We start from the raw sequence: 61,179 nt of genomic DNA on the forward strand, positions 1-61,179 counted from the left end.
ATGACCTTTTGTTGTTCAGGTGTCAAGAGCCCTCATTATCATTTTAGACATGAGGTCATGCTTCTAATCAACTCTCCCCCCTTATTCAATTAACATTTCCAATGTTTTTAAATTAAGTGCATTGGTCCACAGGCCAGGGTATTTCCTTCCAATTAGTACCAGTAGTGAAAGGCATATATCAAAGTTTATTTGCTCATATCAGTGGTCTCTTTTGATCTGCTGAAAGGATCTGGTGAACATACAATTAAGAAGTTCCTCCTAGGTATCTTTCCCCAAAGGACCAACAATACCTGCTGGGGTCTATTAGCATTTCAATATGTTTCCCACCTCAGGAAATGTCTCTGCTTCCTTGCCTGCCTGGTTAATGTAACTGCATGCATATTTTGCATGCATACCACTTAAAATCACTGCCGGCCATTGCTGAGACTCATTATCCTACACATTGCACAATTAGGGTTTAGGCTTGTGTTCAACCTTCTTCACCTCTCATGGAAGGGTAAACGTGCTTTGCCATTTGGGAAGGGTCAAACATTCAAACCTGTCAGAGAGGGACCAGCAGCATCCATGCCAGACAACAGAGAGTGACAGTGCTCTGTAGGAAACGCTTGTTTTAGACCTCTGATGTGCACATTTCCTGATGTCTTCACACTCTTATCTCTAGACCATGCGTGATTACCAGGCCTTGTCTTCATAGCCGCTGGGCAAATGGACTGAATAGAAGGGTGCTCAGACAGCATGAAGACTTCCTGATCGCAGCCTCAGATTACATCACTTGGAAGGAGAGCAGAATAGCTTGTGGGGAGGATATTCCACCATGTTATTAGTTTAAAGTACAGAACGCTTAGTGCAAACCAGAACATGTCAGAAAGAAACCATTTTAATGAGACTTAGGAATAGATCAACTCTGCCAGAAGTTAGATGGGAGTGTAATTGCCTCAATATTTGCCCGTAGCGATGCACAGTATGTCTACGTCTTGACCTGGTTTAAGCATGTCAAAAGGATTCTTTACCCAACTGTTGGTTCTCACAATTACAAGTCAATTGCACCAAGCTCACATTTGAACTCAAGAAGATTCCTATCTGCATCTTGCCAAGGCCAACCTGTGCAAACAGAGTCCATAATTGCGAGTGTGATTATAAACAGAGATAGTCCTAGAGCATTGAAATTCAAGGCCCATTTCCAACTCTGTGCCCAGGTGGCATGTGGAAGTTTTCTTTACTTGAGATCCCACTGCAAATACATCATGTAAGAGTGACAGTTGAGTTACAGGAAATTTTTGTTCACTCTTCCCCACTTTTGTCTGCCCCTATGACTGACAGCAATGTCTGATGTGCATTAGTATGCAGTGGTGGTTGGACTCAGGTGTGCTGTATATCCTCCTCTGGGCCCAATCCCTTCAGTGCTGTCCCACTTGAAGTCCAGTATCTTGTAAGTATAATCTGTGTCTCGTTGATCAGAATGATAGTGATCTTTCCTCCTTTTATGTTTATTATAATTATGTAGCTTTTACTATGCAGGGGTAAAAAGTTCATGAATGGTCCTGAGTTTGTTTCTTGTGTAGTGGAGAACCATCTTGTGGTTTGTGGTGTGTGGGGAGGGGTAGTTTCGCAGACCAATCTGGACTAAGCATCTATTATATGGATTGCTGAGATTATAAGGGACAAGACTCAATGGCCCAGATTGTCCTGTCTAACTCAATTCCCTTTGTATAGATCAGGGACAGAGGTTTTCTTTTTTCTTTTTTCTTTTTTTTTTTTTTTTCCTTCCCCAAAGTGCACTCAAGTACATTTCAGACTGAGAGATCAGTTTCGGAATTCTGTAAGGAAAGTAGTTTCAGTTATCTAAATGGTTAACAGAATTTTTAAAAGAGGGGGAAAAAAACACTTACTGACATACACAGCAAAAGAAATAAAGAAAGGATACCAGTGGCAACATTAATGGGGCCAGGAGGAATCTAATCTAAGCCTTTTAGGTGGAGAGTGCTGAGTCCTTTCTTGCATTTATCAGTGAAAATCAGAAATAACTCCCCCAAAGTCAGTAGATTTATGCCAGCATAGCCCAAGGAAGCAGACTGCCTGGAACCACTGCTAATTTGAACACAGACCAATATAAGTCTGTAGGAATAAATCTTACATAGCGGGTATTAAAGTGAAGTGTTTGTGTCAGCCTAACCTGTTCCAAATGTCAAAGTCTGAAGGATACTGCAAACTAGGAAGATCTGTTGTGAGAGAGAGAGAAGGGGGGAAAAATATTTTGCCTGAGAGTATTCCTACAAAAATTAGTAGTGGTTTTGGCATTGGTTTCAAGGTATGCAGGATTCAGTTCATGGGAGACTATGATAACAGGAATTTTAGAAAGGAAAAGTTAATAACCCATCAGTGAAAGAGTATACTGATCTGAGTTCCAGCATGCTTCCTCCAAGATCATAAGCATGATTGGACAAATATTGAATGAGAGTATTGAAATAGCTGGAAAAGGTTGTTCCCAGTTTACAGTGAGGGCAGATGTCCCATTCGTGGGGTTGGTGATGCTTCTTCCGGGCTTACAGCATTTTGCAGCACAGAGGTGAGAGCTGGGGCTGGATGGTGTGTGGGTACAGAGGTCTCTGTCCTCATGTTCCAGTGAGGGTTGCAATGGGGACGTCCAGAGTTGCTCTTGTATCAGGAATGAAGTCATCTCCTCAGAGCAACTTTGTGAACTTTGTGATCCAGTCCATCATCCAGCAAAAACAGAAAGAAACTTTCTGTATGACAGCAGTGTCAAATGAATGAGGTTTGTGGAGATGCAGTCCCGTGAACACGAGCTTTACCTGAGCTAAGAACCTGTGTGTTATGTACCTCTGATTAAATCCAGGATCATCCCTCTTTTCAGTACAAAAACCTAAATTCAATTTATTTGTACACTCAACAGGGTTGGTAAGTTTGCAACCCCAATAGGCCTGGGAAAAACTAATAAGATTTGATTCATTTATCATTGTAGCCTTGGATTTAAATGCCACAGTCACCAGCTTTCTCCCAGGAGGAGCAAAAAATCTTTAGATACTGATATCAACATATTGTCTGCATGACTCTGTTTATAAAGAAATCTTGTTGTCACACACAGATCAATAAGAGGCAGGTATGCCTTGAGTTTCTAATCATTATGAATTCATTTAGAATTCAATGCAATGGCAGCAATCACGTTGAATTCATTAGGGGATTTGCAAGGATGGCTTATGTAGTTCCACAGCAATTCCTTTGTAATTCAGCCCTAATTAAGCATTATTTCATGCAGGAAATAATGAGCTGTGGAAACACTGTTAGTGCCAAATAATGGAATGAAGGTGTGTTTACATATTATAAAGACTCCATGAATGTTCAAAGAGGTTAGAGTAGGTCTTGACTTTTTTAACCCAGGGAAGAGACAGGGATCCTAAAGGAGTCATCCTGCTTAACTCAGTTGAGTATAAGCTAAAAAAATATTGAATTAGAGAGGTACACAGCGGAAATTGGAAATTCACTCTGTCTTTGCACATTTGAAATATCAGTGGTTTAATTATTAGATTGTTTCCGAGTCAGTGCCATTCCTAAGAAGAGTTTACTGGTTAGCCAATGCTCAGAGTAATTGGGTTGGTGTAGCAGACCTCATTGTTATTTATAGCAGGGAATAAAATTTGAAAAAAAATCATTTGAAGAGAAGTTTTTAACACCAGAAAATAGTTTCCCAAGTCATTTAGGGCCAGACTTCTAAGTATTCAACATCTACATCTTTCCCAGAGGCCAATACACTGGGGGTTCCCAGCTCTCCTCCATTCCCTCATATATTCCAATCAGGGCTCAATTCTAAAATGAAGAAAGCTCCCTGTTTCATAGGGACGTCGACACGATCATTTCAACTCTAACAGTACCTACTGTGTCTGAGAAAGGATAGGACCATGTTCAAAGCCATGTGGATCTGCTTTCTGAAGAGCAGATGGCAGAAGAGCCCCAGGAATGGCTCTGTAGTCCATCACTGTGATTGTCCAAGAGGGGATAGGTATGAGAACAGGGCACACTGTCACACATCTTACCCCATATAACACGGTGAGTGGGATTTCAAAAGAAGTTGCAATTTTGGCTTCAGATCAAAAATCAGACCCCAAATCAGATTTTGGCTGGCACTATGGCATGCAAATATTGTTACAAATATTCATCTCCTTAGTCACAAAAGTTTTTTTTTGTTTTTTTTTTTTTTTGTTAGTCTGTTTTTGCTTTGAAAGCTCAGCAAAATGCCTAAAACATCAACCATTTTGAAAAACTCGGATATTAGCAGTGGGGGGTGGAAAATGAGACAAAAAGCCATTTCTATGAAAAAAAGCCACCATATTATTTCTGCAAGAGGTGCTTAACTATTCTAATTACCTTAGACACAGCTATTACAGAAGAGTATCTGGAAATGGACCTTGTGAATTTAGCCCATCAAAAAAAGGATAAATAGCATTATAAAGGCTTATAACTTGTGATCCTTGTGATCACCATGACTGTGGAGGGGGAACAGAGGGACAGATATGTTGGACATATTGTACCACAGCTGGCCAAAAGCTTCTCAGCATTGAGCTGGATTTGGGTGTCCAAGGACAAGGGAGAAATAACTACACTGTTCCTATGCGCCCCTGAGGTGCTGCTCACTGGCGATTGGTGAGGGGTGGAGGGAGCACAGTCTATTTCCTCCCTGGTCTCCTGGACTCTCCCTGGGCATGGGAAATCACAGAAACATAGAATGGCTCGGGTTGGAAGGGACCATAAAGATCCCCCAGTTCCAAGCCTCCTGCCAAGGGCCGGGATGCCACCCACTAGATCAGTTTGGCCAAGGCCCCATCCAATCTGGCCTTGAACACCTCCAGAAATGGAGCATGGAAATGCCTGTGTGGAAGCCACCACAGAAGGTGATTACCCAGGCACCACAGAAGGAGCTACCCACACACGGAATCATAGAATCATAGCGTCATTTAGGTTGGAAAAGACCTCTAAGATCCCCTAGTCCAACCTTTAAAGCCACAAAGCCTGCTGGGTTCTGAGTTGCTAAGGGTGATAATGCCTGTGAGAACAGCCATTCGGATGCCATTTTCTGCCCACTGCCCATGTTGCTAATGTCTCCCAATGGCCACAAAGATGGCTGTCATCTCCCAGCAGCCACTGCGGGATGAGGAGAGCCAGTCAGAGCAACAACAAGGCCGAGAAACCTTTCTCCGGCAGTGGAACTTTCTCTGCTGCGTGGAACAGATGATTAACTATTATAGCTCCCAATATCACCATGAAAGGCAGAGTGGGTGACAAGGTCAGGGAGAGGAAGAGCTTATTCTAAGTGTTTGCTTTCTATGACTGATTTTGCAGGTCCCATCTTTACCGCGGTGGAGGCAGGCACTGTGTCAGTCCTTCAATCAGGCTGGCATTTGCCCTAACCTGTATTGACTTCTGAGACCTCTTCATTTCCTCCTCTGACTCTCCTCAGTCTTTCAGCTCTGAAATTCAATATACAAGAGATAGGAATGCAAGAAAGCCTAAACTAATCAGGTGTTGTCAGGTGGGAGCTTTGTGACATATCACAAGCAATGGTTTTATTTCTCTCATTCTTCTGGAAAAGTTGTTTGGGTTGAATTCAAAATGGAGGTCAAGTTAAAGAAGCAGGACTTACTATTGGAACCCATACTTTAGAAATATCTCTTTTGCTTTCAAGAGGAACTAGCAGCACCCCAAATGCTTCAAAGATCAAATTCAAGCTCCTGCTAGTCCAAGCCACTGATGGCTCTGTTCAAACCTAATTATTTGTATGTGGTGTTTTGTTTCTGTTGTGGCTGTGGTTGCTTCGTGTAGATTTTTTCACCCCTTTCGCTTCAAAACAGTAACTTTCCTCAACAGATCTGGCTTCAAACAAAAGGAGATGCTGCAGCTTTAATGAAAATTTAAAAGTCAATGAGACGCACACAAAAAAGAGACATGACCCAGGATGAGCTCAGTCCAATGAATAAATTCAAACCATTTAGTGAATGTTTGGAAAGATCAGAAGGGCACCTTTGCTTGCAGCATTTTAACAAGCCTCCATGAATTAGTGAGAGGCCTGAAAAATGAGTGGCAGTGGTGGGGAGTAATTCAGTTGTGATCACTTGAGGGTGATGAATGAGGAAGTGACATAGTCTGTGCAGAGAAAAGTCATCTTTTCTGAAACAATTGTACTTAGCCTTCATGGCTGGAGATTGATATTGTGATGATGGTAATGCTGGTAATTAATGAAACAATCCTGGCTTTTGGGGGGAATGTTAGAAACAAGGCTGACAGAGTAGTATGAAGACCCAAGGAGATTTTCTCAAAAGGCTGAAATATTCCTAGATGCTGGATGTTGCTGTATGAGTTTGATAAATTTGTCTTTAGCCAGGGATATTGAGCATGGTTTAAAAGGGCTGGGAAAAAATGACTTCAAGGCACGTTTTAAGGTAGATGGAGGATGAATTAAGATTAATGAGAGTCTCACAAGTGGGCTGAAACTAGCAGTCCTGATATGAGAACAGTGATAAAAGCCAGCAAGACCAGCCTCAGAATGTGAATTACTTGTTTTATTCAGTGTCCCTTGTGGTTAGATCTAAGCCATTTGTGTGTGCATGTGTGTGAATGCATGTATGTATGACTGACAACCATTTCACGTTAATCATGTACAAAATCTCAATGACAATCAAGACAAAAGGAAGAACACATCCTTAAGTCCCAAGATGCAGGACAACATATTTCTTTCTCTCCCTAAAAAGTAAATCAAAATGCTGATTGTGTCCTGTTAATAGTTAAATGCGCTGTAAGTTAAATAGACCTAACAAGGCAGTTTTCAAATAGGAAACCTGGTAGGAGTTTAATGACATCTTACAATACACCCATCCTGGCAATATAATCATTAAATTTTGTCAAGTGTAAAAACGAATGACAAAACATTACCCCAGAGCAACTTACTGTATAAATGCAACAATGAAGCTGCTAAATGGTTTCTCTGGATATTTACTTCGAGATCGGAAGTCATATTGATTTGGCTTCATCTCCTGAAGGGCATGGGTTCATAGTTTTATGGACAATGCAGGATAGAAAGATTCACCTTACAAGAGAAATTTCCAAGACTGCACTGCAAATTGATGTAGAATTATTAAAAAGAGAGCAGCCAGACATGACAGAAACTGCCTTGGAAGCACAGAGATTTGTGGGTTTTTGAAAGATGGCATTCATACCACACCAGAAAGAAGTGGATTGCACAGAGAGTATCCACACTCCTGTGCACCATCCCTAAGATTGCCTGAATCCAGGCAGAACATTTGTTGCTTGGAGAAATTTCAGGGGAGGAGAGATCTCATTGCTGAAAGTTCCTTGATGCAAAAGCCATTCATCATGAAGATGAAAGCAAAAAATACCCATACAAATATATGTAAATACATTCAGATATTTGTGAAGATGAAATCCTAAACTCCAAGGGGATGTCAGAATATGAGACATTGCAATTGTGGCTTGTCTGAGGTTGGAAACTGGATAACCCTATGGTCTGCAGTGGCCAGCAGGGATGGATTACACCAAAACAAGAAACGAAATGCCATATGCTGAAGATCTTGGTAATGCAGTGTCTGTGTTTTCCCCTATCTATCACCTGTTTAAAGTATAGCACACCTAGAGGACCCATATGATGTAGATACTTGTATTCCCACTAAGAGAAGTGCTTGCACGTAGCATCTTTGAAAAATTTAGATAATATTATACCACCCTCACAGCTTCCAGTACTAAGGTCTGACTGAATTCCATAGCCCTTGCAAATGGAGACTTCTGCCTTCTGTGCCCTTGAACGACAACTGTTCTACATAATTTCTGGGCAAGCAAACAGGCCTTTGAAGGCAAAGGAACTACTTACTTTGGTATACATCACTCTAGTTAATTGCAGATGGCAGGACTGGAACCAGGACATGATTCAAAATGTGAAGGACTTCTTTGTATTATACCACACTCCCTTTTATACTTCTTATTTAGTGTAAAAAGCCATAACCTCAATGTGTATTAACTTTGATATTGCGTTACACCAACAGCATAATGTAAAGGGGCCCTGATGAAACTCAGACAAAACTTTTTGAGTAGCAACTGGACCTAAAGAGATTTTCTCATTAATGAAAGAACTGTTCAGTATTGGTCATCTTGAGGCTGGCCAAGCCTTATCATTTTACTCAGTTTATTTCAGTGTTTGAAATCCTTAAGAAACAATGGGAGAAAGAAAACACCTCCCAGTACAGCTGAAAAGGGTGGCTGAAGGCTGGGAGAAATTAAGACATCCTTTAACTTTTCAGTTCTTGGGGGTAAATCAAGTGTTTTTGACACTCCTGTGCTCACCAGCTTGTCTGAATCCCATCTACAGAACGATTTTCCCTGCATCATGTAGTAGTCACACATCTCACATGGAGCAGAATGACATGTCTAAATGGTAGCTGCTAGCTGCCCACTCTCTTGTCCTTGGTCTCTTGGTCTTGGTCTCTCTTCAGCTCACTTCACACAGCTCCTTGTCAGTGATTACCTCCTGTTCTGCATTAAATACCACCGACTCTGGGTAGCCAAGAAGGAGAATAAGACATGGAAGGGATTAACTCCATTAAGTAAAGCCTCTGACAATTTAACTCCTGTAATTAAATACTAATTAAGTGATATTCATCTACTACTGGGTGTTGAGTTATGAAAGCACTCTAAACAGCTATGTGTGTTCTCTTGGTGTTTTTCTTCATCTTGCTCAGGATGCTGCAGAAATTAAGGCACCCTGCCCTTCTCAGAGGGGCACAGAGAGAGCTTTACTCTGTAGCTGTGTGGCATGCAACAACAGAAATGCTGCTGTGTACCTGATCAACTCCTGTCCTCTACAAATAGATGAGTTCTGCAGAAAACTTCTTAGAATGTGTCTTTCATCCACCGCCACCTCACAAATCAGAGTAGTAAGACCCATGTGTCTCCTTTCTGTATCAGTATACTTGAACACATGGGCAAGAGCCTACCTAGAAGGACTGAGAAACACTGCTGTGCTGGAGCCTTACTGTCTGGTCATGTCCCCTTCTTACAAATAGGCATTCAACTTCAGCGACAAGCAGGGGAATAAAGATAAACTTTCCAGCTTTGTAGGGCAGCATTTTAGCCATCAGGTAATTTGGAAAGAGCCATCTCATGCTCATCTTTTAGAGTTATTCCAGTAATATAAATCTCATTTTTAAGCCATCTTGCCTTTAAAAATGAAAACTGAATCTGAGACATGCTTTTGTTCATTTTGAAATAGATTCTTCTCTAATTTATGAAATTATGCCTTTGTATGTAGAGCCCAACTCAATTAGCTCCCTCAAATGGCTATTTTCCACTTGATCTAAGCTACACTCTGAGGTTATAGCCATAGACCTCTCTACCACTACAATAATAGGACTATTTTGGCATCATTCCTTTTAGATTTGATTACTTTTTCCTTCAGCCATTAGCAAATGCTTTTTTCCTAGCTAAATCCTGATTCATGTTCTCCAGCTTCCTTTTTCCTTTTTTTTTTTTTTTTGGTTCTCTTTGGTGTTTCTGACACCTCCTACTGAAGTGTCAATTGCAAGTTTAATTAACACATCCTCTGTCTTCTTATTCCATACGAGTAATGAAAATACTGAATAAATGCAGATCCTCTATCAGTCCCATTGGTACCCCAGCTCCTTCCATTAACCAGGTTTGCCTTCATAGAGTATTCTGCATGTGGTATTTTGTTTAAATCCCTCAGACACTCTTTTGACCTTGTAACAGAATATGCATCTAGTTTTTTCTAGTTTTTTTCCCCAGGTGAAATCACCGTAGGTGAAAAGGCTTTGGGTTTTAGCCCAGAACTGCCACTCGAGTATGTGGACTGGAATGAACTCCATCCACAAACACTGAGCAGAGAATCCCTTGGGTGCAAGGAAATTCCCAACCAACGTAAACCTGGCAGGAGCAGACACTGTATCAGCCACCTGCACTTATGTGGGTCTTGGGAGGGAGAGAGCAGAGAGGAAAGCACAATGCTTAGCAAATCTCTCCTGTGCTTCCTCAGCTGGCACAGAGTAAGGATAAATGCATTAACCACCTATTGCACTTAACTCTATCAGGCCATAACAGTGAGTCATTTCCTCTCTCCTTCAAACTTTTCTTGTAAATGTTTTTTTTTTCTTTTTTTTTTCCCGTTACCTCTGATTAATTTATTTAAGTCTTTTGCATTACTGTGCTAACAATACAGTAAAAGGATGTTAATATATAATAATTACATATTTACTCAGTTATCCACTTGGGTATACAACTACTATGAATTTAATGTGCTTGGCTCAGTATCGAATGGCTTCATCATTCTGCAGGCAAAGCCTGTTTTCTGGAGCTTGTTCGGTTATTCTATAAACTGAACTGACAACTGAAAGTTAATAGCAGCAGTGGCTGAGAGGGCTTTGAGTCCTTTTTACTCTTTGTTAAGTATACATACCCATAAAATGTATGTGTCAAAAGACTGCCCTTGGAGCCTGCATTTTGGGAGGAACTTGCCTTACCAAGGCTGATCTGCCTCAAGAGGATGGTGTACTCAGTCTGCCTCTGTAGGCCATGTTCAGACAGGAGGGAGTGCCTCCTGAGGTGCCAGTCTCATTCCATTGACCAGAGGCCTCATTTTGAGCTAGCTGATATAGTGGGAGAGGAATGCTCCAGTTGTGGTGGCTGTTGTAGTTTTCTTTAGATGAACGATTCCACTATAACTTCTAGATGTCTCACTTTCTATGTTGCAGACGCCCAGTTGTGGCTCTTTCCTAAGGCTGCTTGTTCACTGTGTTTACCAGTGAGTATTAAGACACCTCTAACAAAAGACTGGAGGTTTAAATTAAAGTCCAGGCTTTAGAGATTTACCTTATATATATTGCCTTTAGAGATTTGCCTTTTGCTTAAACCTTAAAACCAAGCAAAAGAAAGGTAAGATGGGGCCTTACAGAAGCCCTGTGAAAGGATTATATATAAATTATTTTGCCATTTCTCTCGCAAACTCATATATGCATAACAGTGTTTCAAACACAAATCCCAGGTAATCATGTGAATTTCAACTTCTGCATGGAAAGGGAATATTATAATCCTCCTTTATGTTGTTTTTTTTTTCTTCCCAGGTCCTCAGCACACAAAGCTGTCTGCCTCAGAAGCTGGGATAGCAAGAGATGAAACCCTGAATCCCTTGTGGTACTCATTTTGCACACTACTGTACAGCTCCTACATTTCTGTGATTTGCATTTCCCTGTGAAGCAGCCAAATGAATTAACATTAAAGATGGAGACTGAAAGAACGATATTCTTGTTAAAGAAGCTCTCTCTTTCAAAAATCAATGAGATAATATCCTTTTAAAGCTGTTCCCAACTGTTGTCTCTCCTGATTTGGCTCTATGGGAATTGGAAATATTGGGGAGATTAATGACAGATTTAACCACAGAGAGGTTCACCTTATTTCGATCTGGTATGGTTAATGTCCTCTAATGCTTTGTCCATGCTGTGAAATCAGACAAGAGGCCATCTCAATGCTTTTATTTGCTCAGGTGAAGCGCTGGGTAACTGTGACTTTCTGGATTACTATAGGGGGGTGACTAGGCAGCTGACAGAAAGTCGATGGCTCCATGGAAAAACATCTCACCTCCAGCAGGCTTGCCACCACTTTCTCCTTGCCAGCAGGGAGCAGCCTGAGCTCACCTCGCCAGCAAGAGCTAGAGCACTCCTCCTGATTAGTCCTGGAAGAGCCTGCCAGGATGTGCTCATATCATTTCAGCTGCACAGAGGCACCTTGCTGGCTTCTTAGAGCTCCAGCTTCACAAAACATTATAGGAATAATAGTCCTTACAGGATCATTTCTAAATGAGTTGTGAAAATAGATTAGGTATATTCAGTTCAGGCAAAAAGTATTTTTTGATAGGCTTTAGGCAAACAATCTGTTCCTTTGATACATCTTACTAGTGAGTTTCAAAGAAATCAAATTGATGAAGCTGTGAAGAAAGCGATTTGTTAAAAATTAAGTCTTTTTCTTTGGAGATTCAAGTTGAAAGAACATCTCTGTGGACTGTGCCTAATCAGAACCTTTGAACACTATCAGGCATGCCCCATTAGGGTTGCCAGCCTTCCAAAACAAATTACTTACAGTAATCCCTTGCCTGATGTATGCAGTAAAAGACAATAGTGCAGCTCGATAGCTCTGTCATTGCATGAGATTTATAGTGTGCAGCTGAGCAAACTTCAATTTATACTTTACATCACAAAGTGGCCATGAACCTCACTTCAAGACAAAGACTATTAAAACTATCAAACTTACTTAACATAACTGGCCAGGTTCGCAGTAGCTCTAGTGCAGTTCTGTCAGCTTGAGCAGAGTTGTACTGATTTACACCTGATGAGAATCTGCCTGTAATAAGCATCCCCTTCCTCCCCAGAGTCTGGAAACTTTTAAAACAATCTTTGTCATTAGGGGCTGTGAATAGGCTACGCAGCAGCGAAAAGAGTAAATCAGTCTTCCCTTCATTCACAGGCATTACAATTGATTACATTTATAAAGTTGTTGTGAGATTCCTCAACAGGTGTAAAACAGCATAGTTCCGACGACAGAAACAGAACTCCATTCATTCTTTTTTTTTTTTGGTGTGCATCGCTGTGTGTTTAAGCTCATTCCTTAAACAATTATTTTCTTTACATACTGAGCATGATGTTGTTTAATCCATTCTGTGACCAGCCACTTGAATCATCACAAAGGCTTCATAATGTCATTAAAACATTCAACTGGATCATAAAATAATTCTGAAGTAAATGAAGCACAGTAACTTAAATTATTCAGTAACTTGCAACTGTGCAAATGTAGTAAGGGGACCGTGCATTTGATGGTAATTGGAATACAGTAAGCCATCATCTAACCAAAAAAAATGCAGTTTGGATAATCACATTTCTTAATAGACAAAAAGTGTCAGCAATGTCATATGTCTTACAGAAAGAAAAAGGAATGATTCCTGTGGTGTGAATTATGACAAGCACAAATCTAAATAGGTAACCATGTCCTGCATGAAGCTCAGCTTAAGGAGCTGAAGGAAGAGCAGTGTGGTCAGAGAAACCAGGAATTCAGCCTTACCAAAATGCTGAGACCTTACAGAAGGAGGTTGGCAGCTCTGGTGGGGCCAAGGAGAGTGGAAGTCTTAGGATGCTACTCAGCTTTTTGGGCAACTGAATGTTAAAACCTTCCTCCTCTGAGACATTTGAACAGAAATAAGTTTAAGCAACAGAGTTCTTCCAGGTACTGGGGTGAATCCCTTGTTCCAAGCACAGTTCCTGCTCATGGATTAGACTCTTTTCTAGGGCTTGGAACCTGAATTTAAACTGACTGCATCCCACCTCTGAGACAGTGCTTTATTCAGGCAGAAGAAAAGCTTCCTATCCCTCCTTGAAGGGGGCTTAAAGTAGACTTGGACCACATCAGTCCTCACCAACGCTCTCAGGAGAATTCTGAAATCACTGAACACTATTCACTGATTGCTATACATATAAAGCAATTACATTAAGTTTTCTTGGCTTGAGCAACAGAGCTACCTAATATTCTTATTTCATCTGATTCTTCTTCCTTTGTTTCCTCTTCCTCCTCTCTCCAAAAGGAATGTCACCTCTGATGAAGAAAAAGTCTTCATTTGCAGCATCAGTGATAAAAATACAAATAGTCTGCAAAGCATATCACAGCTGGCCTCACATGTTTCTCTTCCCAAACCTAATTTTGCTGTCAAGTACGGTTACGGAGATGGATTTGGATGATAGAGGAGGCCACTGAAAGCTTTTTAAAGATTTTTGTAAGAATGTTTTTAGGATCCTGTTAGATTCTAAAAAAAAAAAAAAATCCAGTTGGGCTCTGGAGAGCTTCTTGAGCAGCAAGATTTCTAAAACGAATAGCACCACGATCACCACTCAGTATTCCCCCTACAACTTGTATCACATTTTTGTTCACATTCACTTATGCATCACTACAGCCTTCAATACTTTGTCTATTGAACCCGCAGTGACCTGATCTACTCTGTATCTTGTACGTAGATATTTTTGCTGCAAACTCTCTAGTTTTGTAGTTATTGCTTGACATCATGGTACAGGAGTGGTTAATTTGCCTTGAAGTGAGCTGCCTTCTGCAATGTTTCCATACATATGGAAGTTAGCAAACAGAAAAACTCTTCAGGTGAAATTTTCCAACCCCCTTGCTTTTAGCCCAATTTGGCTACTGTCAAAATCATAGAGGCTTTGCCACCAATATCATACAAATAAAAGTTAACAAAAATCATTCACTTTTTAAAAGGACATTCTCTGAAATAAATCTTTTTTGCACAATATCTTTTGAACTAAATATTACTTCTCTTTAGGGGAGAAAATCTTTTTCTCTTTTCTTGGAATGAATAACATATTTATAATAAAGTTTGCTGTCATGATAAGTTAATTGAGGCAATAAGTCTTTGCAGCCTTTTCTTTGTGCTGGCCTCTAAAGCAGTGCCGTTTTTCTTTTTCGTTAAAAAAATATATAAAAAAAATACAGCTGGGCTGGATATTGAAATGACAATTCTGTTCTCTGCATGTGCACATTTGTATTTTTCCCCTATGATGTTACACTGAGGAGAAAAGAAGTGGATAGATTATAAATAAGACAAATTGTGCTAGCACACTTTTCTTGTTGTCTTCCCTTTACAGGGAAGGAGCTCTGCCCTTTCAATGAGAGGCTATTTGGAATTCAAACAGAATTGTAACTTGGCAGATGCTGATGTGGACAATAAGATAATTTAGGGCAAAGTCCAAGTGAAGGGGTGCTGCTCTGTGCTCCTGCTGAGCTCATATGGAAGCCAAGTGTTTACAGCATGTTGAAGGAGGAAATCAGGACTTTGCAGGTTTTAGCTTATATGTTGAAGGCAATCCTGGTACTTTCATATCATTTTGACTCATATTGAAACTCTTGTCCTTGGGTGTTAATGCCTCCATTCCTTTTGGTGTTACTGTCTAAATTAAAATAGGCTCTGATATTTCAGTTCCCATTGTTGTTGAGGACCAAACCAAAGTTTGAAGGGTTGAACATAAATTATTAATGGTAAGATGCAAACCTTGAAACAATAAGGCCAAGGTACTGAACAAATTATCCCATCTTGGGCTACATTTTCATCCAAGTCTCTTTGACTTTCAGGTGACTATTGGTATAAGTCTTAGGATTTGGCTATTGATTGCAATAGAATAAACAGCAACAGGAATCTTTCTTTTCAATGCAAGTGACTAGAGGCAAAAATCTGATGCTCTAAACAGATAAATTTATTTGACAAATTGTATTCACTTCTTTAATTCATGAGATAATAAATCTTGATGATAAATTCTCCCTCCAAACAACAGAACAATGGGAAGGATATCAATGTTTATCCACACACTGTAAACATACAAAACTCTTGCATATTGGAAAGGCCAGTAACACCTAAATTGATGGCTGCCTATTCAAGACATCTCATTTATTACAGTAGATGTGATGCAGACAAATAAAAGAATGACCCAAAGGAGGCTGCTATGTGCAGAAGAATAGGAGTATAATGAGGTCAGATAAAATGTCTGGGTCTCATTAATCCCAAAGAGCTAAGAGGGCTTTCAATGGCAGTTCAGCAAAGATGGTGAAGCATGATGAACAACGAGTCCATACTGACAGTAGTGTTACCAGGTAACCTGAACATATAGAAATCTCATCTCTTTGTAAATGGCCAAGCAAAGCACAAGGGCCCTTGGTAGTACACCTGCAGGCAAATGCTCTATTTATTGCACAAATATGGATCTGAATCAGTGAGTTGTTATTTTGTCCCTGCTCATTTACTCTACACTCTACCGATGTGAAGCAACACAAAGACTTGAAATATATGGAAATGCTGCTCTGAAACCAGCAGGGCCAAAACCAACAGTGAAATCCTAATAATAACATTTATATTAAGCTGGAATAGTTACCGGCAAAAATAGTTACAGGCAACTCCCTTTCCTCTTACTAACAATATATTTTCTTTTCATTTAACAATTATCAGTTTGGGGGATTCCTTCTCTTGAGTTACCCAACAGAGATCCTTAGCTCTCTGTTAGATATTTACTTGGCTAATATCTCACTTAAATATCTGTTCTTGCAAACTTAGCCCCCTTCAATATGGAACACAACCAATTTCTATCCCTTTCAGAATAACCTTTTATATGTTGATAGCCTGTTTATACACCTTCTGTTTCTATTACCTCCCTATAGGCCTCATTTTTTTTTTCTTTCTCTCTGTCTCTCTTTTTTTTTTCTTAAAAAAACCAAGGTCTTATTGTATTCCTATAGGGCTTATGCTTTTTTTTTTTTTTTTTTTTAAATCTACTTGTAATTTTTGTCATTGCCCCGTGTTTTTGTTTATCATTCATATGCAACAACCAGACTGGGCTGGTAACATACCACTTGTGTTGAGTAAAAATGGACATCTATTGTTCTTTCAGGATCTCCACTTTGGTGCTCGTTTTCAGTTCTGTGACTCACTAAAATCTCCAGATTCTTTACTGCTATGCTATGATCTAACCAGCCATTCTCCATTTTCTAATTTTCCTTCCTAACTACAGCATCTGTATCGAATTTAATCTTATTGATTTCAGGTCATTTATCCAATTTATTGTGATTATTTTGAAGTCTAATCCTGTCTTCCAAAATTCTCATGAGCTTTCCAGTAAGACGTCATCCACAAATTTTAGATGTGTACATTCCATTCCATGATCCAAGTCATTTATAAAAATATTGAATAACAATGGACAGAGGACAGGCTCCTGTGGGGTCGTATGATGTGACCTTCCAGTCTGACAGCAGGATATTGATAACTACTCTTTGCGTAAGGTTTTTCAAGCATTTGTGTATCAGCTTTGTAGTGATTTTGTTTATATGATAATCCTTCATACGACTGGCTCCCCTCCTCCTTCCACAAAAGCCCATTGTATTTTATATACTTCACTGCAACAATTCTTCTCTCTTTAATTACCTGATCTATTGAGACTACCCTCTCTTGTCAATGCCTCTTCCTAAGCAGGTAAATACGGCTTTTCTTTATCACCACTTTTTTGGACTCTGTTGTTTTCAGACTTGATTGCTGCCAATTTTTATTTTTCTTCTCCTTTAGCCTCAGCAGTAGGTTGAGATTCTGGCTTCCTGCTTTGCCTCTTCTCATTGAACTTGAGATCTGCATATTCTTTATTCTTTTCTCTTTTCTTTCCAATGATAATATCCCCTTAAGTCTACTCGTCCTCTCTCCAATGCCAGATATTCACCTTTTATGAAATGGTGCAGTTCCAAAATTTAATTAATAAATTGGCAGAACACTAAAGGTTTTTTTTCTTTTTTCTTTTTTTTTTCCTTTTTTTTTTTTTACTGGTGATAAGACACTGTATGGCTAAAAAAAAAAAAACCCACATCTGTTAAAATACATTTAAAAAGAAAAAAAAAAGCCATTGATTTGCTTACTCTCCATATTATCATATTATCAGTGACCTCTTATACAAGTTCAGGCAGCCATTGGTCTCACTCAAAGAGTCTGTCTGGAGGATGAATTACAGTTTTCCACAGCAGAAGGTTTCTTGGAATCACATGACGAAGGCTGTGCACATCTGCTTCCACCCAGCAGCCTCAGGATATATTTCCCAAATGCTCTCCAAGAAAGCATGAGATACTCTTCTATGTGAAATGGCCATACCAAAGCCTGGGACTCCCTCCATGAAACACTCAGAAGTGCCCATTCGTGCTTCTTTCATCTTAGTTTTATTGGACTGACTTGCCAAAAGCATGTTTCATGGATTTTGTAAAATCCAAGATGCCATCTGCCAGGCATGGCTGCTGAGTGCCCCCACAGAGCAGAGCAGAAATGGGCCAGGCCCCACCAATCACAAGTGGATTGCTGAGGTGGAGGCTGCAGAGCTGTAGGAAACACAAGAACTGCACTGATTCACGGCAGCTGGGGATCCAGTCTTGAATCCTAAATGAACACTTTAGCATTCACCCGAGGTCTGGCTCACGTTCAGTTGCAGCAGCGGGCAACTTATGTGCACAACACAGGGATTCATGTTGACACGGAGCTACCGCTCCATCCCCAGCTGCAGGGCACAGTCAGAAGCTGTGTGGTCCCTGGGTGTCCCCATTCTCTGTGTTTCTGCCTCTTATTGCCGACAACATTGATTTGCATCATTGGACAGAGGTGCTATATGCTAAAACAGATTCCTCAACACATTCATGCTCACAAAGTACAAACACTTGTAAAATGCGAGCACAATTAGTGTGTGTGCGTCTGTGTGCTTTGAGAGAGGCTGCGAACACTAATTGGTTCTGGTCTGAATCGGCTTCCTGGTTCAGGGCACACTTATAAAATGGATTTCAGCTACACATTCAGTGCCAAATGTAGCAGATGGCGGTAGGATAGTAAATTACATTAAGGAATACTTGTACAGTTTCTTTCCCACTTTTGTAGTTGAAAAACAAACAATTGAGTCGCTTAGGGTAATGGCAGATGCAGTTCCGTGTATTTCTACCACCCTAATAGTTTTATAGAATTATCTCAGAGAATAAAAAAGAAGGTTTAATAACCATGGAAATGATTTAAATATTCCTGAAGCGATCATCATTTCTAGTTTAGAAGTTTATGTTCCTCTGTTGCTAAGACTTAAATTTGTGTATCCAATTCTAAGTGTTTATGTACTCACATACTGCTTTTTTCTTTTCCTTTTTTTTTTTTCAGAAATTTCCCCTTATTTACAAACAAAAAAAAAAAAAACAGCAAAAAAACAGCAACAACAACAACAACAAAAACACATTTCTGTAAAACAACTTCTAGCCAACTGGAAGCAGTAAGTCACACCCCTAGTGCCACCAGCTTGTCGTGATGTATTGAGTCACTTCTTGTTTAAAATACTGGTTAAACTGTCTTCTACACATTTTGTTTTCCAGCTCTGCTTCCTTTGTTTGCCAGTTTCCACACCTTCTTTGAAAGATCTTTCATTTATCTGGTATTACAGCATCATAGATTAGTTCAGGTTGGAAGGGGCTCCAGTCACACCTCCTGCTTGCAGCAGTGAGCTCTGAGACCAGACCAGCTTGCTCAGATCTTTGTCCCATTGGGTCTTGAAAGTCCCAAGGACAGAGCTAGCCCAACCCTACTGTGATTATAGCAAGTGGAAATCTTTGGTTTGAATTCAATTCTATATACAGCATTTCCTTAGCATACCGCAAAGGAAAGCATCACAATACAATCCATCTACAGTTTGACAGAGGTTCAAGAAAAAATATGATTTACCTATTTGCATAACAGAAATTGGATTTTTTACAGTAATTTTTATTTTGCATAAAAAACTGTGTGAGTGAGTAGATGTGCATATACATGAATATCCCTCAGGTGGTTCTGTATTTATGATAAAGGAAGAGACTCAGAAGACTGCCTACCAATGTGGAATTTATTTTCTGTTCTGCCAAGACAAGATACAAATTAGTGTCCATTTTTGAGGGGCTAGATATCTCATTACATTGACAAGTATACTGATGGTTCTACAGGCAACTTGAGTAAAGTGTCCTGCCGGAGAAGAACCTTGAATATGAAAACTAGAGTTATCACCATCATGATAAAAAAAACAAGAACTGTTTTGTACAATGAAGCGCACAAGAAAACCATGTAAATAAAAAAGTAAAACTGTAAAAACACACGTTCATATTGTGATCTGGCAAAATAAAATTAATTTGTCTTTGTTTGTTTGTGATTTGCTTTGATCTTATTCACAGAAAGGTACACAAACTGGCCGAATTTTTCAATTCCACCTTCTATAGTAATGCTATCATTCATCTTACATTTGGGCTTAAAAACCAAGATGGTATATGGCAGAAGCACCACCTCTTTGTTTGTATGCCCTAGGATCTAAGTGTAAAGGTTAGGTATCTATCATTTGACCTGTGAGTATATTACTCAGCCACAGGGAGAGGGGCTGGTCCCTCCTGCAACCATAAATCACCGATGTGTGGCAGAATGATCATTCATATGATCTTGGTGTGCTCTGGTGGTGTCCTTGATATAAATGGAGCAGCTCGCGGCTGGTAGTAATTCATACCAAACATTTTTCAGGTTTTCAGTAAATGCCTGTAAAAGTTGTATGTTTGGGATAAGATCATCCATATAGCAAAGTCTTGTCCTCCTTCAGGACACCATTTTCAGAAAAAAAAGGAGGCAAGCAGATTTTCATAGGGTAGATTTAAACACATAAAGAACCGTGTTAAACTTCCCAAGGATTTTAAATGGGATGATGTAGAATTATAGAAAAAACAGGGCCGTCAAACATGGCTTAAGAGAAAGGTCACTGCACTTCTGTGTAGGAAACTCTTACAGCAGACTACAAGCAATCCTTCCCCAGGCTGGTGAGTGATTTAGACCAGCACAGTGCTGATGATCTGAAGAAAGTAGGGCTGGATGAGGGACAGATTTCCTTCCTGGGCTTTGGTGATGACAGCTGGAGTTGCTGTTTAACTGAAGAAGGACTATAGGAGAAAAGAGGACACAACAGGGTGGCTTAAATGTTGCAAAATACTGGGAAAGCAAGCTGGAGAAACAAATGAAGGATATTTCCCTGAGGTTTCCATATATTTTCATGCTCAGCCTGGAATTTGAGTCCTGTATGGAGATGAAATGTCTGGTCATGAGTGGGGCTGTCAATTGCCTTGTGCTTCCTCTAGTTCCTCTAGTTCCTGCAGGCAAACAATTCCTAGTAAAGATGCTTAATGTGTCCCTGCCTTGCCTAGAACTACTCTGAACCAGCTCAAAAGAGACATGTCACCTTTTGTGTCCTTAGCAGAGTGCTGAAATATTTAACTTTGGAATGGAGAGCCCTGAGAGTGGAATGGCTTGGGAAGGTGGCAATGGAGAGTTTAGGTAGGGCTCAGCTCCTCAGCTGATGAGATAGACGCCTTGTTGCTGCTGCACTGGTGCTTTGTGATCTCATGCTGAAGGTCCCCCCACCCAAGGTTGTTGTAATGCTACCATGAAAAAAAAAATTCTTCTGAAAAGGAATCAAAATGTTTTCCTTTTATTTTTTCTTATGGAAAATATTATGGTTTCCCCCCAGAGAGAACATGCCTTTTCCAAGGACTGGTTTACTAGCATACCACTGAAAGAGGTGAAACAAAGGTGAAAAGGTGTTTAGGGAGTTGGCCACAGGTATTAAAGAAGCCTCAGGCATGGTGTAATTGATGCCAGACTAAGCTGGATGCCAGAGGTTAGACTGCCAGCCCAGAATTTGGTGCTTTGGCATCCCCTCATCCCGTCTTCCCAGAGGGGGCCAGGTGTGGAGAGTGGAGCTGATTTCATCTTTTTGCCACCTGATGAGTCCCTAATGCAACAGGAATTTCCAGGTGGCCTATGTTTGGTTTGCCAAAGCAGTGCAAAGGGCAATGGCAGAGACTGCCCTACTGAGTCAAAATCTTCCAAGAACAATCCTTTTTCATATAGATAAGAGTTATTTTTATAACTTGATTCTCTTTTTCATCTATGGTAATCTACTTTGTGCTCAGAAGTATGTTTTATTAAAATATACTTCTTTCCTTTAAGTTCATTTAATTTAAATTAATGTTAACACTTTTGGCCAGGATCATTTGGCCCACTTATTGTCATGAATAACGAGCACTCCTAATTATATTCAATTCTTTATATTCCTTCTCCTTAAGATCCCAACCTGCCCCAAGAGCAGAACAGAAGCCCCCACTTCGAAGAGCTTGCTTTTTCTTTCAGAATAATGCATTAATGCTCCGAGGAAATAATAAACCTCAAAGCACCTAACCTAACCTATTTATTATTATTGTTATTATTATTATTGTTGTTGTTGTTGTTGTTGTTGTTGTTATTGTTTGTTTTTTATATCTGTTTTTAGAGTTTCTGTATTGGATGGTGCATGTAATAAATAAAGCTGATGGCCAATGCTCTGTCTGGAAGGGTCATTGACAATTCTGACCTTACGGTAAGTGTGGGAATATTAAGATGCCATTTTCTGGTAAACCAGTCATTTAGCTGCTCAGGAAAAGGTAGGGCACTGCTTTCTGAGCAGCTGTTCCTGCACTTAAGGCACCTAGTGGAAAACCGTGAAAGTGCATCAAGACTTCACCATACATGAATAACTGATAAAGCTTTCAGTTACTAAACCTACAGAGAAAGAAAAGCCTAGGAAGGTCTCACAGGCTTTTAATGAGCCACAGAAAAGATGTGGTTGAGTTTAGAACTGAGTCAATGCTTAGTCTTGATTTTCCTTGAAAAAATAAATCCAACTCCCCCCTGCCCCCAGCACAATTTCCTTCCTTCAGATGAAAAGCTAACTGTGGTGGTTGGTGGTGGCAGGGGAGAAAGGTTAGATATTATCATTTTAACAGCATAGTAGCAGATATATTCTCCAAGACTATTTGTATTGATAGTGAGAGGATGTCAAGAGACTTTCATAGCAGGTCACCAAATGCAGTGCATGCCATCAATGGTCAAAGTCTCTGTGAGAGGGAAGCCCTGGGCCATCCCACTGAGCCACAGCTCCAGCTCCCCCTTTAATTTGGTGTCACCTGTCTTATGGCAGTGAAGCTGCCAGATTTGGGGCAATCTGTAGGTTTCGTGTTTGCTTGTATTTGCTCAAGAGTGAGGCTTGCTCCTTTTCCATGCTATGAGTTAACACTTTGTCTGGTTCTTCTAATACATATTTTATGACCAGGCTACTGTGTTTTAATCAGCTGAGCAGCAACTCAAGCACTCGAGCAGGTGGCCTGGTGGCTTTATAAATACAATTATGATGGCTAAAAGCCACATTGCACTTGGCACCATTCTTCACAATTTCCCCAGAGGTCTGGGGATTGGCTTGCCCTTGTGACAGAGCCAACATTTGCAATCTCTCTGTCCACCTTCAACAAGCTTGGCAGACAGAATTCACCTCTCTCAGTCTTTGCAGATCTGGTATTCCTACATGGGGACAAACCTGATATGATATTTAAACTAAAACCAGCAAAATCTACCCAAACCAAGCCCCAGATGTGTTCCAGCTTGGACTGACAAGAACCTGACAATAAAAACATGGAAGTGAACTGGAAACAGACTGAAAACTAAGCTCAGGATGGATAATTTTGTGCTAAACACTATTTTTGGCCTAATATTTGTGTGTTAAACTGTGAGTCACTCAAGCTATTGCTGTCATTGAAATGGAAAAATAAAACATTCTGTGGCTTGGACTGTTGCTTCAGTGATAACACACAGGTTTCAGTGGCTCACAGCAATGCCCGTAGTCCTACGTTCAGTAAGTTGTTGTTGTTACTTTATTTAGAGCTTGCAGATATCCATCAAGTTATTAAGTTTGCCTATTCAGCAAAGCCTATAGATAGTACACAGAAAATTAAGCACTTCTACATCCCACTGAGGTAACCTAATTAGTTTCATGATTATGTCAGTGTTTGTGTTCTCTATATAAATTTGTTTCTCTTTCATATCATGATACATAGATGAGGTCTTCAGTACATGTTTAGTGAGAACGCAGTAAGGGGCCAGCTGTTATGTTGATATTTCCTTCATTTCCAAATGCTTGAGTTTCTCCTCTTTTTGAAAAAAAATAGAATTCTATAGACCAACCAAGATATTTTTTTTTAAATGAAATAGAAATTACTTTGAAATTGAAATTAATTAGAAAAAAATCTAAATTTTCCAAAATAAATTCATCTAAATATGTTCTATTATTTTCTCAGAATGAAATGTCAGTGTTTGTGTAGGATCTAGACATTGTCAGAGGCGAAGTGGGAAGCTGTATTGATCTATAAGCATAGAGGACTAGATTTGGTTTTTATGAAATTGGGTTTCTATTCATTTCAAGAAAACTATGACATTTCACCCAGCCAAAGAGCCCAAATCTTCCTTCAGTTCCTTTGGGCAATCATCGTGGTCATTGAAAACCCCCCACACCAAACCTATGGTGGCCATAACATTTTATCTCATTGTAATCTGAAACACGTAGTACTTTCCCCATCTGTGTTTAACCAGACTCCACAGGAATAGATTCTGCAAGGCATAAGACCTAAAGACAAAGATTTGAAACAAATGGGTGTTGGAAGAAACACCAGGGGCATGGGGGTGCTTGAGGAGGTGGGCGTGGGGGGTGGAAGCACCAAAAACAAAAAAGCCCAAACTTAAGGAATCTTAGCAGGTCATATCAGGACGGATTGATGAAATATGCACAAGTCATCAGTGTTTATGAGAAATGTTCATCATGCTGCAGACCATGGAGTCTGAGTGCTTCATTTGCATCAGAATGTAAACTGTATTTTTCCTCCTCCTGGCCTAGTACATACTGTTGCCCAGACATGATTGAGTTATTGACCACATGCTGATGTACTGCTTTAGGAGGCTCAGGTTGGAGCTCAGTAGCCTGCAAAAGCTGGGCTGCTTGCAGCACAGTAGCAATCAAGTAGCACAGCAGAGAGAAGTGTGGCTCCTAGGCAGCGTGCGTTTGAAATGTGCACAACCATTATAGTTTGAGCAAGCCCAGCACAAGTGGGCCATGCTTGTAAGAGCTTTCAGGCTTGCAGTATTAGGAAAAAATTTACATCGCCTGAGGATGTTTCCATAGCCAAAAGTGCCTTTCTGATCTGTGGTTTGACTGGTGACTCAAGCTCTAATGAAAAGAGCATCCTTCTTACACCAAGTTAGTCCAAGGGGCAACACTAACTCTAAGCAAAATGGCTCAACAATGTCTGTGGTTTTGCCACCTGTGAGAACTCAGAGGAAAGCATCCAGTACAGCAATATCTGCTCTACAAGAAACAGATGATAATACAATGATGCTACCCCAAAACCTTCTCCAGCAGACACTTTCACCTCTAGCTTTACTGTAGGGATTTGCTTAATCTTTTGTTGATAACATGACAGCAAACAAAGCCATTAACATAATAACAATGTGATTACACACCTAATCAGTCTTTAGACTTATCATTGTCTAACTAACCTTTTCTACTACACAAGCGAGAATTTACAAATGTTAACTTACACTAAGCTTGCTTGCTTTGCACTAATATTTCATTGCTAATTAGCACACAGCATTTCCCCGCTACAGAAACCTATTTAATAAAACATTGAATTTTTAATGTTTTTGACTGGGGGAGGTGTGAGTCTTGTGCATGCCTAAGGATTAACACTTGTCTTTATTTTGCCCTTGCTGAAGCACTTTACTGGTGTTATGATCACCCATGTCCGCTCAGAGCATTCAGAGCCCAATAAAGCACTTCTACTGCTCTCTGAGACCTTCTTTTTACACACAGCACTGCTATTTTAGAGCCAAGATGTATAAACTTAATAAAGATGTTATCCTCATTGATTCATTTATGATAGCAGAGGTGCCAACTTCTGTAAATCTATCTGAGATGACTTTTGGAATGATGACTGAATTGTAGAGGTTTCATACACAGACATAACTGAAGTTGGAAAGTTCCTTATTTGTACTCTGCAAAAATTTGAAGCCTTAATGAGTGTGATTTGTGGTCTGAGCTCATAGTTTGGAAGGTCTGTTTGTGGCTTGGCTGGTGATGTGGTGATACAAATTATACAACTTTGACAAGATAAGGCAGGAGTAATTTTAATATAGGAGAGGGGATGCTTCACTACTTGTAACCTTCATTGCTCATTCTTGAGTTCAAGTCTTGGCCAGACTGGTAGCAACAGAAGATGAAAATAGGACAGTTGTACCCCAAAGGCTCTTGCATTCCTTCTGTCTGAAAAGCTTTGCACTTGCATGTGCAGACAAAGATGCATTCACATGCCGGTAGGCACTTATGCATGCAATGACCTATTCTGTTCACTCTCTTGTGGGTTTCTATACACCAGCCTGTTTTGCCTTCTTTGAAATACCAAGCTAAGTGCTCACTGATCAGCAACCTACTACTAGCTGAAGGTCTTCAAGACAACAGACAAAAGCTGAGAAACATATCGTACCATAGAAAAGAGAAAGTTCACCAGTTGCCATTGGATTTTGTACGTCTTAAAGACAGAATGCAGTGATCTTGGAAACTTTCAAAATACTATGTTTCTGAGCCAATGTTTACATGTTGCAGTAATATTAATCTCTGCTGTGTGAAATGGCACCGAATATTAACAATGGAGCTAATAAAAGAATAAAATTCTCTGTTAAAAAGTACCCTTGCAGTGATAGCCCAGAGCAAGTATGTCCAGCTGGCATCTTTCTTGGCAGGATTTATCCAATACATTGAACCCAGAAATCTGATGATTGTCAAATGATTTGAAGGACTCCTAACAACCTTAAAAATACCCACTAACTTTCTCAATCCGTGCCTTCCAGAAAGATGTATATGATTCATCCAACTCAACAGTCTTGGCACACTGGTCAAGACCTGGGTTTGAAACATGCCAAAGCTTGAGGGTTGAGAGGATTCTGCATTTTAATTATTCTAGATGTGAGAGATTTATTGCAAAATGTGGACCCGAGCTGGGTTCCAAGTCTCCCAAACATGCTGGATCCAGGACTTTGTGTCAGAGTTCACCAATTAGTGCAGGGAAGCATGAGAAGTGGGAGGTGCCAGGAGACAACATTTTATGTTGTGTTGGCTTGCTGCATGGCATGATCTAAAGCACTAACAAAACCCGGGGATAAAATAACCTCCTGAACTTAACAGATATTTGTCCTTGAGATATTTGTCTTGCTAGACACCAGGCAGTTCACTAAATCACCTCACCTTATCTACAATATAAGCTTGCATAGAGAGAAAGCAACCACATGTAGACATGGTCTTCCATTTTGGTACATAAATTACTTCCATTTATGCCTTGGGATTTGCACAGTGGCTTTGCAAAAGAAAGTACTTTTTTTTTCTTTTTTTTTTTTTTTCTTTTTTCCTGTGGGTGTGTGCAGGAATGCAGGCAAAGTATCCTGGTATTTCATTGTCCAGTGCCATTAGGAACACTGGGTGCATTCTTAATTGTCACAGCCCAGCATGTGCCAGAGTTCCTGAAAAACTGAAGCAAAGCCTTGATGAATCTTACTCTGATCCACACTGGCAAGTGTTGCTTGATTCTCTCAACTATCTCCACTATTGAAGAAACAGTGAAGATAACAGGAATATAGCTGAGTGGGTCTGGCAAGTTAATGTCAGGAAAGGGAGAGAAAATAGGAGAATCATGGAGTTTCATGGTTTGTTTCCTTCCATGTGGAAGTGGGAATTTCCTGGACTTCAGACCTTCTCCACATCTCTCCCTGACATTCTTGGACTCCACAGAAACTAACGGTAAAACAACTTTATTCAGTTTTGGTGTTCAGCTGCCTAGCACGGTAAAACCACCACAAGCTGAAATTTGATTCAAGTTGAATTTAAATTGGAAATTAGGAGAAATTTCTTCTCAGAAAGAGTGGTTAGGCACTAGAATGGGTTGCCCAGGGAGGTGGTGGCGTCACCGTCCCTGGTGGTGTTTAAAGAAAGGTTGGATGTGGTACTTAGGGACATGGTTTAGTGGGTGATATTGGTGGTAGGGGATTGGTTGGAGCAGATGATCTTGGAGGTCTTTTCCAACCTTAACGATTGTATGATTCTATGAAATTCTGTCTAAATTAGATGCCTCCATGTTTGCCCCCTTCTACTTTCTTTCTCTAGCCCCAGTCCCATCCCAGTGCTGGCTCCAGCTCCTGTGACAATGCAGCAAGTCTATTGAGCTCACTCAGCTGACAAAAAGATTAACAGAGTAAGCAGATGAAGCACTGCAGGATAGAGGCCAAAGGACAGCCTTGATTTTTTTCCCCCCTGGAAATAGTTTGAATCCTTTCTATATTAATGGGTGTGGAGAATCTTCCCTCTTCTTAGAATGGCTTGGAGGTGAATCTGGATCTAGCACTGATGGAGGAGGCTTAGGCATTCAGCCTGCTGACCTTCCTTAAGACTATTTTAAAAATACCTACAAGGATTTTACAGAAGAGTGAATACCTTTTATAGTATTATCTACTGTGGTAAAACCCCTCTGCAGTGTCTGAAGAGATAATTTTCTATTATCTGCTAGAAGCTTTTTAATAAAGGAGGAAAAGAGTGCTGCACAGTTATTTTACTGGCTGAGGTTCATCCTGCAAACAGAGAAGTACCACCTAAGGCTCTGACAAACACACATCTTTGAAGCACTGTGGTATTGAAGTAGCCCCTGTGGTAGCTCAGTACTAGCTTCTGATAGTTTTTATTTTGCATTATGCTTCAGAGGGAGGTTCAACAAGTTTCTCCCCCTTTTCTTTCTCTATTTCTTGTTGGAAATAAGGATGGACTTAAATCAACATTCAGAACGTTGTTTGCATTTAGTTCTGCCTGCCTTCTTCCTTTCTTTCTAGAAAGGAATTAAGCAATTACTGTACAGTGGGTGCCTCCAAATATTAAAGCTAACACTTCCAGATGTAAATCAGTGGGGTGCATAAGTATAAAAGTCAGCAAGAAGGAAGGAAAGGAAGATAGTATTATGCCAGCAGACGCCATGTTTTTAAGTGGTATAAATAAGTGAAAATTCACTCTACCTGAAAATTTAGCATGCATTTCAGAAAAAAGCTTGAGGGTTGTGCCCTTGCTGAAACTGCCACTAATGTCAGGAGTGCTGGGATTTCCTCCATACTGTTTTGGTGTAACTGGTCCTATCCATGGCCATTGCGGTCCTGTCCCATACAGCCCCTCGAGAAAGGCAGGCTACACTTCGGTAGCCTCCTTGTAATATTTATTTCTCTACCAAAGATTTTTACCCTTTGTTTGCTCAACCTACAGACCCCTGAACCAAGGGGAGATAGTATCCAAAATGGTGTTAGTCTAACACCAGTAAGCTTGGGTTTCCTGATTGCCTTCTCTGGACCCATAGAAACACCCTATGGACTACAGGTTGAAACCACCAGAACATGGCATTAAAGAGAAGTAGTTTCTGGATCTGCAGCCCAGACCTTTCTGTACCCTATTTACACTACTCTGGAGATACCAGATGGCTCCTGATGAAAACTTCCTGAAGAGAAATAGTATTTGTTGGTCATTGGTGCTCCCTCTGTATTAGACAATTCCTAGCACTAATGATTGGGATGGGCCTTGGTGACAGCTCTTCAGTGCCCCAAGGAGACTTCACCACTGTGCTGGAATCAGATTCTTGCTTTCATGTTATCCTGCAGCTGCTCTTGGTGAGCGTATAAAGGTGACAGAAAGCTTCACCTCACACTCCTGCTTGCAAGTACACACTATCTTGAAGCCTTGATTTCAAGTTTCACTCTTTTGGAGGAGAGATACAAGACTGACTTCGTGGCCAAGGTTTCCTTTGTGAAGCCCTTTTTGTACATTTTTTCATCCCTTTCTCTTCCCCTTTCCACTCTCCTCCTGTTTGGGAAGCAAGTACAGATTTCCCTGGTGTTTTTTTTTTCAACATTTGTGTAATAATTGCCTACACTACTAACTGTATCAAAAGCAATATTATGGAGGTCATTTATTAATTTTTTATGCATGTTAACTGTATAAATAATGATTTGTAAAATTAGGCAGAAGTTATATTAAATTGAGCAGTGGTTAAATCTTGACACTGTTTATATTTCTCTTCTAAAATAATTAAACCTCCCTTTCATTTAGAAGACCATGTCCAGACAGTTGTAATATGTTTCATATTTTTATTGGAAGTCATTTAACTTGGAATTTCACTAAATTAACTGCAAAGTGTAAACTTTATTTAAGATTCTCCAAGTGAACATACAGTTATATGGTAGTAAAGAATTAATACTGTATATCTTTGGAAGGGCATTACCTTGAAATTGTCAGCCAATTTCTCATAATATTCAACGGTGAATCATTATTTAAATGTTAGGTCATCCTCCAACACACTTGTCCACATGCCAGGAGCTGAGAGGCTGTGAATTGCTTTCGTGTCAAATAGCTTGTGATGGATTACTGTCGTTGGCTTCCAGAGCCAGTGAAGCTCAGGAATGCGAATGAAACTCAGTATGGACAAAAGGAGGAGGAAAGGCATGGAAATGAATATTAGAAAGGAAGATTTTCAGACACACATTGTACAGGCCCAGAAATCCATCCTGAAGCAGGACTTGATATAAAACAAGAAGTTTATGTGTTTCTGGGGAAATACTGAAGACGTGTAATCTGTGAAACCAAGGGGGCTGAAAGGACATTCAGAGCTGTGGGTGGAATTTTGTTTCCTAACTTCGGAAATCTCTGTACCTTGGGGTGAGCCAAATGTGAGCCCCAGGCAGAGCCCAGGCTGGGAAGCTGTGTCTCACCAGGCTGCATCAATCATTCATGTCAGCCCTTGCCAACGTGGCTTTTGGAACACAGAAAACTATGAAATGTACTTTCAGGTTTCCTGAAAGTAACTTTTGGGTTCTGAGATTGAAGGGGACAGAGAAAGGGGGAGATAGATAATATGGGCAGTATCCAGAATTCATATGGGTTCCCTGTTATACCTCATGGGCAGTGCTGGGCTCACAGAAATTTGGCTGGACAACGCACACTGTTGAGCATGGCAGTGCTGGTGATGAGTGAGGTGGCTTTCTCCCTCATGACCTATGCCCTCAGATCAGATGATCTTGGTGTTGCACTTTAGATTCCAGATTGAACTCCTGTGTTCAAACAACTCAGTCTAAACTCTGATAATGACTCCAGTTTGATGTGTTGCCTTCCTAAAATATCTCAGCTACAGATTTTTTCCTACATTTCCCTCTTTCGTACTTTCACAGTGTTGCTCAGCTCTGGTAAATCTGACACATCATTTTTGCCCCAGAAGTGGCTGCATCAACTGGTGACTTGAAACTCTCTTTGCTTGTGAGTCTCAGTGCCTAGAAGTTCTTTGGATAGAGAAGTGCTCTCTGAAAGCAGATATAATTCAGTAGGAGTCCTTTGTGCTTTTGGAGTTTCCTTTTCATCCTTGTCTTTCTTCAGTCTCTTACATGCAGCTGAGAGCCTCTGCTGCTTTTCCATGGAAGTCTGGACATGCTCAGAACAGGGGAGGGCTTTTTTACTCATATGTCTTTACAAGCAGAGAACAATAAAAATGTCAAGTTATTGAAAAGAGCCAAGTCCATTTATCAATGTATTTCCTGCAGCAAAAGGATGACAACTCTCACCTAGAACTGAGGCACAAGAACTCCATGCACTGGGGTGAATGCACTGATTAAAAGTCTAAAAGGAAAACTTAATAAGAACACACCCAAACACTTTGAAGACCAATAACATTTATGATCTTGTTACATACAAGCTGACTTCAAACATTTTTGAATTCGTTAAACACTTCCAGCCAAATCTGATGTTATTTAAAAGGCAAACAACTGCCTAGTGCCTTCCTTTATTTGTGAAGAAACATAATTTGAGCCATAAAATCATTTGATCACAGGGTTTGACATTTTTTTTATTCACCTTAAATTCTGTGATGAAATGTTTGTGGCTGTGCAAAGAGATCTGTTGAATAAAATACTCAATACAAAAAATGTACTGAAATTCCCTCTTCCCAAGGTTCAGCTGCTGCAATTGGTTAATGACAAACTGCAAATGGGGAGTGAATGTCTTCTTCCCCATGTTCTGGCATTGCACACAAGAAAGGAAACTTTTCTTCTTTCCCCTGAGGTTATCATGGAGGGAGCAACATCATAATTCAAAACAGGTGCAAGCAGTGGTTTAGCAAATTCCTTCCATTTTCAACTCTCAACAATTGGCCCAGTTTCATGTGTGCTTAAACTCTCAAATTGTAGGCTTATCAGATACTGACGCCGATTATATTTATATACCTGAATACTCAAGAACATCTGCTGTATTGAAATTCATCATTCAAAAGACTTAATTAAAATAATGTTGAATCGGAGGCTCAGCATGCATTACTAAAGTGCATATTTGTTTTGCTACAATCAATTAAGACTGTATTCATGAAAACAACTCCTGCAACAAAATCTGTATGTTTAAACCTTATGCTAATCTCCTCAGAATTTGTTGTACTGTTTCAGAGGAAGTCAATTGAAGACTTTATTTTCTTTAATAAAACTGCATAATGTTTTCATTAACTCAACGAGAGGTAAATCAGGATTGATGTCTGGTATAAATGCTGAGAAAGAAATCTAGATTGAGGCATCTTAGTAATAAATAGTAACCTATACTTCAAGTTGGCTGAGTGTTTTTCCAGTTAAGTTATTGCTGAGTATTAAAAAATGCTCATTAAATCTGAAGTATTAAAAGATGCTTTGCCCTCCAAGCACACGTTCTCTCTGTTATCTACTATTCTTTCATTGATTTAAGAGATTAAGAAATCTAAATACAATCAATAACTTACTCACACATAATCTGATTTGTCTCCATCACCAATGGGGTGTCATTTATAATGCTATCGCCTACCACAGCCGCTTGTATTACATGCTGTGCTTGAATTAGAATAGCAACTGTGTGCTGCATTTGGGAGTTGATCATTACCTTTTTCTTCCTTTAATGAGAAAATGTGTATACACATACTCTTTCTTGAAATAATCCAACATTTGAAAACCAACGTTTGGAGCTATCAGTTGACAATGAAGATGTTCTGCTGCCTTGCAAAAGAAATGCTGAGACATAGGCTGTGAGGGAACTGGGAGGTTTAGTGGCCGGTGAGAAGGATGAATGGAGTAGATGGAGGGGGGGACTGGAAAGCAATTGGGGTTTGTTATAGGGAAGGGAGGAGTTAGGTAAAGCAGGGGGTCTGATCTTCCCACCTTGGGACAAAGGACAGTGAACACATCCCACCTCATCCTACCCCAAATGTACTACCACCTTTATTCCTCATTTCTAAAGCACTGCAGCCAATTACTGATGACTCATGTACTCACAGCCAGTCCTCCGAGAGCAACACTTGCAGCACAAACTTCTGTTGAGAGCAAGTTTGCTTGTTTTGGTTAGCTTGGGTGACTCTCTTCTCCTGAAGTACAGGCAAATTCTGTTGCCTCCTTGGCTATGCTGTGAGTGGTTTTGATGCTGAGTTGCGTTGTTTCAGAATAAAGCCTTACTCGGGGCAGAAGGCAAAACTTGTGTCTATCAGCAGTCAATGATGCAGACAGCCAAAAAGATATCACTGAATGAGAATCAAAAGAAACAAGCCCTGCAGGATCAAACCCCAAACCAGGTAAAAAAATTCTGGTGTCCTTTATATGATGGCTATGCACTTGTTTTTTGGAAGGGTCCTTTCTGCCAGGAAGATGTCCAGCAGTACTCTGTGTCTGGCAGCATGAGCTAAAGGTGGGCTCTCTGAGAAGGCACCTGGGGCCATGCGTGCAAACATCTTTATGTGAAGATGAACGGGAGGGAGAAGTGGAAGAGCCAAGCTGAGCTAAGAATATGTGGGACACCCCTGGGTGAGAGAAGCACTGGGAAGATGGGCCTAGGAATGATAAAGCTTACTTGCTGGTATTGTAGGGAGAAAAGTAATGGCTGTCTCTCTGCAGTGGAAATGATTTTAACAAACAAATCATAAAAAACTGCACTTGCCAGCAGTTGTCCAGGGAACCATTGTCTGCACGGTTTCCATAGGATGCTTATGCCTGTCAGTAAAGTCATCAAATGAAGAACTAAGAAGAGGGCTATTTACTGGCCTTCACCTTTGAGACTCCAGGGGCCAACAGGATTTGGTTCAAGGACTACATCACTTCATGCTTGCCCTCCATAAATCATCAGTTCAGGGCCAGTGACTTGCAGGCAAAATTTTGCCCTTCGGCAAATAAAATTGGATTTATTTTCATTCCTTTCCACAGTTTTGCACCCAAATGGAAGAATCCCTTTGCTGCTGTGTGTTAGAAGCACAGATATATTGCAGACTTCTTTGTAAGGATTTACTCTGTGCAGGAAGGTAAGTATTGCATCGCTGTGCGCAGAGGATGGCAGTCTACTGGGAAGGGAAGGAGGAAAGAGCCTGAGTGGGATGACCAAGGAAGATAAGAGCATTAAATGAAAAATGGTCTGTGCTGTGAGTTTCTAGCTGTACCACCTGTTTTGGAGAATGTCAGGAGGCTAATCAGCAATCACAAAATATTTTTCACTTAAATGAAGGATTCTAACAAAGAGGAACTTTCCTAGTTGGTTTAAATAGCATTTGCAGGATTTGGCCTGTTGTCATGAAGAACTTTTTTAACAAACTCCTCTCTGGTGGCTCATGGGACATTTTTGCTTTGTTCAAAGCCTCCTATGTTCTGAGAACACATGGTGGCTATCAGACTCCCTCAGTTCTGGCACTTGGAACTGGACTCCACCTTAATATGTGAGAAATCAGTAGGCATTGAAAATTACAAGAACATTAAGTTTTTTTTCACCTTTGACTGTTATAAAATGGTCAAACAACAAAAGCTTATTTATAACATCTCAGTAGCTACGGCTGCACCTTGTTCTTTTCTATAGTTTTGACAATATATGATTTATGTCAATTCTAACAGATTCTGCCAGATTCTTTTTGTGAGAGAAACTTGATTAATGCTTCTGATTACTATATTCTTGTAATTCCAGGTTAATTAATATAGGTAAATAATATTTGCCAACCTTCACGCCAATGGCATGAATAGGATGGCTCAGGCTGGTTGTTAGGAAAAAGTTCTTCGCCAAGGTGGTGGTCGGGTACTGGGACAGGCTCCCCAGGGCAGTGGTCATGGCACTGAGCCTGACAGAGCTCAAGAAGCATTTGGACACTGCTCTCAGACACAAGATCTGATTTTGGGGTGTTCCTGTGTAGAGCCAGGAGCTGGACTTGATGAGCCTTGTGGGCTCCTTCCAAATTAGGATATTCTGTGATTCTGAGATTCTGCATCGGACCAGGAATCTATTAACTATTTCCAGTAGCTACCAACAAGCATGAGGAGAGTAAAATTCTAAATGTTGAAAACAGGTGGAGAATGAGAAAATTATTGCTACATCTGCATTACAGATACAAGTTTTGTTCTGCAGCTACACATCCACTTCCTGGTACTATCACGTGTGTTAGTAGTTAATTAGAGTCCAGTTATTCAGCACTTCACCCGAAGCTCCTTCAGCAGTGAATTCCATAGGCAAAACTGTCCAGATGAAATGCTATTTGTATATGTTGTAGATTTATGTACCTTTTACTTCCTTGCTCTTTTATTAACCAGAAGGTACAAAGACTTAAAAAAAAAAAAAAAAAAAAAAAAAAAGATGCAGAGAACAAGATCAATAGAAACAGATCTCATTTCAAACTGGCCATTTCATAATTGCTGTGGCAAGAAAATGGTTGGATAAATGAAAACATGTTCCAAGCCACTAAAGTGACAAGACGCATTATTCCTGGGGACAAGTGCTTACTCTACCTGATCTGTTACTTTCAACTTCAGTGCTTGATTGGAGGCCCTGATAACTCATGTTCTGCTAAAATAAGTAGCCTGAAGTTAATAATTTTTCTTTCTCCTAATCTTTCTATTTAAAAGAATATCAGACACTTGGCATTTCCCATCACAACTTGCAATATCAGATTGGAAGAGGATTAAGTCTGTACAGTGATACTATGAAAACACATTGAAGACAACCTTAAGCAGAAATTAAATAAAAATGTCTTGGGAAATATAAAAATAGATTTCAGCAAGATAAACAATAATAGTATTTTGGAGGATGAGTGGTTTCCTGAGCAAAGCATTAACCTTTCACCTTTTGGATATCAATAAGTAGTGGGATCCTATGACAAGGATTGATTTAAACAACTTTGCTCTCTCCCCTTCTAGCCCAAATGGTAGCAAAAATGCCAATCCCTGAAACAGGAGAGCTCCTCATGTGTAGTGCCCTGGACATGCAACATCTCTTTCTGGCAAAGAAAAAAAAAATACCAGGCACTTCAGAGCATGGTTGAAGGTGAATCATGTTATTACTGGCTTTAATTAGCACTTCCACAAGCTGCAGAGTTCTTTACCTGCAGCTGAATTGCACTTGGAAAGGTGTGAAAGCCCTATTGCCTTTGTAAACATCAAAGAGATTCATTTCTAATCTGATCTTTTTAACCAAGCCCTCCTGTTGATCAGAAAAAGTGAGGGCAAACACCTCTGAAGAAAAAAAAATGAAGCGACTTTGGAATATGAAATTTATAATTTATTATTTTAGATTGATATGTATTTATTATTTAGTTTGTTAGTTCTCTGGGACTTACGCCTATCCTCTTGCACCTAGCTCACAGTCGGTGCTCTATAAATAAGTCATTATTGTTAATATTTGATAAGGGTAGCAGAAAGATCACTGTGAGCTATGATCAATGAGACTTCTTGATTCCTGATTCTGCTTTGGCTTCCACCACATTTACACCACTGGAATCCCGCTGCCTCTTTGGGATCACTCCTGCCTCACAACAGAGAAAGCAAGGTGAAGATAAAGCTATTTCTGTCTAAATAGTCTGGGGAGTGGTAATAAATACAGGTTTAGTAAATTACTATGCTGTGGTTTGATTCAAAAATATAACTCATTAAGGGTTCAATCCACACCACATAAAAACAGAAGTAATTGATTTGGTGTCACTGGGGCAAATGCTGGTTTACACCAGCTTAAGATCTTTTTAAGGGTTGTTGATGGATTCAGATCTATAAAAATTACCTTCTGGGACATAGCTTTTGTAAGATGCTTTGTGCAGTCTATTGTGCAATGAGGACAGAAAGTAACAGGCTGGGTAGCCTGCGTAAGGAGTGCCAGAAGTCTTTATTGTCCAAGACCTGGGTAGCACGAACAGTTATAGGGCCTGAGCCAGCCAGGAGCTGCCTTGACCTTTGCAGAGCCTTGGAGCACAGGAGCCTGAGGTCTGGTCAGCAGAACATGGTGTGGTGCTGCCTGCTGGCTGAAGCACACCCTAATTTATCAAAGCAAGGGGGAGTTTTAGAGGTGATATCAGCTCAAACATGTCTCTCTGGCTGACAGCACCATCCCAAAGTAACTCACAGATGAAGATTAGCCAGACTCATCACCATTTTGCCAGCTCTCTCCTCCACATCTTCCTATTTACCTTGATCTGGGCAGCATCCTCTCTAGGCAGCAGATCCTTTTGCCCAGAAAGAAGATGCACATGGCCCAATTTGTCCTTTGTCTTGTGACAATCAGCCTGTACGAAGGGATGCGTTTTCTGGGACAAAAAGACACTCATCCCCAAACATGCCTCTTTGTCATCAACCCTTTATGTATGAATTGGAGGGGGGCTCAGGGATTTCCTCTAAGACAAGGAGTAGGAGGCATCTAATGGCTTGTCCAGATCCCAGCTGAGAAGGCCATGACAAATGAAAGACTGTGCCATGTCCTAATCCTTTTGTGCATTAGTGCTTTAAGCCTCATCTGCCTTCTATTCTGAACAAAGGTCATATTTCTCATTTTTGCCCTCTATTTCAGTAGACAAGCTCAGAGCCTTTCTGATTTGTAGCTTGGCCAGAGAGACTGGAGAGTTTCCCAAGAGAAGATCCTCTCTGCTTTCTTTTACTGCCCTATGTATGGTTTGTATTTAATTAGAGATAGAAAAAATGCATAAGCATCTAATACAACATGGACAAAGGCTAAAAACACTGCTAGCCTTGCTATCTAGGATGTATTCTGGAAAATAAATATACCTGACCTTTGAGATCGAGCTGGACCCTTCCTGGGCAATTTTTGGAGGCCTTTTATTGAGATTGTTTTGAACAATGAGAGTAAGGTAACCAGTGAAGCAGAAGCAAACAGAAGGAATGAAGCTCTGTTTCCTGCTAGGACTGCTCCTTCTGGTTACTCCACGGCTGAAAACATTTTGATCAGGCTTTCATTTAGTCTATCATTTTGAGCAGTTATTAGCTTTGTCATCAAATAAGGTCAAGAAATCTGAAAATGCAAAGCTACCACCTCCCTGCTGTCCTGAAGGAGAAACCAGTAGACCCCACACTGGTGATGCTCTCTGTCATGTAAATCCACCTTCTCATTTACTTAGGCTGCCTCATGTAGAAAGTTGTCTGTCCAACACCAACTCATATTGCTTACATTCACTGTTCTGGGCTGTTGTGAGCACCAGACAGACTAGGGGAAGCTGGAGTTTTCAGTTGTTCAGTAAAGCCCTTTGCACTCAAAGGAGAAAAGATGCTTTTGGGAGCTTAATTCTCTGAGCTGCTCACCTGGTTTGCCTGAAGCAAATCCCCAGAACTAGAAAAAAATGATTTTCCCCTTGCTGCCTCACTTCCCCCCCTTTTGTTGGTACACTGAGCCTGGGAATCCTCTGGGGTTTGTTCTCCTGTGCACCCACGAAATGCATCAGTAATGAAATATCACTCTGTACTAAGCTAACAAGGATTTAAAATGGGAAGAAAGTCTTCATGTCAATAGAAAATATTTTTTTTCTTTTTCCTTTTTTTTCCTCTTTTCCTTTCTTTTCTCTTTTCTTCTTTCTCCTTTCTTTTTCCATTTCCTGCCCCCCCCCCCCCCCCCCCCAATTATTATTATTTCACTTTTCTGGAATTTCAAATGATCCTTGCACCTGACTGAATTCCCAGGACTGAAACCCTGACCTTAATGAATTTGCCAGGAGGAACTTCCACCTTCTTCTTTGACATCAAAGGCTTCATAGATACCACTAATTACTCAAAGAAAGAATACTGCATCTATGTTTAGTGCGTGGCTCTGCTCAGGACATACCCTATCATCATTTCTTTGAATGTAATTTCACTGAAGGCGATGCGAGTTTTACACAGATAGGAGTCCCTGCTGAATGGGTAAATACCAGCTATTTGTTCATAAGCCGTTGGGAGAGAGGAAAAGCTCATTTTAGGGGAAAACAATGACATGACACATCCTGCTTTTGCTAGCCAGGGCATTGTATGCATTTTACACGATAAGGAGAGACCCTGTAAACCAGCAGGTCAAGGAAAGATGCCCTCTGCTTCCTCACTGTATAATAACACCATTCAAAGTGAAAGATCGGTGATGGGTGCTTTTGCATTTAAAACTCACTTTCAGAGAGCTCCATTATGCCGTACGAGCTGCATTACATTAAAACAGCACAAGCAAGCATTAAGCAGGTGTTTGCAGAACGCCTCAGCAAGAAATGTGCACCGCGAGCTTTCGTTTCCTTTGTTGTGGCTGACAGCTATGGCTAAAGGAGCAGTGCCTGTAGCTGCGTTCCTGCCAGTTACAGAATCAGACAGCATTAGGATGTGAACCCAAGTTGCAGAAGCAGTAGCATGCAGTGACTGATAACTCCAAAGAGGGTCCATATGGCAGGATGGCTGTACTTATAAATATTTCAAATGTCAATTCACAAGGCTACAATCATCCCAAGCTGTTTGCGTTATTCTGAATAATTGCTAGCAAACTATAACAAAATATTTGTCATACTAGAATAACACATATAAATTTAAGTGCTGTATATCCCAAGCTTTTCTCCAGATAATATATTTTATTAGGTTAATAAAAACAACAGAGGCAGCATGGTTGCGGGGAATTTGTAAATAATTACCTATGAAAAGCCTTCATGTATATCTTTCCTGCTGAAGAGATCGTAGAACTTGGTGTCTTTTCCCCAGTGAGGAGAGGCTTTTGTGACTGTAAGCCAAGATCAAGGTAATCAGGGCCTGCTAAGGCATTACTTAGTTTTATTTTCCTCCATTAGCATTTGCACATGTGCTTATTTGATTTTATTGGCTGTCATCAGCAATTACTAATGCACAGCCGTGTGGATGCAGTGACAGAATGCAGGGAGTGTGGTGCTTTCCACATTGATGCCTTTGAAGCATGTTGGATGCTTTGCACAGCTCTAAACCCTGGGATGAGATGAGCTGCACTAAGAGAGGAAGAGTTTGCAAACAGTAATTTTCACTACGGCACTGGAGGGGGTAAGCAGGATCAACTGGAGCTTCCCAAATGGGTTTGCTGTTCTGTTGCTGATAATGGGCTTATTTTGTCCTTCCCAATTATGATGCACTCATGGAAAGGTTAAGCAACTTGTGGCTAATTTGCATAATTTAATTCCCTCCCCCAGTTTGGAAATTAAAACAGAAGAGGATTTTTGGAGTCATGAGATCTATGGCATTTTGAAACAGACTTTAATCAATTCTTACCTTTCATTTGCTTATTGCGACCTCTAAACTGCTGATGCTTTAATAAAAATTTCACTACTATTTCAGAAACAGAAATGACAGAATTACACATACAGCCAGCAAAGTTAAGACCCATTCATGCGATAATCCTTCTTGCACAACCCTGCATATAATCCTGGTAATTATGGGCAAAAATGAAGGTATTTATATCTTGTCAAACTTCCAAGGCTATTTCCCTGTCTTCTGACAACTAAAGGGTCAAACTGTCATTGACTCACAAATGTGGAACAGCATCTTCTGGCAAGAAAAACTGATTTTCCTCACTATGCTGAGGATAAAAAGGCCAGCTAAAGGTGAAACAGCCTACAACTCTGAATACAGTGTAGAATTTACGCAACACCATGCCATGGCTTGCAAAGTTTTGCATAATGAACAAGGCAACTGTGCTTATCAACATGCCTCTCAGTTCCTTCCAGTTGTCTTACATGTCCCAACATGGTTGATCCCTACATTGTGAGTGGGCTTGGAAAGCTCAAGGGAGAAGTATAGGCCCTGGGCAGCACCGTAGCCCTTCTCCATCCCAAACCTTAAAACACAGTCAGCAGACTTCTGTTATTTAGTCCAAAGCTTTTCATGTCAGAGCTTCAGGATTGTGTGAGGCCAAAGATATTCTCTTGGTAAGAAACGTTGGCGCAGAGCAAGAAGTAAGCAGCTGAACAACTCCAGCCTCATCACAAGGTAAAACTCCCATTGGAAGTAAAAGGGACCTGGCATGCGAGTGTGCAAAGGAATCTGGTGTGGCTTACGCAGCAAAAGGTAGTGTGGGAGTAATTCCAGTCTGTTAGTTTTTTTAGTTACTCAGGACTTGTTCATGCAATGTTTGGGAGGGATCAGAGGCTCTGCTAACACAGTGTGCTGTTGCTCTTCCTTTGATGTACTCAGGAGGTCACAGAATCAACAGCATGTGTTTGGCTTCACTGAGGAACCACTGAACATCATTCAGAGTGCCCAGAATATTTGGGAATGAATGTTTCAGGGTGAACTTCTCAACCCTGGCCCACATCTAACGTTAAAGATAAAGACGGGAAGAAACTCTCCCCTGTGAAATGCAGATAATATCACACTTTCAGTGGCAAGGACAGCGAAGCACAGCAACAGATTGTCTGGCAAGACTGCGTAGTCTCCAGTCCTGGATGTCTTTGAGGACAGATGAGACAAACAGCTATCAGGAATGACTTAGGTGCAATTCTCTCTGCCTTGAGGCAGGGAGATGCCCTGGGTGAGTTTTTCCAGCTCTGCTTTCTTCTGCACCTATGATAAGTATTTCCAGAACTGGGGGTCAAGCCCAGAGCTGTTGTTTCCACCAGCCAGCAAAAACATCACCCAGGATTTCAATGTGGTACAAAATACTGCCAGACTGTTCTCACCACCCCAATGCCATGGCTAAACATGCAACTGCTCATCCCATCATCACCCTCCCAGAACCCTGGTGTGACACTGTGGCAACAGGAGAGAATTAAACAGAAAAACGTGTATGGGGCACAGCTACACTATGCAAATGTCACAAATATAGTGCAGATGATAATAGCATCTATTGTATTCTATGGCTGGGACTTAGGAGCCTGGCAAGACCGCAGTGGAGCTGGAAAAATGCAGAGATGCCAAAAAAGCCCTGTTGGGACAGTGTGGCTGGAGTGTTGAGGTATATATGTTCTTGTGAGATCAGGAAATGCTTCTGTACCTGAGGAGATGTCAGTTTGCCACATGGGCTGCTTGTATTTGCAGTCACAGGTTTGCTGAAGCAGATCTGGGCTTTTATCACTCAGATAGGTGTAAGCACCATCCAAGAGGGCATGGGAAAGAGGAGAACAGAGGCTGCCCCACTATTCGCCTCTTGCAGGACAAACCATGACTTCTACTGCTCTACGTGGAGGCACTGATGCTCCCACCCCACCAGCCTGTCTGTCCCTCACCTGATGGTCTGTTAATGAAGACCAGCAGAGTCAATGGCTTCACTGGCTTCTTGAACTGGACAACAATTTTATTTTTTTGTAAGAAAATTTATTTCTGAGGGGATATTTACTTGAATCTGGGATTGTGAGGACTCAGAATATTTTGGCCATATGTGAGGAAAAAAATGGGTATATTAAAGCAATCTAAGGGTAAGAATAAGCTTTTTATACTGGTAGACTATTTGATTGACAGTGTGTGCAGATGCCAGATAATAATAAGTCAAGCATCAGTTTCTCTTTAAATAGGCTGAGCAATTTAAAGCAGCTCCTCTAACGTATAATTTAAAGGGGTTGGAAGGTTTCTCCCAACAACAAACACTCGTGTGCTTTTCTGTAATAAACCATATGTTTTTTCTACTGGGAGTGGGTCATTCTTGCTCTCAAAATGAGAAACTTAAAATCCGCAGCCACTTACCTACTAAAGTGCCGTAAATATTCATTCACAGAGGCTAATGTGTTATTAATATCATAGGATAGACATCTTAATATATTTATAGAGATATTCTGTACATTTGTGCTAGAACGTATGGGAAATAATTATTTAGCTGAAGGCATACAAATACTGTCCAGATTCTTAATCAATACCGATCATCATCACAGGCCTATACAACAGACCAGACCTTACTACCAATGAATTCTGGCTTTTAATCTGGATTGTTGAAGTATTCATAAATCTGTTTCACATCTTCAATCCAGTAAAAAACTGAAGTCACAACCTGCAAGACATTTGAGATTTATTCTTTCGAGCTTCCAACGATGAGATCACTACAATCTAAGGCAAGGTGGGTGGCTAATAAATCTGTTACTGATTTGCACATAAATCGTGTTGTTGCAGTGCTAATTTGCAAAGAAAACAAGTTGCAACGGTATGCAAAATGGCGTGCTGTGGTTGTAGATGGAAAATAATATCCTTAAAATCCTTAATGGTATGTAATTCTAGATATAAAGTGTATTGTGAAGGCTAAAAGCCTGTGCCACATGGCCAGAAGCAATGCAAACACAGAAGAGCGAGTTAGGATGTTCAGACCACTTGTAGGAAAGGGATGTGTTAGGAGCAGTAAACAAGAAATGGACTTATCTATAGGGCCATAGGCCTCAGCTCATCTAGGAAAAAGAGATATACCTATGGAGATAAGGAGGTCATTACTGTGAGAAGGACAGACAAGCAGCTCTTAGTTTAGAGAAACGGAGCTGAAGAGGAAAACAGCTCCTGTATGAATTAAAGAAGTAATGTGGCAGGCAACCTTGTGAGAAAATAGCTATATTAAGGACTAAACAACAAAGAATTACAGGTTTTCAGGAGTGACTGATGTCAATGCATGCCTGAGGGAATAATAGGACAAATAAAGTGAGTTCCTCTTTACTGGGATCTATTTTAAGTTAAACAAGATGGAGTCTTACAGCTCCTTTGGGGTGGACAAGCTGCAGATAGGTGATCCGTGTTTGCAGTTTTAAAGCTATGTGTGCATCTAGCTTGCACATGGAGGCTTGCCACCCAGAGTGATTCTATGGAAGATGCCTGAGATGACTGTGCCTTCCCTTAAAATTGTCAGCCAAACTCACTCCATCTGCATTACAGCAGTGTGAATTTGGTTTGAAAGAAGAACTGGTACCCATGTGTCTCAGTTGGTTCTTTCTCAGAGAGGAATATTTTAAACAGAAATAATTTTATGAAGGCAGATTTCCAAGGGTTAAAAAAAAATCAAAATCATAGAACCTCTCAAAGACCTTTCAGGTCCAGCAGGTCTGGTCTTTAGGAAGAAGCAAGCAACTGAGAAAAAAAAAAATCACTGGTATCTCTCTTGGCAGAATAATCCAAAACTGTGTGGGTTCCAGACTGTCAGATTTGTCAGCAACATTGTCATTCATGTCTGCTTGCAATGCACTGCCTCATACAAGTCAGCTATGTGCCAGCAGCCTGTGTGGGAAAGAAAAGTCTGCCTACACATGACTGTGTGTAGAAACATAAAACATTATGGCATCGAGAGTCACTGGTGCCCATCTTTGGGTTGTCCCAACACTTTTATTCCCAGCTGGTTATGAAATAGCTTCTTACAAAATGCACACACACAATGGAGCTATATGAGTTAAAGATGTATTTCCTCAGCTGTATGCTTTCATACCAGGTGTTGATTTGGTTTTTAGACCCTCTCTGTATCCCAGATTCCCTGAAGCTTAAGCTGAAACAGTTTTAGTTGTGTGTTTCTATGGGATTACTGGTGTAAGGTGATTCATTTATTTTCCAACAACATAGACCACTGTCGCCTTGACAATGCATAAAGAACATTCTCAGGCTAGAAGGCTTCTCAGGGGTCTGCTGAGAGAGGCCCCACCATGCTTTCTCTTGGGACTCTGATACAGCCTTGTGTAAAATAGCATTTTCTTCTTGCCTTGATTCACAATCATCACAGCATTAAAGTATCATATTTGGGAAGGTTACATTCAAAATAAAGCACTTTAAAAGAATAATTGAACACAGATATGCATTGAAGCTGTCTGTGAGATTGTCCAACTCAGAATGAAATCAGGACTTTCAGCCTTCTTCCTACGGAACAATCATTTGTGTTACAAAATACAAAGTTCTGTTTGGCACTGCTAGGTGGTGTATCTTCAGGAGAGCTATGAGCCTGAAATTCAGTGAAGAGTAGAGCCAGTGTACAACTGTGGTGGTTTTAACCAACTGAGCAACTGAACTCCACCACAGCCACTCTTTCTCCCCCCCTCCCTAAAGGGAAAGGGGGAGAAAATATGATGGAAAGGACTCAAGGGTTGAGATAAGGACAGGGAAATCACTCAACAGTTATCATCACAGGCAAAACAGAGTCAGGACAGGGAGATTAATGTAATTTATTACCTATCGCTAACAAGCTAGAACAGTGAGAAACTAAAAACAAACTGAAGACACCTTCCCCCCATCCACCCTTTTCTCCCCCTGAGCGGCGCAGGGGAACAGGGAATGGGGGCTGCGGTCAGTCCCTGACACTTCATCTCCACTGCTCCTTCACGGTCCCTCTCTGCCCCTGCTCCCCGTGGGGTCCCTCCCACGGGATGCCATCCTTCCCGAACTGAGCCTGCGGGGGCTGCCCACAGGCTGCAGCTCTTCAAGAACTGCTCCCACACGGCTCCGTACCACGGGGTCCATCCCCCAGGAGCAAACTGCTCCAGCACGGGTCCCCCACAGGCTGCAGCTCCCCCCAGACCCCTGCTCCTGCGTGGGCTCCTCTCCACGGGCTGCAGCTCCGGCCCGGGGCCTGCTCCTGCGGGGGCTCTCCATGGGCCGCAGCCTCCTCCAGGCCACATCCACCTGCTCCACCGGGGGCTCCTCCACGGGCTGCAGCGTGGAGATCTGCTCCGTGTGGGACCCATGGGCTGCAGGGGGACAGCCTGCTCCACCAGGGGCCTCTGCACAGGCTGAAGGGGAACTGCTGCTGCGTGCCTGGAGCACCTCCTGCCCTCCTGCTGCACTGACCTTGGGGGCTGCAGGGCTGGTTCTCATTCCTCTTTCCCAGCTGCTGTTGTGCAGCAGTATTTTTTTTTCCCTTTCTTAAATCTGCTTTCACAGAGGTGCAAACAACATCGATTATTGGCTTGGCTCTGGCCAGCAGCAGCTCCTTTTTGGAGCTGGCTGAAACTGGCCCGTATCTAATATGGGGCAGCTTCTGGAGTCCTCACAGAGGCCACTCCTGCAGCCCCCCGCTACCAAAACCTTGGCACATAAACCCAAAACAATAATATTCAGTCTTCACAGGAACAAGCTTCAGAAACATACAAATGCTCGATCCACTATGTGCAAATCTGTTCAGCAGAAAGGTCTTCTCATAGGCATGGCTTCCTGGCATCATGCATGGAGCTGCTTAGGGAAGGCAGAAGGTTTTCTTAGGCGACTGCACTTCTCACCTCTCGCGTCGTGGAGGTCCCTCTTTTCATCATTTAAGGTCAGGCAGGCTGCAGAGCTACAGCATGCTCACAGCTTGTGGGGCTTGCAAACTGAATGTAGCATTGTGGGAAAGCAAGGGAGGTAGGATGACCTTGGAATTAATTTTTTAAACAAACAAAAAGTCTTTTTGTTGCCAGCCTCAAGCATTTGCTTACCATTACTCATCGTCCTGTATTCCTTCAAGCTATGAAATGGGTTAAAATATGGCTTTGAAATATAGTCACTGGTGGAATCTCTTCTGCTCACTTCTTCATGTTAATTGGGTGGTTATTGAGCTTTTATGGTGTGTGCACTGAAGTTTTGCCTTGTCCGAAACTCCCCCACTGACCACATGTGATTAAAACCACAATGGCTTTGGGCTGCAACTTAAAAGAAGGGAGAATTTCAAGTACTGCTGGAGAAGCAATGATGTGGTTTGTCACTGAACTTTTCCAGGTCACATTTCCTCTTCTTCCTATCACTGCCAAACTCCCTCTAGCTCCTAATAACTTGCCCAGAAATGTCCCTCCTTTGACCTCCCTCCATGCAGTGAGGGGCCCTTGCATTACAGATACTCCAGGATATCTCCTACTAGAAACTCTAGGAACCGGGGTTGGGGGGGTGGTGGTGGGGGAAGGGGAAGGGAAGGATTAGTGATTTATTGCTAGGCACATAATGGCAGTGGCAGTTTTCAAGGATTACAGAGGATTGTTCAAAGTCACAGAAGAAATAAATGCCAGATCCTAGTCACACTGCCAGTGCATTGCAGGCCCTGCAAAAGCCTGGTTGCTGAAAGTAACTAGAAAGGAAGACTTATTTTGACTTCAGCACAGACTCAGTAGATCTCAGTGATACGGGCATTCCTACAGTGCGCTTATCACAATACACTCAAATGAATTCAGCAGACATAACATTATATTTTGCCTAGTATTTAAAGTTCATGAGGCAATTTTCTTGAACTGCTCCTGTATTACATAGTGAGGAGAAAGCTGATCAGCGAAGCATTCAATCAACAAGCAGTTTCTAATAATCTGTTCTGGAAGATAAAACAAAAACAACCAAATAGACAAATCCTATCTCCAGCAAACAACTGGAATAGCTGATTTATATTCTGGGAGATTTCTTAGGAGCATGGGATTTACTAAAAAGTGCTCTCCTTTTGTTAAGCCACAGGACCGCTAAAAAATTTATAGTCATAGAAACAGCCAAAACATTGAAATGGCTGAACCTCTTCCCAGCCCCATACTCTTTCCTATAATTTTTGAGAACAGGGTATACAGTTGCAGGCTGTGTTGTATTTTGCAATGTTCACTCACGATCATGTGTTCAAGAGTTATTCCACTGCCCCCAAATGCAATTCCCTATGCATTGAGCCACACAGAAGATCTCCCCTTGGTGTACACAAGGGCTTTTTCTCCCTGTGAAGAGCTGTACCAGAGCAGGCTGGCACATGGAGCTGGGGTGAGGAGCACTGGTGCTGTACACTGCTTTATTCCTTTCAAAACCAGATACACAGTTGCAGTGGAGTTGCAGTAAGAATGTCTGCTGTGTAAAACCATACTAACATGCCAAGAACATTTCCAAGAATTTCAAACTTCAAAATAAAATCCAAAGCAAGTTTGTGTCTCACTGTTGATTAAAAAACAAAACAAAACAAAACAAAACCAACAACAAAAAAGTAAACACAACAAAAGAAATTATGCAAATGCCTGTGTAGATTATGGGCAGCCCTCTGGCTCTTGGTGAATTTCCCTCAGCATTCTGAAGTTTGGGTCCACCAGTTCCAAATCAATGCAAAACACTTCACACCCTCGGCAGCCCTTTCAGGGAGCAGAGCATTTCTCTCTGTTCTGACTTGCAATCCAGCATGGCAGCTCAGCCATCAGCCCTGTATCCTCTGGACCAAGCTCAGATGGAGCCACAGTCTCTTCCCCAGGGACTGAACACACCAGCTTTTTACATTTTTTCTGCATTTTTCATCATCAGCTTTCCCATTCATTTAAGAAATTCATCCCCCCATGCATTAAGTAGAAACGGGTTGGCAGTGGAGATGCAGCCCTGGGTGTGGTTCCCAGCTGTAATGCTGACTCCAAGTCTTCTTCCCTGTGTCAGGTCCTTCCTGATGACCCAATGCTCCACGTCAGTAAAGCACTTAAAGCTATATTGAAATCTGTGGATTAATCACGTCTGAAGTGACATTCAGCTGAACCGACATCCACATTGCTTGTCTAGACTGCACCGTCTTCAGCTACCCTCCCATCTGTCTGTCTGTCCAGCACCTAGAAGAAAGAACTCGTGAAACTCCTGAAGTAGAGAATATTAAATCTCATAGGAACCACACACTTTGATCCCACCTATAGGATTGATATAAAAAAGTGCATGTAATTAGCATTTGATCATATGTCACTTAACAGCTACATGTCAGACAGCCATTACTGTCATTTTGTTAGCAGCCTGCCTTGCTCTAAAAATAGAGGGTTTTTCTATTACTTTCTTTATTTTCTTTATTTTTTTCTCTTTGCAGTAAATGTTACTGTAAACAATTAATAAGTCCAATTAGTGTGTGTGTGCGGGGCGGGAGGGGGGAGGGAGGGGGTGTTGGAAACCAGCAGCTGTCTTTTCACAGGTTTTCCTAGGCTGCTGCAGGGGCCAATCATATCATATAAATGTGCATATTAACAAAGGTTCATTAAGCAACTCTGTCTTTCTAAGCCTCTGGAAAAGAAGCAAAGCAGAGACAAGCCTTAGAAGTAAGCACGCTGTGTTCTTTACTAAATTTGACATACTGAAATCAGCAGCTTTTTAATAATCTACATTTAAGATGCAAATGTATCTTTTTTTTGATAGGAAAATCTAATGTATGAATAAAGATTCCAAATCGTTTTATGATCGTTTCTTGATCGCTGTTGGCAAGGGGGGAATTATCATGCTAACAGCCTCATTCAGGGAAAGCCATATGCCTGAAATGGAGACAACGCTGAAGTTACAAAGTTTAGCAAGATTAAATTACATGGAGGAAGGTTCATTTAAAATAGAGACTAATTAATGACCTCAGAGGTAACCCCACCAGCTACCACACTGGTTAGAGAGGTGAATCCTATTAACAACCTCTTAAGTGCAGTCTCCAATTACTAGTCTTTTCAGCAGCTTTATGGTGTAAGAGAAATGACTTCAGGCCCCTGCTCCCATCACAGGGTCATCTCGTTTCACTTTCAGTCTGTACTACAAAATGATAGTCCTATGGGCAGCCTCTGACAGCCAAGAGGCTATTTCAATATTGCCAGAGTACAGCAAGACATTTTCGTTTGAAATGCAAAAAATGTAGAGTGGCAGTTCAGTCACTCTGTCACATAGGTTGCTAAAACTGTAGAACAACTGCTCTTTCCCATGGATTAAACATGCAGCCAATAGCCTTAGTCTGTTTTCAATCTTATATAAGGGAGGCAAGTTTCTGAGGAGAGACCAAATCTTTTATTCAAGTAACAAACATAGCTGGGAAAAAGGACAAGATATTAGGCACACAGGCCTTTGGGAAAGATTAAAGAGCCAGCAGGTTTGCTCAGTTTTTCCAGCTATATGAGCTGGCTAATAAAAGATACTACTTGTCTCTATGAAATTTGCCTCTTAAGACCATTGTGGCTGCTGTTGCACTATTATTTGAAACTGCTATTACGAAGTAAGATGCAAGGGGACAGATACGCAGGCAGAAATGGGCTATGGCCATGTGGCTGCTTTGCTGCTTGGTAATCTGAGACTGCCTTGTCCCACTAATTAGTGTGTAATAGCTGTGTATGCTGGCTCACTTTGGGATGTCTTATCAAAGGGGGAGAAAGAACCGGGTTTAATTTAGCTATACAGAGGGACTGCATCTGTTTTCTCTGCCACTGAAGGATTATAATTGTTTCTAGATGACAGCAGGTCACATGCGTATAGGCTTTTTAATTATAACTGAAATTTCTCTTCAACCTAGGGAAATAATTTAATTTCAACATTATTATTATTATTATTTGGCTTCATTTTAACTCCCCCAACTCTTTTTGCCGTCTTACTTGCAACATAAATCTCTTCCCTTTCCACAAAACAGATTTTCTTTGTTCATCTCTGTCACTGGTTTCTTTTTTGATTCACGCAACAATTACATAGTTCAGGTTTAAAGGTTATGAAAACTGTGTTTTGGCATTCAACCAGTCTCATCTCTGGAAACATTAGTCAAATACTCGTTTAAAATTCCCTCTGTAGAAGGAAACATTGCCATCTAGGTCTCTGCCTGTATTTTAAATTTTCTATCTCTTTGCTTATCTGACCAGATCTTGCTTTGCCCATTCCACAATGCTCAAATCTCACGATGGTGCAGGGCTTACAGCGTTATGCCATGACTTGAGATGCTCTGTTTTGTTCTGGAGATCAGCCATAACTTGTCTGTTCTGTATAACCTTGTTTTCATGTCTTTGCACAGCAAAATATGTCAAAATAAAAGTGACCCATTAGAAAAAGGGTGACATTCTGAAGGAGTACAGGATAGAATACAGAGGAGAAGGAAAAATTAATGTTGTCAGGCACAAAGATAGCCCAACATAAAGCTGATGGTTCACTACACCGCTTTCCACATCTTCTCAGTTATCCCAGAGAAAGCCTTCTCTGCCACCAGCAGCTAAAAGGAGCAGGCTAGCCAGCACAAAGGGAAACCTGGACTGTCCTGGGGAAAGAAATGGGCAGCAAGGAGAGTATTCATATGAATCTAACAACTTTTTGAAACAAACAGGTGAAAAGAAATAATTCTGGAAAATATAAAAAGATGCATATATAAATATATGCAATATCCAATATATCCTAGAGGTCTGAGAAACCTAAAAGGCAATTGGGCAGTTGTAAAACTGCTATTATCCTTTTGCTGGCCAAGTTAAGCCTTAAGGAATGGCAAGTGGAGTTAACTGATTCAAGGCCCTAATGTTGGTCAAGAAAGTTATCAAGAATGTGCAAGAAATGAAAAAGAAAGTGTCCTGGTATCTTCCTAATGGAAGGAATCACAGCTGGTTATCCCACTGGTGGTCAAAAGAAGGATTCCAGAGAGTCCTAAGGAAAGCTGTCCCTCCCTGATCTTCAGTCCATGGGTCCTGAACAAGTGATAGATGTTGGCAAGAAGATTTTAGTCATGACTGGAAGCAGGCTTTCTGGCTATCCTTTATGGTCATTCACTGTCAGATGGTTAACACTTGTTCAACAGATCAGGGCAAATAAGGTGACCTAATGTCTTCCCCTTTTTCTCACCTGGGCAGCCCAAATGGGGTGGTTCTCATAGTGGGAAAAAATCATACCACTGGCATTTGAAGACTTGCTGTAACCCTACTAAGTGACTCCTGAATTGCAACCACAACCTCAGTAAAAGCAAGGTCTGCATGCCGACTCTGTGGTCTGGAAATACAAGCCAAGAAGTGCTGTAGATTTCACATGAAGAACTTTTTAACACATTTAACAACTGTGAAGGCTAAAAACTAGGTGTAAGAGGCTAAGCATGCCTCAGATGAACCTGAGATTTAGTTAGTCATGTGAATGAATCAGTAGATGAGACTTTGAAACCAGACCTTATTTCTGAGCTAAGTTCTTGGCTGGAGAGGGTTGGTTGAACACTTAAACCTGGAAATATGGAATGTGTTCCCCATGCCAAAGGTCATGTACGTTCTGGACCACCCTCATCTCCTTGGATGACAGCAACTGAAATGCAACCGAAGGATAGATCTATCATCCAGTGTGCGCAACAGCCTTTTGTACTCAAGGAGAAAGATCACAACCTGGGAGTGACAGTACTTGCTAACTTCTTCCCCTCTCTGTCGTCTGTGGAGCAAGCATCACAGAGGTTTGCTCACCCCAAGGACAGGATGACCCATCAGATTTCGGGTTCCCCTTTCCATAGCAGAGCATGACAAACCGGAGACCCATCTCAACTCCCACAGTGAAATTACAGGAAATTACAAAGATGCTCTCAAAGAGCAGAAATCTCTTGTTCTTAGAAGAAGGTAATCTGAGCTATTGGAGGAAAAACAAATTCCACCAACAGGTGAAAGCTTAGAAGTTAGAAAGTAACAATGAGTGACTCATCTCCATGCCCAGTTTGCAAAGACTAATGTCTTAGATGGAAAGATGACCATCAGGACCTTGATCTAGCTTTCTAGGAGAAAATAATTAGTCAATCAAGGGACTAATCCTTTGTTGTTTCTGCTTAGCATTATTAGTATTTTATGATGTGTATGTGTTTTATGATTTCGTGACGTGTAGGAACTGGCAGAAGCATGAGCGATGGTGGTACAAACTAGTTTTTCAGATAAGTTTCTTGAAGTTAGGATGAATTAATACAATGTTGTCTATAAGGAAAAAGAGGCAAGGAAGTTAAGGAAGAGACACACACTGAAACAAAGTGACAGCAGTTTTTATGTCTGTAGCTTGTTGGCCACATCAGGCAGGCTACAGGAAAGCTGGATAAGGGTTTTGAAATTTAAAGCAATGCCCTTTGGATGTGCATCTAGCCTGGAGCAGCTGGCTAAAATGTAGCCATGTAATCTGGGAAACTGCCTGCTTGGATTTTGCCAGATAACTCTGGGGAGATTTCAGACAGTTGCATACATATGTCTACAGTAAACGGTCAAAATGGGTCTTTGGAAGTATGGATATAAATCTTAAAACTCTGGCAAAAGCAAAAAGGAAAAAAAAAAAAACCTCGCTGTTCCAGTAGGTGTTACATTCTATGGAAAGTGCTCACGTAGCTTTTGGAAAAGAGGATGGGACATACTGAGACCTCCCAGTCTGATCACTGACAACACATAGCATAAGATGCTGTTTTGAACACATAAAATAACAAGAAGCAACTGAATGCTAGTTCATAAATGTTTCCTCTAGGGTCATCCACAGTACTGCCAACAGTAAAGGAAAAAAGTATTTTGGAAATCTAGACAGGTAATGTGGATCAAGTAATATAAACAGTGTGTGTGAGTGCACATCTTTCTGGCTGACATATCCATGTCACGTGGAGAAGTGGAAGCCCAAAATAATAAAAAACTTCCAACTATTTTATCTGTAATTTCGGGTGGGAGGGCCTGTTAATCACATAATAGATAGTGTGCTCTGTCTCAGATATGGTATTACTTCAAAACAATAGACTTGCACTTTTCTGTTGTCAACCTGCTTTACTCTCAACATGAACGAGCTGCTTCTGATCATGTAAAATAACCTTTTATAATGTATTCTGTACTGAGTGTGTAATTAAATGTTTATTTGTGAATGTGGAACTGAAAGGGAAAATGACAACATCCATAATGAATTTTACTACACCATCTGCAGAGCAGGTTAAAGAATAGCAAAAAGAAATTGGAATCATCCTTCTGCAAGAAAAAAATGAGTGCTTTGCCTTTCAAAGAAGGATGGTGGCTTGAGCAGGAGAAAATGCAGTAGCATATTACCTCTTTATGAGAAGAGCAGATTGCAAGTAATGTCTGGGATTTTAAACAAAAGTAAAAAGGAAGGAAAATAGTCAGGTTCTGGGGACAGAAAGATCCACAAGCACCAGTAACATCACTGTCACCATTGCCTAGTAAAAAATCTGGTGAAGAGATTCAGGTAACTCTGGATTTTCCTTTGTTGTTTAGTCATTTACAGTAAAGCAGAATTTCCATTTGTCACCTCCAGTTATTAAGGCTCTGGGATCCAGGTGATTCTGCATCATACATTGAGATTTTACAAATTATTGTTGTTTAATTAAGGCAGTTGTTTTAAATTAATTGGTGCCCACTGTGTAACTGATAAACTAATACAATGAAAATACTGAGCACTTCAGAATAGCCATCCATTCTACCAGTTTAGTGTGATACAAAGAAATATTTGCTAAGAGGAAAGTTATGCTAGGAGACACTACTATTTCTATCTGAAATAACATCCCAGGTATTTTAGTGAATGGCTGCTACTTGTTTCTTTTCACTAGTCAAATCTAAACATGTAAAAAGTTTGTCCTGGACATTTTTGGTATCCGATTTTTTTGTTGTTTGAAGAATTTTGTTTTAAATTTATTTTTTTGTTGAAGAAGGATAAAGCTTTGGATCATGTCTGCAGACAGACACACAAAACAACATCCGATACAATCAATTGAAAAATTGTGATGTTAATGTTGTAAATCAGGTATCTGGATGGAAGGTGTCTTTGGGATTGACTCTGTCCTTTTGTGTGTCATCTATGAGCACATCAGGAAAAGCCATTTCAGTTTGACATAGTACTGAAGACCTGTCCTAATCACACACATCATTTTCCTGTCCTGTCCTGTCCTGTCCTGTCCTGTCCTGTCCTCTCCTCTCCTCTCCTCTCCTCTCCTCTCCTCTCCTCTCCCTCTTAAACCTTCCTGTTCTTTTCCATACCCACACAACCTGCCCCTACTTCCCAATTTACACTAAATTTTTCCTTCTTTTTCTGTATTGTATTGGCATCACCAGTAAAGAACACAAATCTATTTTCTCTCAGTTTCTAAGCTTTCTCCCATGGTAATCTCCAGCTGCGAGCTGAAATTGTAGGGAAATTTGGTTCAGCCATTACAGCCATGGTAACAATACTTGTTTACTCCATGGAGCTTTCTGTACTATCGATTGAGGGGATAAAAGAAAGGGCTATGCTCAGGGCAGAAGAACTCTTCAAATGCTTTAGCTTCCAAACTCTAACAAGTCTTTTATGAGTATGTATTGACTGAATTAAAAAATCAAAAGCCACCAGGTGAATAAAAGATAGACACTTCACATTGTAAGACCCAACCTAATTTTCAAGTCCCTCTTCCCAGCTCTAGTGGCATACCAGTTTGCCAGCAGAACATATGCACTTTTTTTTTCCAGACAAAATTAAAGTATGTTTTTGTTTTTCTCTTTCTCTTTGTTCCCAGAGATGCAAAGACTATTTTAACTAAAGCTTAAAAAAAAAAAAAAAAATCAGCTTGAGGGCAATTCTGGCAAGAGAAATTACATCCTGAACTTGTTTGCTCTAAAAACTGAAAAAAAGATCTAATGGAATTTGCCAGGCAGCTTTCACTAGAGACAGTGATAACCCAAGTACACAGCAAGCACCTAAAGTTCATTTTCTTCACCTATCTTCTAATACACACTTAATGTGTATTGTTTTGTTGTCCTGTGCCTCAGAAAAGTAATTGCTTAAAAGTTAAAGCACAATTGATAAATTAAGGCACAGAGTTAAATCTGTGTTCAATCCTACTTACAAAAGTAGCTTTCCATCTCACCTTTATGGACTTGGGAACTCCACTTCATGCAAAGTTTAGTGTTCCTAAGGGATCTGTAGAAAATCTTTCCTTTCCTCCTTGTAGCCATCTATCTGTTAAGAGTGTAAAGTCTCTGAGAAATGAATTACCATACATTGTTTCTTCATAATGCAAAGAACAGCAGAGACACCAGCCATTAAAGGATTGTTAATAAATAAAGCCACCTTAGCTGGTTTCAAAAATCAAGAATTCACTGACTTTATGAGTAGTAACATTTATGCAGCTTGGCTCTTCACCTTGAATTGTAAATAGATTTTGACTATTACCTCCATACATCATTACTACCCTGTTACAACAGAACATAAAATTGAGGTATATTGAATCACTATTTCTTTTTGATCAGAAAATAATCATATATTTACTGACTGCAGCAGCACTGTTATTAGTGTAAATGAGATAAATGTATACAGCAGTGACAACATGAACCCATAAAACTGGAAATATCCTGGGGAAACTGTGCAGTATATGCAGCTATGCAATGTTTTAATGAGCTACCATTAATTGCAGTGCTGCTTTCTGTTATCCAGATAATAGGATGCAACTGAAAGCAATGGCAGTATCTCCACCATAGTTGTCAAGTCACGCCAATCAAACAGCAGGGGTATGAGAACAGAGGGATTTCTATCTTATCTGCTAGCTGTTTCCAAGGTACCTTTCAGAAAGGAATCAACACTTAAAGAACAGGTAGTAGTTGAAAGCTGATGGCCACTTCTTGGAAAGAAAATATGCCTACTGTATTATTAGAGGCCATACATTTAGAAGCAATTGTAGAGAAGTCTAACATATAGAAGACTAAAACTGCTCTGTGAGAAAGGTGAAAACTTGACACCACCCTCTATGCAGAATTTTGCTTAATACGTGATGTAAATATTCTAAAAAATCCTGCTTTGTGTTCTCTAAAGTTCAAATAGAAAAAACATCCTCAAAGGCAATCTGAAATTATAAGAGGATGAACACAGAAGAAAGCTCTTATTTCCTATGAGTGGCTGTTGTAAATCAAGGTTTTGCTATCCAGTGGAATATGCTTTCACTCCAATATTTGCTCATGCCTTCATCAGAACAAAACCTAAACCAAAACACAAAATCTGCAAAGTTGAAATACAGATTACCTACGCTTTTTTTCATCTAATTTCTTATCTTCCTCTTTTCTTTTTATGTAATCATCTCCTATGCCACATGACACATTTTGAATTGAAACAAAAAAGAGCTTTGTGCTGATAAACAGAATGTCATAGTCTATCAAAATGCTTTTACTACTTGAAAGAAAAATTTTGTTCAGTTCTTCCACAAGAATTGGCACTTTCAAAAGCCACTCATATTATACTAGTAAAGCACTCTCAGAGTGTTTTTGAATGATTCTACGTGTTATCTAAAGAAAACAGGTGTAATTAATCTGAAGGAAAAAGTTATGTTAGACAACTATGGTTTGTCTGGACAATTAAAAAATATCTTTTAGCAAAACAGAATGAAATCAGTTAGCTTGCTCTTCACTTGAAGGTTGAATGCTGTTGATTACTTCTGACCTGCTTTTGCATGTCTTTCTCATACTTCTTTCTTCTATTAAGTTATTTTCTTCACTGTTAAGTTTTAGATAGAGAAGCCAGTCCAGTGCCAAAAGGAGGACTACAGGAAGGCTGGGGAAGGACTCTTTGTCAGGGAGTGGAGTGATAGGACAAGGAGTAGTGGCTTTAAACTAAAAATGGATAGATTTAGATTAGATATCAGGAAGGAAGTCTTCACTCAGAGGCTGGTGAGGCACTGGCACAGGCTGCCCCATCCCCAAAGGTGTTCAAGGCCAGGCTGGATGGGACTTTGAGCAACCTGGTCTGGTCAGAGGTGTCCCTGCCCATTTCAGGGGGGTTGGAATTAGATGGGCTTTAAGGTCCCTTCCAACCAAAAACATTCTGCGGTTCTATGATAAGTATCTGCACCCTCTGAGAGGAAATCTTTGTATATTTCAGCTCTGCTGTAGGTGATGGGCCAAGAACAAATAGAAAACCACTGGTATCATTGCCAGTTAGGGCTGAAGCCCTGTCTGTCTGGAGAGGGAGTGCTGTGGCATCTGCAGGTGAAGCCCACTCTGGGGGTTGAAGCTGGCATGCTGGGTTCACCTCCTCAATCTGCCACAGCCTTACTGCATGAATCAGAAAAGATTCTGCAGAGGTTTTATTTTTCTTCTAAATGAGCAATAGAGGTTTACATGCTGTAAAAACCCAGCTGTCCCGTGTCTCTCTCTTGTCTCACTTCTCCTATTAAACATGAAAAGCGCTTCCTTACCACACAGTATTTGCTTACCTTCCAGGGATGTTGTAAGGGGAGCTACACTAAAGATTACAAGGTACAGTAGGAAAGGAGTTGCATTAGTACATTAAGAGATAGACAGAGGGATGAATATTATCCCTGAGGAGTAAAAACACCTGCCATTCCTGTGACAGCTACAGAAACTACTGCAATATATTTAGTAGCTTACACAATAGAAAATAAAGCTATTAAAGTAGGGGGAAGCTGGCCAACAGATAAGCGCAGAGACTGTTCAAATGCAGGTTTTTATTTGGATGTTTGACATCTTTGCATTATTGCGTTTTTTTTTTTTTTTTTTTAACTTTACAAAGCAAAATCATTCTCTGTTATATGAATTCTGGACTATAATACTGTCTGACTTTCAAAACATAGCATCCACCCACAAAAATAGGGACTTAGATCCACGTGTTACACAGCACTAACACAAAGTCCAGCTCAGCATCATCAGTGGTGTACTGGTCTTCTTGTCACTATTTTGAGTTATACCTGTCAGATGAATTGGGACTGGTAGTGAAACTGGTGGGGAAACAGGTGGGTCAGCTGGATATCCCACAGATACTGGCTAAACAGGGACCACCACAAAAACCATGTCAGCTACCAGGAGCCTCCACACCCAAAGCCAAGGGACCTCTCTTCATTTGTAGTTAGAAGACTGACGTCTGTAGATAGGATTTGCAATGGGTTCAGTATTCCTCCTAAATCGACTGGAAGTGGCCTGGAACACAATGTATGCACTGACCGGTGGTTACATTTGTAGAGGGAAAGCTTTTGGAGAGCCCAGGGGCCCAGTACCTGACCCATGTGCTACACAAAGAATCTGAAATGGCCCACACAGTGAACTCCTCCTGACTGAATGAGGATTTTTCACAGATATTATTTTGTGTCTAGTGGAATGAAAACTTTTGAGAGAATCACAGACTGTTGGCGGTGAATGTATTTATCCACTTCTAGAAAGGAAATTAAAGCAATTTTTTCCTTGGCTCAGTAGTTCCTTAGTAATAACTGCAGTTTCCTGGTACCTGCCCTTATTCTCTTTTTCCCCATCCCTGAGAAGAGCAGATCTAATGTCAGAGTTATTTACAAGTGTATACAGGCACATCATAGCATCCTGGAGAGAGACTGGAAGAAGTGCAGAGCTCAGTGATTCACCAGTCGTGTCTCTAGAGTCTGTCACGTCTATTCTGAACAGATATTCTATATAACAGGTACAGTATCAGATCATAAAAAGTATGTCCTTTATATCATAGCTCCAATGCATTGCTTTTCATTATTACAGTGTTTTCACACAGTGGAGTGATACTAAATAAATTCCAACAACAGGAGTACAATTCAAGCTCCAAGCAATATTTAGAGATCATCATTTTAATGAAAAGTAGGTAATTTAAATGAATGACATTTTATGCTTGCAAACGCCACATTGTGAAGAGTAGAGATGTTTAATATGTACTGTGCCTTGTCTTTCAGGACAATATACAGCTGCATATACCCACATTAAAGACATAAACAAAACATCCCAAGTCACCATCATTTCTCAGCCTGCAATAACAAGCACCCACCCAGCTATTGACCCCAGTCATCAAATAAAATTGGTAAGGAGCATTTTACACTACATCCCCTAGGCTGATAGATTTGTATGGCATAAGTAATAGACATTGACATCTCTTACGTCATCTTTCTTAGTGTAAAACAGAGTTTAAATTGTGCACTAAAAGCCAATTAGAACATGTTCCAAAGCATACTTTCTTCCTTTTTGTGACAAAAATATGCACCATGATATCTGGTGTCAAATAGACAGAAAGGGATCCTTCCTTCCTTAACAGAATGGGAAGATCCTTCTGCTCCTATTGTTTCATAGCCTTGGACTGGAGGTGGACTTACGATACACTTTGGTGCTTCTAGCACTTCAGTTCAGATCAGGAGAGTTCTTTTGAAGTGAATATTCCCATCATTCCCACTTATGTGCACTATAGTTTGCATTGCAGAGCAGCCTTGGAGCATGCAAACAAAACTCCCTTCAGAGAAAACTAAAACAGCAGCAGAGCTTCAGGAGAATGTCTAATGCATCCCAAATGCTAGTGGGTCTTCTGGTCTTGCTGTTCAGTTTTTCGTTATTCTTTATCCACCCGTTGAAGATTGGTCTTTCTGTTTTCCTCAAGCATGCTCATTACCAAGGAGCTCTATGGGGTGCTGAGGGCATGTGTGCAAGCTCTGTGCTCTGGAGGGGGACAAATGCTCACTGCAGCATTTATCTGTTTTGGATCTTCCAGCTCAGTCCCAGGATCCTGGCACAACTGTGTTAATTTAAATACATTTTGCACATTGCATTTTACGTGTGGCTTTTGCACAAAGGTTACCAAAGCTTTCAGGGCCAGCTGTGCTTGGAGCTTTCTGCACTGACTATGGGGACAAGCAAGGCATTAGAACGTGTCAAACTGGCAGGTTTACAACTGCTAAAGTTGACTTAAATAGTCAGCAATGGAAAAGGAAAGTGATAATCACTGTGAGCTGGCACTCACCTGTTCCTTTCCTTCTGTGCTTAAATGTAGAATGGCTCCAATATGTAGGAACTGATTTGAATTCATAAGCTAAGACCTCTGATTTCATGAAGGAAAAAAAATAAAATATGAGGTCTTTTTATAACACAAATGATTTTGCACCTCCTTACCTACTATATGGAGCAGTAAAAACATCTTGGATTGTATCTACAGATTTGAGCTTCAACTTCACTCCAGACTCTGCTTAAAAGCTAGGTTGACCTTGAAGGAAAACAACGGGAGTTTAAGTTTACCAGCGTCATGCGAGCCACACATATCCCTATCAATTAGAGAACTGGTGCAACGTGCCCATTTTGGGGCTCCCCAGTACAAAAAATACACTGATAGGCAGGGTTAAGTTCAGCAGAAAGCCATTAAAATGACAAAGGGTTACAGCATGTGATATATGAGGAGAGATTGTATGAGCTGGGTTTACTCAGCCTTAAGAAAAAAAGTCTAGGAGGGATTCTTATTTTTGTCTTCATCTCCTGACTAGGAATTTACAGAAAAGACAGAGCTGACTCTTGTCAGAAAAGCACAGCTAAAAGACAAATTGCAAGAGTCACAAGTTGTTGCAAGAGAAACACTTTGGATTTTGTTTTATTTATTTTATTTTATTTTATTTTATTTTATTTAGTTTAGTTTAGTTTAGTTTAGTTTATTATTTTATTTTATTTATTTTGATTATGAAGGTGGTTAACCACTGGAATAGGAGCCCAGAAAGGAAATGAAATCTTCATCCTTGGAGGTGCTCAAAACCTTACTTGTAAAAGCCCTGAGCAATCTGATCTAACATGACAGTTGAATCTACCTTAAAACTTGGGCCTACCTTGAGCAGAAGATTAGATCAGAAGGCAACCAGAGGTCCCTTCTGGGCTAAACTATTTTATGATTTATTTATTTATTATTCTACTTTTCTTTACAATTCTAGACCAAGGAAGCAACTGGGTATGGAGATTCCTGGCATTAGGTGGATTTAGGAATCTGGTGGCTTCCTGTGGTGGTTTCACACTGATGGCTAGCTGAACTCCACCACACTACTCCCT

General features: G+C 40.6%; 2 long non-coding RNA genes across 2 annotated transcripts; one reads left to right on the forward strand and one right to left on the reverse strand.

Moving 5' to 3' along the window:
- The first annotated feature begins 33,068 nt into the window (after nucleotides 1-33,068).
- Nucleotides 33,069-43,741, forward strand: LOC310900285. The gene is made up of 3 exons (XR_014584970.1): nucleotides 33,069-33,183; nucleotides 33,809-33,903; nucleotides 41,015-43,741. It is a non-coding gene; the product is annotated as an uncharacterized lncRNA (long non-coding RNA).
- A 139-nt stretch (nucleotides 43,742-43,880) lies between these two features.
- LOC310900284 lies at nucleotides 43,881-60,747 on the reverse strand. Its single transcript, XR_014584969.1, has 3 exons — nucleotides 60,265-60,747; nucleotides 55,260-55,351; nucleotides 43,881-48,279 (listed from the first exon to the last, which is right to left on the reverse strand). It is a non-coding gene; the product is annotated as an uncharacterized lncRNA (long non-coding RNA).
- Between the last annotated feature and the right edge of the window lie 432 nt (nucleotides 60,748-61,179).

This window comes from Anser anser (genome assembly GCF_964211835.1).
Source record: "Anser anser genome assembly, chromosome: 5".
Classification (NCBI taxonomy): Eukaryota; Metazoa; Chordata; class Aves; order Anseriformes; family Anatidae; genus Anser; species Anser anser.